The 72,089-nt window shown below is 42.2% G+C and overlaps 1 protein-coding gene across 1 annotated transcript; it reads right to left on the bottom strand.

Moving 5' to 3' along the window:
- Positions 1-23,030: 23,030 nt before the first annotated feature.
- Positions 23,031-42,489, bottom strand: GDF6 (growth differentiation factor 6). Its single transcript, XM_019718400.3, has 2 exons — positions 42,066-42,489; positions 23,031-27,447 (listed from the first exon to the last, which is right to left on the bottom strand). Exons 1-2 carry the CDS (start codon positions 42,487-42,489, stop codon positions 26,486-26,488), a joined length of 1,386 nt encoding a protein of 461 aa, XP_019573959.2. The 3' UTR covers positions 23,031-26,485.
- Between the last annotated feature and the right edge of the window lie 29,600 nt (positions 42,490-72,089).

Below are 72,089 nucleotides of genomic sequence, written 5' to 3'. Positions count from 1 at the left end.
AGGGGGTGAGATATGAAACAGCTATTTAGGGAAAAGGACACAAAAAGTTACATATGCTGTGGAAAAAAATGTAATTGAGATGTTATTGAAAATATTCACAATGTCAATTTTTAAAAAAAATTTTTTGAAGATAAATTAGGCCAAGGTAAACTATGCAGTGCATTAAGAATGCCACTGACAGTGTGGAGGTTCCTCAAAAAATTATGAATAGAATTACCATATGACCCAGCAATCCCAATCCTGGGTATCTACCAAAAAAATCTGAAAACATTTATACATAAAGACATGTGTGCTCCAACGTTCATTGCAGCTTTGTTTACGGTGGCCAAGACATGGAAACAACCAAAATGTCCTTCAATAGATGAATGGATAAAGAAGTTGTGGTATATATACACCATGGAATACTATTCGGCGGTAAGAAAAGATGATATAGGAACATTTGTGACAACATGGATGGATCTTGAGAGTATAATGCTAAGTGAAATAAGTCAGACAGAAAAAGCAGACAGCCATATGATTTCACTGACATGTGGTATATAAACCAAAAACAACAAAAGAACAAGACAAACAAATGAGAAACAAAAACTCATAGACACAGACAATAGTTTAGTGGTTACTAGAGGGTAAGGGGGGTGGGGGGTGGTAGATGAGGGTAAGGGAGATCAAATATATGGTGATGGAAGGAGAACTGACTCTGGGTGGTGAACACACAATGGGATTTATAGATGATGTAATGCAGAATTGTACACCTGAAATCTATGTAATTTTACTAACAATTGTCACCCCAATAAGTAAATTTTAAAAATTTAAAAAAAGAATGCCATTGAAATGATAATGCAGGAAAAAGTTTATAAGCATCACTAGATTATATACTGCACTGACTGTCTCAAAATACATAATTCGCATCTCTTAAGGCTTCACATTGCAGATAACATGGGTTGCAAAAAACTGTTTATTCTACCTGGTGGACTTAGAGAATTTCTACAACACACGTGTCCAAAATACCTCCACGTATTCTGATAGGACCGCTATTTAAGAGTTTGAAAAAATGAGAAGTTTTCAATAGGCTTGAGCAGACAATGTCTCTGAAGAAGCAGATTTGAAAGTTAAATTTATAACTGTACAAGTGCTGCTTGCTTATGAACTGCTCAATCCCATGAAGTCACCAGGATCCACAGGTAATTTTTCTTTCCTTTGGCTTTGCTTATTGTATTGTCAGTTTTATAGCATTTATAGTGTACTGTCTAATTACATGCTGGTCTAGATGAACTTCAAAGAAAAAAGTTTTCTGCTTTACTGAAGGTTTGGTCCCTACCGCCATTAAAATTAGGTGTTCTGTTTCTGACTTCTGAATAGGCAAATTCCTAAGAGGAGTACTTACTGTTAGTTTGTCATTGACTACCAGTAGCTATGTGACAAATCCATCACTTCTCTCTTCTGGGACTCAATTTTTCCTTATTTCAAACTGCAAACTCCCATGCTCCATTTTGGAGATTCTCTGTGGGCTCCAAACAGTGACGTCTTCTCAGTCTCCTGCTCTGGTCTCTCCTTTCTGTTGGACATATATTAACATTAGTTCATCCTGGGTGTATTTTAGGGCCTTCTCCCTTCTCTATCTACACTCACTCTAAAGATGACTTCCTCGAAGTGACAACAGACACCACAGAAATACAAAAAATTTTAAGAAATTACTAGGAGCAACTATATACCAACAAATTAGACAATCTGGAAGAAATGGACAATTTTCTAGAAGCATACAACCTTCCAAGGCTAACTCAAGAAGAAACAGAAAACCTGAATAGACTGATTACCACCAGGGATATTGAGTCAGTAATCAACAAGCTCCCAACAAACAAAAGCCCTGAACCAGATGACTATACAGGTGAATTTTACAAAACATTCAAAAAAGAATTATCACCTATTCTCCTCAAGCTATTCCCAAAAATCCAGAAGGAGGGAAGGCTCCCAAACACTTTTTATGAGGCCACTATCACCCTGATCCCAAAATCAGACCGACACTACAAAAAAAGAAAACTACAGGGCAATATCGCTAATGAACATAGACGCAAAAATCCTGAACAAAATATTAGCGAACAGAATTCAGCAATGTATTAAAAAGATCATACACCATGATCAAGTAGGATTCATTCCTGGTATGCAAGGGTGGGTCAACATCCGCAAATCAATTAATGTGATACACCACATTAACAAAATGAAAAATAAAAATCACATGATCATATCAATACACGCAGAAAAAACATTTGATAAAATCTAGCAGCCATTTATGATAAAAAACTCTTAAGAAAGTGGGAATAGAGGGATCATATCTCAACATAATAAAGGCCATATAAAATAAACCCACAACTAACATCATACTCAATGGGGAAAAGCTAAAACCATTCCCCTTAAGATTGGGAACAAGGCAAGGTTGCCCACTTTCTCCACTTCTATTCAACATAGTGCCGGAAGTTCTAGCCACAGCGATCAGACAAGAAAAAGAAATAAAACGCATCCAAATCGGTAAGGAGGAAGTAAAATTGTCATTATATGCAGATGACATGATACTATATATAGAGAACCCTAAAGACTCCACCAAAAAACTATTAGAACTGATAAATGAATTTAGTAAAGTAGCAGGATACAAAATTAATATTCAGAAATCAGTTGCATTTGTATATACCAATAATAAAATATCAGAAGGAGAAATTAAGAAAACAACCCCATTTACAATTGCTTCAAAGACTATAAAATACCTAGGAATAAATTTAACCAAAGAAGTAAAAGATCTGTACTCAGAAAATTACAAGACACTGAAGAGAGAAATTAAAGAAGATACAAATAGATGGAAACACATACCATGCCCATGGATAGAAAGAATCAATATAGTTAAAATGTCCATACTGCCTAAGGCAATATACAGATTCAACGCAATTCCTATCAAACTACCAAGGACATTTTTCACGGAAATAGAGCATATAATCCTAAAATTTATATGGAACCATAAAAGACCCTGGATAGCCTCAGCAATCTTGAGAAATAAGAACAAAGTGGGAGGTATAACGATACCTGACATCAAATTATACTACAAGCCTACAGTAATCAAAACAGCATGGTATTGGCATAAAAACAGACACATAGATCAATGGAACAAAATAGAGAGCCCAGAAATAAATCCATGCCTATATGGCCATTTAATCTACGACAATGAAAGCAAGAATTTACAGTGGGGTAAAGAAAGTCTATTCAATAAGTGGTGCTGGGAAACCTGGACAGACACATGCAAAAAAATGAAGCTGAACCACCTCCTTACACCATATACAAGAATAAATTCAAAATGGATTTAAGACATAAATGTAAGATCTGAAACCATAAAATTCCTAGAAGAAAATATAGGAAGAAATTTTACAGACATTACCCATAGTAAGATTTTTACTGATATATCCCCTCGGGCAAGGGAAGTAAGAGATAAAATAAACATGTGGGATTACATCAAACTAAAAATTTTTTCACAGCAAAGGAAACCATCAATAAAACAAAAAGGGATCCTACTGAATGGGAGAAGATATTTGCCAATGATATATCCGATAAGGGGTTAGTATCCCAAATTTATTAAAAAAACTCACTCAACTCAACTCCAAAAAAACAAACAACCCAATTAAAAAATGGGCAGAGGACATGAAGAGACATTTTTCTAAAAAGAACATACAGATGGCAAACAGACATATGAAAAAATGTTCAACCTCACTAATCATTAGAGAAATGCAAATAAAAACCACAATGAGATACCACCTCACCCCAGTCAAGATGGCTATCATCAATAAATCAACAAAAAACTAGAGCTGGCGAGGATGTGGAGAAAAGGGAACCCTTGTGCACTGTTGGTGGGATTGCAGATTGGTGCAGCCACTATGGAAAACAGTATAGAGGTATCTCAAAAATTTGGAAAATGGGCCAGCCCGGTGGCTCAGGTGGTTGGAGCTCCATGCTCCTAACACTGAAGGCTGCAGTTCGATTCCCACATGGGCCAGTGGGCTCTCAACCACAAGGTTGCTGGTTCGATTCCTCAACTCCTGCAAGGGATGGTGGGCTGCACCCCCTGCAACTAACAACAGCAACTGGACCTGGAGCTGAACTGCGCCCTCCACAACTAAGATTTAAAGGACAACAACTTGACTTGGAAAAAGTCCTGGAAGTATACCCTGTTCCCAAATAAAATCCTGTTCCCCTTCCCCAATAAAACCTTTAAAAAAAATGGAAATGGATCTAACTTATGACCCAGCAATTCCACTCCTAGGTATCTATCTGGAGAAATCCCAAACAATAGTTCAAAAAAATGTATGCACCCCTATGTTTCTAACAGCACTGTACACAATAGCCAGGACTTGGAAACAACCAAAATGTGGATCGGTAGATGACTGGATTAAGAAACTGTGGTACATTTATATAATGGAGTATTACACAGCCAAAAAGAAGCATGAAATTTTACCATTTGCAACAATATGGATGGACCTAGAGAACATTATGTTAAGTGAAATAAGTCAGACAGAGAAAGACAAATACCATATGATCTCACTTATATGTGGAATCTAAAGAAAAGAATAAATGAATGAACTAGTTAGAAACATAGAGGAAAAACTGAGCGTTGCTAGAGGCAGGGGGTGAGGATAAGGGGGAAGGTGAGGGGATTAGAAAGCACAATCGGTAACCACAAGATGGCCACGGGGTTACGAAACTTAATTTGGGGAATGTAATCAATAATGTTGTGAAGATTTTGTAGGGTATCTGATGGACACTTGTCTCATTAGGGAGACCACCTCAGGGATGATGTAGATGCCTGATCACTGCACTGTACACCTGAAGCTGAAGCTGAAGAATAATGAATATCAACTACAATTATATATATATATATATATATGTATGTATATAGTTACATGAAGCAGAGTACAGCATTAGGAATAGAGACAGTGGAAATGTAATGGCTCTGTGCGATGTCAGAGGGATAGTGGATGGGGGAGGGGGGTTGTCACTGTGTGAGGGATATAAATGATAAATGTCTATTACATTGTTTTGTGCACCTGAAATTAATTTTAAAATGTTAAAAAATAAAATAAAAATAAATAAAATAAAATAAAGATGACCTCCTCCAGGCCCATGGCTTTCAATCTACACTATTTATATATTGATGACTCCTCAATTGATTTCTCCAACTAGGACCTCCCCCTTAACTCCAGACCCCTATATCCACTGATGTTCTTTGAATATGTGATCATCATCTCTGACTTAACGTATCTAAATCAAACATCTGCTCTTATCCCCCAATCCTGCTCTACCTGCCCCTCTCTCCATTTCAATTAACAGTAACTCCATTCTTCCAGTTGCTGAGGACAGAAGACTTAGGGTCACCCTTGATTCGTTTTTTCTTTCACACACCATTTCCAATCCATTAGGAAATTCAATTGACTTTCAAATTTTATCTAGAATCTAGCCACTTCTCAACACTTCCACTGTTCCCACCTGGGTCCAAGCCATAGTACTTCTTTGATTCCCGTCAATGCAGTCACCTCCAAGCGTTCTCCTGACTTCCTTTCGTGCTCCCTACAGTCCTTTCTCAGCACAGCAGGTGCAGTGATCCCATCAACACAGCCAGCTCCTTGCACTTGTCTATTAAGAGTCCTACCGTGGCCTCACCCTCACTCAGGGTAAAAGCCATATCCTTACAATGGTTTCCAAGGCCCAGCACAATCGGCTACTTCTCTTCCACTTGCTCGCTTGGCTCAATCCTCCCTGGGCTCCTGTCCCTCACACATGCCAAGCCACCTAAGGCCATTGCTCTAGCTATACCCTTTGCCTAAAATGTTCTTCCCCCGTAGCCATATGGCTCTCTCCCTCACCATTTACAAGTCTTCACTCAAATGTCACTCTCTCAGTGAGGCTTACCCCAAAGACCTCTTTTTCCACGTTGCAACACAAAATCCATCCTGCACACCCACTACCTGTCACATTGCTTTATTTTGTCTCTACAACATTATCACTTTCTAACAAAACTGCTATCATTACTTATTTTTTTATTTTTAATTGTAATAAAATAAACTTACATAGTTTACCATCTTAACCATTTTTAAATGTACAGTTCAGTAGTGTTAGGTACCTTCACATTACTGTGCAGTCAATCTCCAGAATTCTTTTCATCTTGTAAATCCTCAAACTCAATACCCATTAAACAACAATTCTCCATTCCCTCCTCCCCTCAGCCCTTGGACACAACAATTTTATTTTCTGTTTCTATAAATTTGACTACCCTAGGTATCTCATATAGGTGGAATCATACAATATTTGTCTTTCTGTGACTGCCTAATGTCCTCAAACTTCCTCCATGTTGTAGCATATGTGAGAATTCTCATTCTTTTTAAGGCTGACTAATATTTAATTGTATGTATAAACCATATTTTGTTTATCCATTAGTCCGTTGGTGGACACTTGGGTTGTTCTCACCTTTTGGCTATTGTGAATAATACTACCATGGGCATGAGTGTATAACTATTTCTTTCAGCTCTGCTTTCAATTCTTTGGGGTATATGATATAATCAGAAGTGAAATTATTGAATCACATGGTAATTCTATTTTTAATCTTTTGAAAATCTGCCATACTATTTTCCATAGCGGCTATGCCATTTTACATTTCCACTAACAGTGTACAATGTTCTAATTTCTCAGCAACACATTATTTTCTGTGTGTGTTTTTTTCAAGTAGCCATCTTAATGGGTGTGAGATGGAATATCATTCTGGTTCTGATTTGCATTTCCCTAACAATTAGTGATGTTGAGCAACTTTTCATGTTTGCTGGCCATTTGTATATCTTCTTTGGAGAAATGTCTATTCAAGTCCTTTGCACATTTTTAATCTGGTTATTTGTTTTGTTGTTGTTATAGTTGAGTTATTACCCCTTTATCAGATATGTGATTTGTAAAAATTTTCTCTCATTCCAGAGGTTGCCTTTTTCATTCTATTGATTGTGTCCTTGATGCATAAAAGTCCTTTACTTATTATGCTCACTGTTTTACTGTCTGTCTCCCTCTCTAGTTCCATGAAGGCAAGACCATGTCTATTTTATCCATGGCTGTACCCTCAGTATTCAGAACAGTACTTGGCACTTAGTGGGATCTCAACAAATATTTGTCAAATAAATGAGTGAGTGAATGGTCAGGTCAGAGATGTGGACCCAGCTTTTTGCAATTCCTAAGACTCACATGCATTGCAAAAGTGGTTGAAATCCAAAGCATAAGTAACAGTTACTTAAAAAATAATAATGCTCTAAAACAATAACTTACAAATAAATTTCCTGAATTAAGGGCTTTTTAAAAATCTTCTCTGTATGCAGCTTGTTTCCCAGGCTACCTGGAGAGCCTTCTTTGGAATACATTAAAGTGACAATTCCAGATATGTATGAACACAGACTGCTCTCCCTGCTCCATTTCCTTCACCAGGGATTATTGGTTCTCCTCTCTTCACCCCACCCCTACTGCTTGGCCTCTCTCCCAGTCCTCTTCCCTTTCTGGGCTAGTCCTTATGGCCCTTTCTCATACTGCAGGGCCCAGGCTGTGCCCCCATATCTGCTTTATGTCGAGGGTCCCAGCCTGCTCTGTCAGGGATTACTTTGCCTCCGTTGTTCCGCTAAGGACCACACACTAGGGCAGGGCTCAGGTACCCTTCACTCTAAGAAGGCCTGTGGGAATCTGGAAGAAAGGAATGAAAAGGGACAATGATTGAACAGTACTTGGTGGGGGTAGGGGGTTGTTAAATGTCAAATCCAATTAATGATAATGGTGATTTAGAATCTGCTTTTGGTTTCCGTTGTCAGACTTTGCCAAGTTTCCAACATGGAATTTCAAAGGGTTCCGGGTCTTGGCTGATGTTGCAAACCAACTTTCCACTGCATGGGGCATCAAGGGAGCAGGGTGTGTGTGGTTTAAAAGGAGTGGCATGTCCTGTCATTAACATGGGTCCTGTCTGGTCAGGTGCGCCTCCTGATTCATGTTCACCAGTACCCACCCACCCCAGTGCAGCCATTTAGAGACAAGACACTTGATTATTTTCACTACAAAGACATGTTGTTGGGTGGCCTGTTTGCCTTTACTCCCTCTTCTAGGTTTCTATGTTTATCCAAGGGGAAAAAAAACAGTAACTACACTTCCCAACTGAGAACAATGGGCTTTAGCAAGCTTTGTTGTGGAGGAGGATTACAACAAGTGGTTAATTGTAAATTCATTCCTTTAAGTTGTTGAGGTTCAGGTCCAGACCCATCTTTCTAGTTTTGGAACATTCAGCAAGCCACTTAATCTCCCCACAATTCATTCTCCTCATCTGAAAAAAAAAAAAAAAAAAAAAAGATGATTATAACCTCCCTTGTTATCCATTATGAGAAATAAATGAGATATTGCGTGTAAAACGCTCTGACACATGGCAAGTGCCAGACAAATGTTAGCTATTATTATCATTGCACAACTAGTGGAGGGTCAAGGGTCTCCTTCTTTAGATCAGGGCTTCTCAACCTCAGGACTCTTGACATTTTCACCGTGATCATTCTTGGTTGTGGGAGGCTGTCTGTGTATTGAAGGATGTTTAGCTGCATCCCTGATGTCTACCTACTAGACACCAGTGACAATCTTCCCTCCTCCCAGCCTCTGCACCTCAGTTATGACAAGCAAAAATGCCTTCAGACATTACTAAATGTCCCTGAAAAGCGGTGGGGGAGGGAAGGCAAACTTCCCCTTCGTTGAGAACTCTGCTTTAGAATAAGGAGCAAAAATTATATAAAGATGCTTATCAGTGGCTATGCGTTACTGGATGAAAAGCATTCTCCTTAAACTGGGAATTTCAATACTCCCGGAGGGGCTTTGAAGAGCTATAAGATCACAGAAAATGATCCCGACACTCTTCATTTCCTTGCAGTACGAGTTAGCCACTTTTAGCCCCCCGCCCCCCCCCCGCCCCCATCCTGCCTTCCTCCCTGCCCTCCAAAGGTTAAATTAGGGAGCTAAGTACTGGCTCAGTCAACTCAGTACTACCAGTTGCCTAGGCTGGTAGGTGAGGCAAAACCTGGCATCAGTAAGTGAGATAAGAAATAGGGACTGGGCAGACTACCTGTTTGTGGAAGTTAGTATTGAACTGGCTGGGGAAATGGAGACATAAAGACCAAGATGAGGTTGCTCAGTGTCTTAGCCAGTTCAAGCTGCTACAACATATACTGGGTGGCTTAGGCAATGAATATTTATTTCTAACAGCCCTGGAGGCTAAGAAGTCCAAGGTCAAAGTGCCAGTCAATTCAGTTCCTGGAGACAGCCCACTTCCTGGATTGCAGATAGATGCCTTCTTGCTGTGTCCTCATATGAGGGGGGGTGGGTGAAGAAAGGAAGCAAGCTCTCTCATGTGTCTTCTTATAAGGGCACTAATCACATCATGAGGACTCCACCTTCATGACCTAATTACCTTCCAAAGGCCGCATCTCCAAATACCATCACATTGGGGATTGGGGTTCAACATATGGATTTAGGGTGGACACAAATATGCAGTGCACAACATTTGGGTCACTGTCTATCAGAGTGATCGTGTTGAAGTTTCGGGAGCAAATTAGAGCACTCCATCATTAATAGTCGCCACCAACCAATGAACAAAGAAGATGGTATTTGGCCATGGTATCTAAGGCTTTGGGTAAAGGCAACATGCTAAAGGTTTTCATGAGGTGATCAGGGTCCTGGTCACAGATCTTGCTAATGAGAAGAGTGCCCGTATTAGACCCTATGTCTCCCACCCAGCCAGTGAGTCACTAGGAAACCCTGAAACCTCTAACAGCTATACATTCTTACTGTGATGGATTCTTAATTATTATCAAGATAACTTTAGATACCTTATTATGATGGAGTCTTTCATCGTTGTTTCCTCCTTCCTGGAGTAGGCCCTTGCCTACTCCAAACTGACCAAAGATAATGTTGTCTGAACTGAAGATTTGTCCAAAAGGACTTGAACAAACATATTTCATAGTCTTTGGTTTACAATCACCTTAGATGACATGAGGAACAAGTCAACTACCTGTAGCTTCATTATAACATCTGGAGATATAGTCTGGCTACAGATCACTTCTCCATTGTAGGTGCTCACAGGCTCGATGCAGTGCTTTTCACTGAGCACTAACCAGAGCTAGGCACTCATGTGATTGCCACAGTGGACAGCTTGGATAGGCAAAGTTTCCCTCAGGGGTAGAATTTATTTTTATTTTTTACTCACCTCAAAGTATATGGAGAACAAGAGAATTATACAATTATTTTCTGCTTATCACACACTTTAAGAATGGTACATGGCCCGGAAAGCTGCAGCCACTATGTCTGAGTTCAGAGATTCTAAGACTTCCGCAGCTCTGGGTCTTAATTTATTTTTCTGATTATTTCTTCCTGTTTTAGGTTAGAAGCATCTAAAGGGCAAAGAGAGTAACTTCTCCATTCTATTAACTGGTACTGTACATAGAAGAGTGTTCAAGACTGGTTCAATGGTTCAATAATCATTGACTAAAAGAAAAAAAAACTGTTTGCAGACTGTCAACTTAACACATATGAGTATCTCTCACACTCTTCATTTCTCAAACGTGACACATGGGTGGATTTGGCTTAAAAGAAGATGAAATATTAGTGGTGTTAGGATAGCAATTTTTCAGGGCTCCATTATTTTGTGTTGCTCACTTTTCTTATTTTCAGAACTGAAGAAGCACCAGCTACACATACATCAAGATAAGAACTGTGCTTCCATTAATGAAAGGGGAGGGTTCACTGGGAATCAAGGAGTTTTTTACATTGCAAATGGTGAAAGGGAATTTGTTTCAGAATCTTATCTGGCTTTTGATCATCTGGACAGGCTTACAGAGGAGAAAAGTTGGTGTTTATTTTACAGACAAAAGTTGCTTTTCATTGCATCAAATATGTGTTGCAGCTGCTTAGACACACTTCTTTGAGAGGAAAATAGGGTGAGTCTGTCCAAGCTAGGTATACAAGACAGTCAGTACACTGATTTTAACAAAAGAACTGTACTTAATGCAACCAGTTTGTAAAAGTCACAAGGACTTTCAAAATCCACATTGGACTGCCTGAATGAACAGCACCCTACAATAACCAGAGGTTAACACAGTTCATAAACAAGTGTCTGTTCACATTAAGAGAAATAGAACAGGAAAACAGAGAGAACCACATTCATCTGGTTCCTCTTTCCAACGTGGGATCAAGACTCCAAGAGAGAGCAAAGCTTACCTAGACCACCAATGCCCAAACTAGCAATTGTTTCAGGCATGTTAACTGCACGACTTTATTAACTCATTCTGGCCATGTAGATACCTCTCTGTGGCTCCCTCTGAGCTAAAACTCATGGACTTATCCCCAGTCTGCAGACCAGTCAGCACTATAATGATATCAGATTGCTGCTCTGTTTCAATGAAGTACTTCTAGGGAGAAAACCATTAATTTTCCACCTTCTGATTCTTAATACAGTGTTTTGCAGATGTTAATAAATTTTACTGAGCAAATGAAAGGAACAATGAATGAATGAACGAATGAATGGGCTTCTTTCAGTATTCCAGAGTGTGATTATCGTCACGACAAATTTTTCTCCTTGTGTACACCAGAGAGAGAAAAAAAGTGAATCCCCAGGACACCTTTAATTCATAGGCTGATGTCCATCAGTGAAATATACTCCACCTCAAAGGTGGCCTTTAGATGTTAGATGTCTGGCTAGCCCTTGTTGGGTCATCCATGCCTTTTAATCCCTATCAACCTTATTTTTATAACCTCCAACAATCTCTGCTTCTGCCTCTCTTCCATTCCTACACTCAACTATCTCCCGTCTTCAGTCACCTTCTTGTGTTTCCATAACATCCCCCCTATATCCTTTTATCAAATGGTAAGTAAGAAAACCCAATCTAGATGGCTTAAATGCAAGAGAGTTGGCATATTGCTCATATAACTGAAAATCCCATGGCTAGGGCTAGCTTCATGCACATGGCTCAGAAGCTATCATGAAGACCCAGTTTCTCTCTCCATCTATTAGTTGTCCACTGTTTTGTCTATATTTTCTAATAGGTGCTCCTCTCAAGGTGTCTGTAGCAACTCCAGTCTTACATTCTTCCAGGTTCAAGTCCAGCATAAAAGGAAGGGTCATCTCCCTCAATAGTTCAATAATCAATCCCCAAATTGAGCCTCTTTAGCTCTGATGAGCTATGTGCATACACATGTACCAATCACTATGCCCAGGGGGTGAAATACACTGTTAGGGTTGAATCAAGTGTCACATTCCAGTGCTGAGGCTCAGTGCAATCAACTAAATGCTAAGAACTTGAGCTAAATGTTGACTAAGGATGGTTTTCTCACAACATACTCAGAGCATTCTCACCTCAGAATGTGGGTGTGAATGTCAGGTGGCAAAAACAAAAAATACCCACTAGCATTCTAAACTTGCTTTATGCTTTTCTTATCATTTCTTGTGTCCTCAGCATCCACATGATTCCACACATACCCTCTCTTTTTTTTCCCTTCTCCCCTGGTATCTCTGTTGATACCTCAGTCCCTAAATGAAAGATACATTAGTTCCATTTTTGTCTCTAGTGCTCTCTGCCTCTTCAGCAATGTCTCTTTTTCTGCCATCCCCCACAATTTTCACCTGGATTTTAATTCACCACCACCATCTTCAAGAATTGGCGTACCTGCTGGTAGTAAACCTAGTACCAGAATTATAACATCTGCTAGAACTGTTTGCTTTCTCTGGTGAACACAGAATCTCCCTCATTTTTCATCAGCTTTTTCCTTCTGTTTCTATAACCCCACCAAAACCAAATATACCCAGGCTTCCCCATCCATCTTAGGAAACAAGACAAAACCACTTTCATTTAGCCTTGGCAGCATGCCCGCCCCCACCCTTCTCCTTCCTGTTCTCTGTCCCCTCCCCCCATCACACTATCACCCCATCTCAACCCCTCCAGGCTTAAGCCTGTCTCTGTTTTCTTTCATCAAACTCATTTCTTACATCCCTGAAGTTCTGTTTCTGGGGCTGTCTCCTTTCACCACCCTCCCAAAGATTTCCTCACAGTCAAAATATTTGTCCTCTTTCTCCCTCGCCTTCCATATCCAAATTGCCCTCAAGACCTTTCAAATAGACCCGCAAATGTTCCTTAGCTCCTTCCCCTCTGCTCTGTTCCTTCTGCCATATCAGGACTTCTCTCACAGCTCACCTAGCTACCCTATTCTAGTCTCTCTGTCCTTCGATCTGTCCTTCTATCCATTGCTCACAGTCGATTTGCTAAACACTTCCATTCTGTGACAATATTAGTTCCATGGTGAGCCATGGAATGAAAGTATTATGCCCAAGCTTAGAATTCAAGCCGCTGGTCATGTGCCTTCATCTGCTGTCATAATCCTCAAGCAACTCTGAACTCCAGTTGCATCTCCCTGCATGTGCTCACACTGATCCCTCCACCTGGAATAATGCTCTCCTCCTCCCTTCCACCACTTCTGCGGCTGAAAAACTCCTATTCTTCATTCCAGACCCCCATCAACCATCTCCAACTCTTTAACACTCCAACAGCTTTAGACACCTCTCCCCATCTTAAAGTAGGATTAAGTCTTTCCTATGTTCCTCTAACAGTTATCACTCTGATTTATAACTGTTTATTTGTGAGTGTCTTAAAGTACCAGACCATGAACTTATGAGAGTTACCTCCATGCATCACTTGTGTCTGTGTCACTATGCCTCAAACAGTGCCTATTCCACACTGGAAAGCAGTGGTTACACACCACCACTGCATTCCCGAAGCTTCCTCCGCTCTACATTTCTTCCATTTCCCCGATGGTTACTGCCTATGTATTTTCTCTTCAGTCCCCTTTATCTGACCCACTGGGAAGAAGAATCCACAGAGCCCTCCACACGTCTTCGTGGACATCATGGCCCCCGAAAACCAAATCTGCTTCCAACTGCTCACTCTCAGGCTTTTTGATCTCACCCCTTTTTTACATCAGGTTCTGCTGCCTCCACCTGAGGACAATTTCATTCATCTAACAAGCAAGTGTTATTTTTCAACATTTTTATTTAATAAATAGCTGTTGTCTCTAGAGATCTTGCTGTCGCACGGAGCAACGCATCATTCACTTATAGTCTCACTCATGTCCCCTTGTGACAAGAGATCACCAGTTACATCATTTTTCACTGTTCCAGTCATCTGGCTTTTCTTGTTTGTTTTACAGCAATCTCTCCAAAATCTATCCCTCCCCCTCCATATGTAAAATAAGGCTAGGGGGACTATGTCATTTACCAACCAAACTGGAATGCTTAAAAAGTGAACAAGGTAACAGGTATAAACTGAGACCTTCCCAGTTCAATTAATACATCTGGCCTCCCTAACTATGGCCTTATTACTTGAGTTTTCCCCCACCACTATCCACCACTTTAAATGCTTCTGCCATAATCTGAGGGTGCCACCATCATCTCCTTACTCTTCATTCCAGCATCATTACTTTTCAGTGATTCCCCACTGCTTTTAACATCAAATTCATATCAGTCTTCCTCCTGCACTTTGCCACAAGTCTGCCTGATCTAAAGTCTTTGTTCAATCTGCTGTCAAGCAGACGCTGGAGATTTTTTGTTGTATTGTTTTTCTCTGTCTCTTTTGTTTTTCTCTATCTCTTGTTTTTCTCTGTCTCTTCTTCCATCTAGTCCTCACCTGTAGGATCACTTCCCCTTCAGAGTTCCAATTTACTTTTCTCCTCCTAATTAAAACACAACTCGAAGTTCACCTTCACCAGGAATCCTGCCATGATTATGAAGAATAGGGGAGGAAAGATTCCTATCCAAAGCCAAACATTAACTTCCCCATTTGTTTGCATTCTGCATTATTTACAAGAAAGATATGCAAAGAAAATAAAGTGGGGTTGGAAATTATAGTGTGTATCTTCATCACCTCTTTCATATTTTAACCTATAAGTGCCATGCAGATAGGATTCATGCCTTCTGCCTGATATATATGTATCTTGAAAGTAACAATATCAAAGATGTTGAAGGCTTTCCCAAGTAATTAATGCACATTTGGGGGCAGCTTCTGCATGTTTCAAAGTGAATTTATCCAAAATGGTACCTAGGGGCTCAGAGCCACCAGAAAATATTGGTAATTTTCTGTTCTCAGTGGTATTTTTCAATTTAACAAATGTTTTTAGTCTTAAAAGTCTGAGCGTTTTTGGAGTTAGGTGCCCATTCTACCACGTGCCTGTACGCGGCTCACCTTCCCACTTCCCACGGAGGCTGCTCCCTCTTCTGGTCAACGCTGAGGGAAAGTGCAGAGGAAGGACCATCTCTCCCCTTTGAGTGCGCTGAGGTGGAGTGTGAGAAAGATGGTTCATCTGACTTTGCAAGACAAACACCAAGATGTGAGATAGGCTCGACTCAATTATTACATTTAGTTTAATCAGCTTTGTGAGGCTTTCTCGCTACGCTCTTCAGAGTCAGAAAGTGCCCACCTTCACTCCCAGCAACTGCAGAGGGTGAGAACAATCACTTCCTTTCTCATGAAAGCCTGCAGCCCTGCCAGCGTACTGTGTCGCTGGAGTTCTGGGCCCACCCCGCTCCTGTCAGCTCAACACCAGGGAGCCCTGCCAAGATGAAAAGGAAGGAGACGGCAGTTGGGGTCATTAGAAAGAGTTGCCAAAAAGTGCTTAGAAAATGAAAATGAACAATTAATTTCGGCTGTCAAAACAGATACTAGAGGAGCCCAGTTAGGTTTCAAGCATTTTTTTCTCTACCAGCAAATCCAAAACTTTGTCGGTGATAAGAGATGGAGCAGATTCCCAGGAGGTTTGTGAGACAATATTACATAGTGGTTAAGACCGCCGCGGGCTTGGGGATCAAATTGCCTGGTGTGGATCTCAGCTTTGCCTTTTTTCTGGCTATTATCCATAGGCATTTCATTTAACCTCTCTGAGCCTCTGTTTTCTGATCTGTATATTGGGGGGTTTCTTATCTGTAAATTTCTTGTCTGTAAATGGGGGGGATAGGTAAGTAGTCAATAAATGGTTGCTGTTTATTATTATTATTGATGGTAGTGGTATTATCATGCAAGACCTGCTTTTGGAGGACAATAGGTTTAATTTGTTTGTTCTCTCTCCCTGAATGATTAGTGCTTTGCCCCAATTTCAGAAAATTTTCTGAAGATCAGTTCTTTTGGGGAACCCTCCTTGGTAAGCAGCAATTTATTGACCCAGTAAAAATGTTCCGTGAGAATGTAAAACCTCAAAGAAAAGAGAAATCTTTTATGTTGTTGTTCTCCCCCGGTGAGGCTGTAGTGAGAATGACACATACATAACCAAAATGGAATTTGGAAAGCAAAAGGCAGAGTATTTTGAAAAATTAAAAGTTTCTTATAAATCTTTACGAAAATGCATCTGTGTCAACACAATAAAAATAATAACCCAGCCTACTGGTTTTCATCTTCTAGGCCTGGTTAAGCACTAACTCATTAACCCTTCCACTGCTGTTCAGTGGATAGGAAAAGTAACTGCTACTGCTCTTCAGGGCACGTAGGTAAACACTCTACCCTCATCTCCCATGACATAAGCTTTCTCCCCTCACAGCGTCACAATTTTCCAGATAACTCAAGAAAGCATGTTATACAGTAACACTTAATAATAAATTATCTTCATAATTAAGAAAAGTAGGCTTTTTTTTTTTTTTTTTTTTTTTTTTTTTTTGGTTTGTCCCTTTAAAAACCTCACCCTACATTCCTGGCTCCTCTTCCCTTCTCTATTCACAATGACATGTCCCATAATACTAGGGAGAATTTATGCCAGCACTGTTCTTTGAAACGGTTCAGGCTGGTAATCTATACTCGTGTCCATCATTTTGTAGACTGCTAGTATCTTTCCAATATCCATTTCCTCCATTATTCTATGGTTATAGAACATCAGTTTTATTTCCAGTAATAACATGTACAGTTTCCATCCTCTGTTGTATCCCGGTGAAGCCCCATGACTAAGTTCTAGCCAATGAGACGTAAGTGACACTTCAGAAAAGCTCCTTAAAGGTGGCTAACCCTGCTGGGATTGGACTGTACCCTTTTTCCCTTTCCCTTTTTCTCTTTCTTGCTTACTAGAACATGGATGTGATGACCAGAGCTCCAGCAGCTATCTTGGACTATGTAGCAAACTTGAGGATAGACCATATTTAAATGATGAAAAAATTCCTTTATGACATATAAATCACCAAATCAACCCTGCATTAGGCTGTTCAATCTCTGGGTACCAGCTCTGCATTTGCTATGACATTATAATTATTTGGAGTAACCTGGTCTTTTCATCTATCTCATTGAAGATCTTTGGTTTGGAAGCTAAGGAGCTTTCTGTTCTTAACTATTGTTAGCCTGACTAGTTCTTACCTCTAGCCATTGACCACTGATCAAGAGCCCAGTTCAGCACTGCATTTTAATCAGAGTAAGTATGGCTTAGCACCTTCAACTCATTTGAGTTTTCACTTATCTTCCATCACTGGTAAATGACAGTAAAAGCTATATTTTCATGGCACATACCATGAGATTGCCTAAAATAAACTAATTTATAGCAGTGCTGTCTAGCATTTGGGGGTCAGTGTACACACTGAAAATAATACTGGTTATGGAACACACTGGGATAAACAGAAGAGTTTATCTAGTCTTGGATAGAAGTAGTCTGCTGTAGGCATTGGTTGCCCCAGGCCCAATATCTCAACACACCTGTAACCCTTTCAGTGCCCATTAGTTGCAGAGCTCAGAGTTATAAGATTATATATAGCACAAGAAACATATAAAGATATGTAGTATATCTGTGTACATATAATAATATGATTATTTATACATCTGTAGGTATCTATGTCTAGATACTCATACAGCCTAGCAAGAACACCTACAGTAGGAAAGTTAAAGTTGTTATAGGATCTTCCACTTTATGCCCTTTCGCTTATTAGCTCCTTCCCACAGAAGGAGGAATTCCTAATCTGATTAATCAAAGTCAATCATTTTCTTACTAGTCAACATTTCCCTTTATATGAACTTGCTCTCTTCTTTCAGTTTAACCTTCTTTATTCCTATAATTAAGTAGCTAAGTCATATTGATATTCTCTATGGATCCAGACAGTTTCAAGTCTGAAGGAAGAGAGCAAAGACCTTTGTCTTCCAAGCCTCCTCTTGGTTCTCCAGTCAGGCTTTTACTAGAGAGCCTGCACTTCTCTACCATCACTTTCGAGACACTGGTTTCCTTTAAAGCTAATAGTACTCTGTGTGAGGAGCTCTCTGGCTTGGAAACACCCAAGGATAAAGAGATAGAAGTGATAGGATTGGATCTATGCCTTGATACCACAGTATTAGAGGCTACTTGTTGCCTAACAGAAGAATGGTCACATGCTATGTGGAGTAAGACTACATTTCCTAGTTTCCCTTGAAGCCAGGTGTGAATATGTACTGGCCAATAAAAGATGAAGATAAATGTTGCTTGGAACTTCTGGAAAGGCTGCTTGAAGGAAGCTGATCCAGTTGAGAAGAGCACTTTTTTGCTCTTCAGTTTTCTTCTTTCTTTTGGCTTCTATCTGGGAAGTAATGGCTGGAATCCAGCTGCCAACTTGGACCATGTGGTAATCTTGAATGCGCTAGAATGGTGGAGCAGAAAGAGAGAGGAATGTCAGGCTCTGAAGACATTGTGAAACCATCATTAAGCCTTGGACTTCCTATTATTGACCGTAGCTCATGTGTGATTGACCCTCTTTAGAATAGAGAGAATTGATAGGCAGTCAAGGGCTTAATGGAATTTAAAAGATTTTTTTAATGTGAAAATTAAACTTTTCTTTATCTTTGTTATGTGAGAAATCAACTTTTCTTATTTAAGCTACGCCTCATCTGAGGGCTTCTGTTAAATAAAACTGAATAAAGTTCTAAGTGATACAATTATCTATTATTATCAAAACATTATCTCTAATTTCTAATGATTAAATGACCGACATTATAACCAGCATTACCACCATCATTGTCTATAACCTTATATAACTAGCAGAGAGTCAAATCTTACCACCAACTACAAAGTTTACCAACATCCCAGCAAGAGTGAGCAAAGAGCCTGTCCTAATGACCTCTCCTTCACACTCAACTTCCTGGGCAGATACAAATTTGTGGCTACATCCCTGCTAGAAAACAAGGGTGGACCTACATGGACCCAGAAAACATGATCATAGGATGACCACCCATAGCCTGGGTCACTGAGAGACACTAATATAAAGGAGCTAGATCCGCATGTACCTGCACCCCACCACTAGGCAAGTGGCCCAAAATCAAATTCTAAGATACAGTAGCTGTTCAGATCATGCCTTAAAGGGGTCTTCTTTAACCACTCTGGCCCACTATTTAATCCAGGCACTCTCACTGCCAACTAAGCAACAACTACCAGTGTGCTGGCTAAGAAGTAATTTTCCAATTAATACAAATAAACTTAAGAAAATAGAAAATGGTTTTTAAATGAAACTGTTGTCTGCTTATTTGGGAAAAACATTTGTTCACTGCAGTGGCAGAGATTCTTGCTCACTGGCACCTCTTTCTGAACAAATTTCAGTAGTCAGGTTTTAGTAAAAGTTGAAATCTGGAATGAACACATACAGTTTTGTTTAATCCTAAACCAAACATTCTTATAAGATAAATGTGGCCCATTTACTCCTGCCAGCAATTTTAAAGTGAGCAACATTAAAAGTTCTTTCTAATGTGAATAAAGCATGAACTGAGCCCTCTAACTAAGGACACTGAATAATTATAAATCTACCCTGATTTGAATGCTACTGGTATCCAGTAAATATTAACTACTAATAAGGACAAAAATAGTAATATAACTCAGAACCTAATTATCTCCATGGTTTGCTCAATTTATCAGAGATTATAAGTATAAAACTAGAGATAAAGGAAGTTTCAAAGTTAAACTGAACCTCTGAGACTTTTAAGTCTATCTCAACACAGACAGATATATATTAGCCTATACAAATGAGTATATTAGCTTCAAAGGAAAGGAGTGAAGACATTTGGTAGCTGCCTTTTTCCAACAAATTGGAACCCATCATTTCCCTAGAACTTACAAAAGATAACATAGGGATCACATCAAGAATGTTTTGAAAAAAGAAAAAGTTTTAGGGGACAATTGGCTTGTGTAAGTCACTTGGTTTTCCCAAGTAAATCAATCAGGTCTTCTGGGTAGAGACACAAGATTGTCTCTGTTTCAAAGACGGTCAATCACATATGAAGCTGTGGCCAGCCAAATCTCTGCATCACGGATATATCCCATTCAGTCATTGTCCTAGGTCAAGAGTAAGTAATCCTTTTAACTTCTCTTAAAATTCCCTGTATACATACTGTTGTTTTCGTAACTGTTTTGAGGAGAAAAAGTATATTAACTAATTTCACATTCTTGCTATTGAATAATTATCATGATTAAGAGTTTCCAACAGAGGTAAAAGAATAATCACTTGGAATTACAAATTTTCAAAAAAAAATTTGCATCAAGGGGTTCTAATTTCCACTCCTGTGATTATTCTCAGTTACCTGGTGAATTCTGCCTCTAGTCACAGATGGCACTAATATAGAACACGTATTTATTAAATTCTCTCTTTTTAAATCAAACACATTTTATTCCAAATAAGTTTGAACTACTTGGAAGGGTTAGCGTTACACCCTTCGTAATGTTGAACATCGGAATGGTACAGAACTGCAAATGTTGCCCTTTTCCCCTAGGGTTGTCCCTCAACCCTAATCCTATTCTTCCTGCATCCTCAATTGTTATGGAGGATGGAGATTAAGCTTTCAGAGAATTCCTGAGTTGGAAAGGAAAAGAATAAATCATGAAAAGCAGAACTTAGCCTGTCTTTAGAGGTCTGCAGTTTGGGAAGTTCAACTCAATTTGGGAACTTCCTTTATCTCTACTTCTATTTGTAAAGTTTCCCAGAGCCTCAAACAGTGCCTGCTAGACTGTGGGAATTTAGTAAATAACTGCCAAATGACTGAGCAGATGAGAATGCACTAGCTTCTCTCCAGCAAGTGATTGAACCTCACTAAGCCTCAGTTTTCTCATCTGTAAAGCAGAGTAATAATAGAGTTTTTGTAATGATTACTTAATAAGGTAGTAGTAATAACAGTAGTAGTAACATTCCTGTGAACTCCTAAAGCATTATTATTCTGCATAATTCTTCCACAACCTCTGTCAGCTTTATCACTGAACTGTGGTAATAAGAATCCTGTGTTTTTTTCCCTATATTCTTTTTGTCTGAAGGAGACTCTTATAGATATTTCAATGGAAGCTGCATATACCTTGTTCCGTGTCTACTTCTGTGGTCACAATACTAAAGTTGTGTTAATGCTTTAGGAGTTCACAGGAATGCTACTGGTAGTAATTTTAAAGCCAATGGTGAAAACAAAGAAATATCTTAAGATTGTTAAATAAATATGAAATTCAATTAATCAGTAAAAAAGTTTAGCTACAGTCTTAATGGGGAGAGTAGAATTCAATTTACTCAAATCAGAAGGAAAAAATTAATGGCCTATCTTGAACCCAGGAAAGATCAACTCATAGAAGATGCAGATTTGGGTTTCCTGTTGTTACAGTGACTTAAGGGTAGTTGGAATGTTGGTCAATGTCCTAGAGAGAGTCCGTTTCCTTTCTGGTAGATCTGCAGCCACAGTCTGATGAAATGTTCTCCCTATCTTGCTGGCGACACTATAATTTTTCAGTAGTGAATTAGTGTTTGTAACCCAAAGAAATCGTGGAATAGAGTACAAAGATTAAGTAAATCAAAGCTAAATGATTAATATTTTTATATTAAGTTCAAAAATATTTTTTATGTCATTGAGATAATCTGTATATTTTTGGTACTTAAATGTTTGCAACTTTTAAGAAAACATAGTTTATTAAGGTATCTAACAGATTAGACTTCTGACATCAATTTAAATGGGTAACTGAGAAATTAATTTTACATTCCTGATGTGAAGTCAAAAAAGTATAAACAGTACTGGAATGCTTAATGGAACTTAAGCATCATCATATTTAGAAGTTTAATTTATTAGCTCTATTTACAGTGGTTTAAGTATTTGGGAAGGTTTTTCCTGCTAGAGAAATTTGAAAGGCTTTAAAAAGAAAATTGAGTATGTTAAATTGATAAAAGCAATGTACAATATTTAAAGAAAGTTTATTAACTAGGTTTGTAACCACAAGTGATTGATTAAAGGAGCTTGGTCTATTCAACTTGAGGTGAAGAGACATAAATCAAAGGCTCCCTTGAAAGTGCTTGTTAAAATTACTAGGTTAGTAAGTACAATAATATTTGTAAATTTACTTATTCAACATATTTATTGTCTGCTATGTGTTGGGCACTATTCCGAATGCTAGGAATATAGCAGTGAACAAAACAAAGGCAAAAAAAAATATTTTTATGGGGCCTACATCATTAAACTTAAGAGCTTTCGGGGGGAAAAAACTAAGTTATTAAATCTTTTGCTTTAATACACTAGGTATTACTGTTAAAACAAGTTAGCTAGTCTTTTCATTGCACAAAATGTCCCCTATTCGATGCCAAAAAATTCACATTGATGAGTGTCTTCACTCATCCTTGTATCATCAGTACCTAGCTCACCTACAACTCTCAAAATTGTGTAGGGTTTGATTGTTGAACCTTCTCCTATATTGTCTGATATTTTTCACTTCATTCACAAGAAATCTGAGTGAACCAAGATTTTTCTTCTTAAGATGCAAATGTCTCCAATGTAGCGGAGCTAGGAGATGTTTACATCTTCATGTAATTCAGTCAAATTGTGTTTCTCCTAACATCTGAGTTATGGAATAAACTTTCTGATGGAGGGAAGCGAGGAAAATAACTTTGGAGATGGAAATATTTGTGCAGAAAAGGGAAATCTCTAGACTGGGAACATATTAAGATGCAGGGCTGGGAGTCCTCAGGGCAGTTAGGGGAATTGTGCTTTTCCAGTGATTATGTTCCCAAAATCCAAAAATCAAAATGGCTTTGTGAAAAAGTTCCGTTTGGATAAATAAAGCTTTTGCAAAAAGCTTTAACCTAGAAACTCAAATGAACATTGTTTCCATACGAACATGTTTCTCAGTTCTAAATAGCCCACTTACAACTAGTCTATTGAAACGTGACCTATTTGTAAATTGACCATTACTTTGATAACCGAAACCCAAAAACCACACCAACGCAGTTTCAGAAAACTGTAGAGAAGCTAGAGAAGCCCATCAATGACTGACCTAAACTATGAGTTTCTCAAGGCAAGCCCGAAGCTAAGAACTCACTGAGTTTTGCAATCCTTATCCATTTTCAGTGTCCCAGCAGTCACAATTCACATATTTCAAAACTGCAGGCAATGCTGTTGGCCCCTGTGGCAGCTCCTCCTCCTCTAGCTGGCTGCCCCCAATCGTTGTTGCTAATTGAGAATTTCCCACACTGACATTTAGTAACCAAATTAGAGAGCAGGTAGATGATCTGGGGACAGAATTGTATAGTGGTTAACTCCTTGAGCTCTGGGGTGTGAAAGAACTGGGTTTAAATCTTAACTACTACTCCCTGGCTGGATGACCACGGGCTGGTTACTTAAACTCTGCACCTGTTTCTTCATCTGTAAAATGGGAACTATAATAATACCTACCTCATGGAGTTTCTAAGGGACCTAAATGAGATAATGTATGTACAACATCATTACTGACAGATAGTGAGTGCTCAGAATTACACTTGCATGTGGGTTCCCTGATTTACAGCAAGTGAACAAACAGAAAAACATTTCATATCTTCTGCATTTTTTTTTACCTCATTCACAAGAAATGAGCTAGGTACTGATGATACAAAATCTTCTGCATTTCATATCTTCTGTACATATATGGCCATAAATGTACATAGTAATTACCAACATTTGGGTTGGCTTTGGTTTGGTAATTTATAGCTTTCTTTTTTCAACATTAAAGAAACCAAGAAATAACCCAATTCCTATTTGGGCTCTGAGATGCTGAAATAAGGTACAAGCCTAGAAACACTGTTCTAATAGCTGATAGGGATTTGGTTTTAATGTGGAGAATGAAAATTTCATGAAAAGAGAGTTATGGAAGAGCTGTGAAGGAAATGGACAATGCTCTAACTTAGGGCTTTTAAAATAATCAGTGTCTTTTCAGACATTCAGGGCCCACAGTGGAACTGACAATAATTCCTTGAGAGAATAATTTTTCTAAATAGATCCATATAAACCAGGCTGAGTTATTAAGGGGGAAAATGAGTTTAATAATACAGTATTAGGTTGAGTATCATCCAGAAAAAGTATACTGTAAAAAATGTTTCCAATATTAATTGATCTCTGGTAACTTAAGTGTTGTAAATACTTGTATTATAGTGAGGTAGACAGTTTTAAAAAAAAAAAAAAAAAAAAGAACTCTCCATTAGACAGACTTAAAATTTTGTAATAATATTAAAGAAAATGATAACATTAAGAAAGAATGAAATATCTGATTGATGCTTAACTTTGTACAACTCGAATATAGCTTTAAAATATTAGAAATTATAACATTTGAGTGCATAGACATTTTGTACATTAAGATGAATTTCATGCTGTCCATTTCCTCCTTGCACTTTCAGTCACCTTAAATAAACAAATATATACAGCCTTAACAGAACAACAGTGCATCCAAAGCAAATGTGCATTTTAAATTATTTCTCCTGGCCAAGTCTTTTTTTTTCTTTTTCTTTTTCCTTTTTTCTTTTTCCTTTTTTCTCTTTTTTTTTTAACTTAGCATTTTATATTAGTATTTATTATCATTCTCACCCTTTCTTTGACATATTGTAGTTCTCAAACAAGCAACAGGTTCAGGTCAAGAGAGAGCAAAACCACTTAGGAAAAAAATAAAAACTTCTTTTTAATGGTTGGCAGAAATTCCCTTGTTTAAACCATTTCATGGTCAAAGATGAGAAGGACTCTTCAAAGGACCTACTTATGGGCAATGTTTAAAATAATACTGGTGCAGGCTGGGGGAAAGTTCATGTTTTTGACAGTCCCCGAGTGGGCATTTCAACTGTGCTCTGCTCTCCTGCTTCCTTCTGGAAGATGAATTCCACCCCTGCCTCCTTCCTCACTGCCTGGTCCCCATCTCCCACCCCAAGCTCAATGTAACACTTTGCTCTTTTCACAGTTTCTCATTACTAAGTTTTAAAAACATTGCCTAACTGGTAATTACAATCTGAAACAATTCTTTTGGGGGAGCCCTGGGCTATTGCTGACTGGTAATCTTTCAGGAATGTCAAAGAGAGGGGAGGGAACAGAGATTTTAAAGAAACTTCAGAGACAGGGACTTGGGTTCCCTTTCATCCTTCTCTTCCCTGCTCCTGGCCTGTCCCTTCTCCCCATCCTCCTGTGGGGCCCACTACCTCTCCTCCTGACTTCTACTTCTGGGTTATTTTTTCCCTCTGTATCTCTTACCTTAGCTATATAGTTCCCACCTCTACCCATTTTTTGTTTAACTGGGAAATTGCCTTCTGCTTAAAAGGGGAATACCTGAATTTTGGTAAATTCTGTTCAAAGAAATCAATTAGAAACTAACATCAAGAAGGGCTTTTCCTGGGCTACCTCCAGCCAAGGCTAATGCACCTCAGTGTCAAGCATCAGAGGCAGGCCTTGTGGTTTCTCATTATCCTTCAGGGGGTTCCATTTGGACTCATTCTTGTCATTCCATCCATACCAGCTCCCCTTTCCCCCACCAGAAAAAGCAACTGTGAAGGCAGTGATCTGAGCCCCCTAGAGTGAGATGCAGGTTGCCAGTTCCCTATACTGGGAGAGGCCGGGGCAGAACCACGTATACAAGCAAGTGAAAAAGGCCTGTTTGGACCCACCTCTCTCAACTTTCTTTGAAACGCAGGGCCCTTCTTGGCTTTCCTATTCCTGGTGACTTTCTGCTTGGGAGGTCATAAGGCATGGGCTGACATGACCAGAAATGCCCACCTTCTTTACACAGGTAGAAAACAATCAAACCAAGATGTGGTCAAAGGTGTTTCTTCCTCCCACACTATTTCCCTTCTCAAACTATCATTTTTTCAATCCATGGAGCAGGTATGTGTCTCCCCTCCCCCCACCTCCTATCAAAACCTGTGGGACACACAAAGAATTCCAAAACCACAACAATAATGATAAAAACTAAAGAAATCCTCCTTGGCTTGTTTTTCCAGGGTGGACAGTCAAGGTGTGAAAATCCGTATCTCCCTCTGGTCTTGCAGGTGGAAGGCTCTGGGAAGGCTGAGTTCCTTTCCCTCCCACCGGAGTGCATGTCCAGGCTGTCCCCCCACCCTCTGCCTCCAAGGCCAGCTCCTCCTCCTCCGCCTCTGCAGTCAGGCCTCCCCTGTGGTCACGAGCCAAGGCGGTGGGGAAGGCGCCTGCTACCTGCAGCCGCATGACTCCACCACCATGTCCTCATACTGCTTGTAGACCACGTTATTGCCGGCATCAATGTACAGGATGCTGATGGGAGTCAATTTGGTGGGCACACAGCAGCTGGGCGGGGTGGAGCCAGGGTCCATGGAGTTCATCAGAGTCTGGATGATGGCGTGGTTGGTGGGCTCCAGGTGCGAGCGCAGCGGGAAGTCGCACACGCCTTCGCAGTGGTAGGCCTCGTACTCCAGGGGTGCGATAATCCAATCGTCCCATCCCAGCTCCTTGAAGTTCACGTGCAGGGCCTTCTTGCTGCAGCGCAGCCTCGACTTCTTGCCGTGCCGTTTGCCGTGGCGGCTGGCAAAGGCCGTGCGCCGCCGCCGGCGGCCAGGTGAGGGCAGCCAAAGCCCGGCGTCTGGGGCTCCCGACGGCAGCAGCCACGACCCCTCCGCGCCCGCGCCGGAGTCAGCAGCCTCGGAGGAACCCAGCTGTTCGCGCATCTCAGAGAACAGGTTCTTGCGCTGGGATCTGGTGAACACCACGAGCAGGGCACGTTCCTGGGGGGGCCGCACCCTCCGGCCGAAGCCCAGACTCCGCAGGTCCGGGGGCAGCGGCTGCTCGGGCCCCGACGCGCGCTCCTGGGCCTCCACCGTGTCGGGCTCGCCCCATGCGGCCCGCAGCTCCAAGCACAGCTGTTTCCAGGGCTGGTGGCGCAGGCCTTGCCACACGTCGAACACTTCCCAGCCGGTCCGGGGCGCCCCCTGCGGGTCCAGGGTCCGCGCGTCCAGCAGCAGGGGAGACAGGCAAGGGAAGAGCTGCACGTGGAGTGGCCCGGTGGGCGGCCCCCAGGGCGATGCGGGCGCCTGGCGAAAGAGCCGGAGCTCCGCGCCCACCAGCTCTTCTTTGTCTGAGAGCGTGGACACATCAAACAAATACTTCTGTCTCCGGAGAGCAGTGTGCGAGAGATCGTCTGCGAGATAAAAAATAATTACAGTCAGTTTCACTTAAGAGGGAGATCAGCCCGGTGCTCTGCAGCTGCCCCCGGGAGGGAAAGGGCGGGGAGCGGGGCAGGCGGGCCGGGAGTCCAGCTGGGCCAGCCCGGGGCCTGACCACCCCGGCTCCCCGCCCCGCTCGTGCACCGTGAAGGGAGGTGCACCAGGGCAGGCCCCCAACTCCTCGTCAGCCCGGGACTCCCAGGGCGGAAGTTGGTGGCTGCTGGAGAGGCGGCCTCGGAGTTTTTCCCCAGGAGCCTGCAAGTAACCACTAATGTGCCCTTTGTGGTTGCGAGCCTGGGCCGCACTTCCCCCAGACCTCCTCGGTTGGCTCGTTCTCATCATTCACATCTCGGTTTAAATGTCACCTCCTCCAAGAGGCCATCCTCAACCACCCTGATCTAAAGTAGCTTTCCTCGGTCACTATCACAGGACCCTGGTTTATTATCTTCCTGGCACTTAGTAATATCTACAATTATCTCGTTATTATTATTATTTGTCTCTTTAGTGGTCTGTTTTTCCTAGCAACTCCTTGCCCGCCTCCACGAGCCTATAGGGACTAGGATCATGTCAAGTCCATCTTGGTCATCGCAGCGCTCAGAACCACACCTGACCTAGAAAACACGCTAGTCAATAAGTGAGAAACTGATAGAATAGCCATTCTCAATCTTGCTGCCCGTTATAATCATGAAGAGAACTTAAAAATTATCAGTTGCTCCAAGTTGCTTCAGCCAATTGAATAAATGTCTGCACACAGGACCTGGGTATTTGGATTTTGCTGGGGTTTTTGTTAGCTTTCTTTTAAGATCCAAGATTATGTAAAGCTGCAGTCCTAGCTTCTACCTACTGGTCTAGGAGAAAGCACTTCTGCTGAAGCATTTGGGCCAACACAAAGCAGACAGAATAGAGTTGTGTGATTTCTTTCTTTCTCTTTTGAATTCACCATTTCACAACAAACAAAAGAGAAATGAGGTTTTCAAAAGTCTGAAGGGGGGGGCAAATGAAGAAACAGAGACCAGACATCTATCCATTAAGAAGATCCTGCAGTCAATAAGAAATAGACTCTTCTGGAAGGAGAAAACCTTAGACACACACACACACACACACACACACACACACACACACACACACACTGACATTCTCCCCTCCTCCACCCACACTACCTGAAATCTTCTGGCTTTGCAACTAGTCCTGAAGATAAATTTTTTGGTTACAGGTTAGAAATAGAAATTTGGGGCATGGGGGAGGGGGGATGGAGAGTAACAGGCTTTTTAAAATCAAAGGTGAATTCTTTGGGATGAAGACAAAACGACTTTTTTTTTTGACATATTTGTGCATGAAGCCAACCCCACTTCAATGTGCAAGGCAGAAAGCTAACCAGATTTTTCTGCCTTCTCATAAAATATTTACAACCCAGCAAATACAAAAATCCCCAAAGCCCCCAGCTTTCCCCAGAAGCTAGTAAACTTTGGGTGGATTTCAATAGTAAAAGTGTCACTGGGTCCTGGATCTGACCCTCACTCCCTGTCCAGATGTAGCCCAGGGCATTGGATGTAGCCACACCCAGTCCCCACTCTGGGCTGCCCGCAGGGCCGGCTGCCTCACTCTAACACACAAGTCCTGACCTGAGAGGGAGCTGTGGGAAGGTTTAGAGAGGTGAAAAGGGAAAAGCTGCTGGAGGCAGTTGATTTATGGAAGCCAAGACCTTCAAACTGACCAGGGTCACATTAAAATCAGTGGAAATTCAACACACTTTCTTCTCCTCCTTTAAAGAAACCTGTGCCACCACCCAGATCCCTGGGCCTACACTGCACTTTCCTGCATCTCATATTTCTCCCCAAACCAAGGATGTGATGAGAGGGACAAACCTAAGGCACTCAGTGCACCAGCTAAATGTTGTGAGAGCTGACGTATTTTTCATCCTTACTTTATCCACAAGCACAGAACAGTTCTGGAAACAAAAGTTAGGTCCTATTGTTCTCTTTTTATAAATGGGAAAATCAAAGCTTAGAGAAATTAAGTTAATTACCAAAGTCTGATAGCTAGTAAATGGTAAGGTTGAAATCCAAACCTAGGTCTATTTAACTCCAGAGTGGAAACATTTAGTCCCTAAGCCCCATTTCCTCCCTGATTATAGTCCAGGTACTGAATCTAAATGCAACCATTAGTGACCAGTGATATAAGGGATGCGTGATACAGTCCAAACTGTATTTGCAGGGCTTGATAGGAATAAAACCTGGGCTCCCTTAGGGAAATTATTTCCATCTCTGCTTACATAATTCTTGAGATAGCTGGCACCGGCTGGAGAACATTAGGCAGTTGTAAAGGATAATGATTTATTGATTTCTCTTTCATGCAATATGGAGAGATCAACCTGCTTATGTTGCATTCTTTTTTTATTTTTTAAGTATGGGCTAATCAATGGCTGGTCTGCATAGCTAAGTCACATTTCGCTGGTCCTCAGGAGTGGTCAAAACAGAGGAAAGTGTCCGTAGAGAGAGGGCTCTACTGAGTCTGTAGACTTGGGCACGCTTACCCTTTCCAGGGATCAGGACCAAGTATAAATGGGAGCTTCCACCTGTATCCTGCTGCTTCTCTTCCCATACAAAGCCCAATCCATGGTTTGATGGGCCTCACCTGCATGTATGTGGACACCCTGACTGACCCACAGGTCCAAGCTCCCAGGCTACAGGTGCATGGATCAATGCTGTGATACACTCTTAGGAGGACAGACCCCATGGAGAGGCTGTCCAGGCCCTGGAGGTGGTCTCAGAACTATTTGGGCAAGAACTCTGTAGCACAATAGAGTAGTAGTTTCAAACAACTAAACCTGCAGGGGTCTTTCCATCTGCATCCTTAGCATCACACTGAAACTTGTTCAAAATGTAAACTCTCTCAGGCCCCAGATGTTTGTGATAGGGCCCGGAATTTGCATTTCTAGTAAATTCCCAGGTGATACTGATTCTGCTGGTTGGGGATCCCACTTAAGAATAACTAATCTAGGTGAGTATGTCCTTTTGCTCTTCAGATTACCCACCATTTGGGGAGGGCACCATTGGAGATGGACAAAACAGAGCATTTCAAAGCACAGGGCCCAGGGCAGGGTCGGAGGTGGTCTCACAGAATCAAGTCACCTTCTTGCCCCAGCCCCTTGCTGCCCCACCCTCAGCTAACGTCATTTTTTTTTCTTTTTTCTTTTTTTACTTTCTCAGCCATGTGTTCTCTCACTGGGTCTCCAGAAGCTCTAAACCCTAAACAGAGGGTCCAAGAAGGTGGCTGCTCTGTGCACCTCCCCTGCAGACCACATTCCCCACCTGTCTGGACCTGCTCTGGAGCCAGGAATCAAGAAATAGCCCAGAGGAGGCATCTGACCTGGGGAGTGCACACACCACCATCCACTGTGACCCTACAAACACTTTGCCTGGTGACCACAAGGCCTGGCCCTGCTGCTGTGGCCACCTGTGGGTAGGAAGCTGGCCCTTCAACTCCTTTCCACAAGCCTCCTCTTCCATTGTTTTGTATAAATGAGGGCTGATGTCATCAAACAACCCTCTCTCCTGTGCTCTTGATTAGAAAATATTGCACTTTTCATTTCAAAATCTACTTGTGACACTTTCTTGCATCCTGGAAGCAAATTCTATGCTTTGGGCCTTTAAATGAAATTGATCAGTAATGTATTGTGGAAGTTTTTGTTTCTGTTTTGCTTTTAATTTACACCAATCGAGTTTGTTGCAGCTTGGCTCACACCCCAGTTAACTCAGTGTTTTTTGAGTATTAGACATGTAGACCTTTCAAGTTACAATCGCTGGATTTGTGCTTATCAACTTTTCCCTGGTGGGTGGTAGAGGAAGGAGGGGGAGAAGGAGAAAACCACAGGCATATTTGAAGAATTTTTTTTTTTTTATATAAATAGGTCAGCCTTTTTTGAGTTAAGAGCAAGTTGGTAAAAGGCTGAGGGCACTTTAAACATTCCCATCTGGTGTGAGATTGATAAAAAATAAAATAAACTAAAATGGAAAGCAAATAAGTAAATGAGGAAAAAAACTAATCACTTGCAAGGTAGGGACTATCACGCCCATTTTAAATGGGAAACTAGCTGAGAAAGGTAAAGGCATCTGTGCAGGGTCTCAGTACCTGGCTGGAGGAAACAAGAAGCAAACGCCAGATCGGAAAATAAAGGATGCCCACGGAACCAAAGACGGGACCCCAGGGAACCTGAGTCCCAGGACAGCGGCCTAAGGGAGGCACGCGCAGCGGCGGAAACCGCGCCTCGCACGCGGATCCGGACTCCTTGTGCTGCCGGAGGCTCCGACAGACCACTCTGCAGAGGGTTTCTGAAAATCTGCCACTTCGTTTGGTCTGGGGCAGGAGGAGCCCGCACTACATTTTTTCCCAAGACATCTCTGAGATAGGCTCTCAGCTTGAGGTTCCTCTTGAGAGTCCTAGTTGGATTTTCTGTTACTCGCCGGCCCCGAAAGTATGCCCGCGGCTCCAGCTTTTCCGACGCCCTGGGCCCACAGACTCTGCTTCCCGCCGCTCTTCCGCTGGAGTCGCCCTAGCAGTTACCACGGACCGCTACTGTTCAGGTGTCTGGTCAGCCCCCGCCCACCTCCAGCGGTCCCACCACGCGTCCCGCCTCACGTCCTCCAAAGGCACAGACACTGCGGCTCAGAAAGCCCAGATGACGGGGCTTTCCCCACCCCGAAGCGCCTAGATGGAGATGGGGGGACGGGGTAATCATCTTCATAAAGGAAACTCCACAAGTCTTTACAGCTAAGTCTTTCCCCCACCTCTCATTTTTGAGCCAACAGCAGCAATGAAGCTTATGGGGTACCGCCTTTGTGCCCGGCACGTGCTCAGGGCTTTGATGACCTGTGTCACTGAATCGTCACCTCTTGTGTCTGAGGTCTGTCTTACTGATATACTCATTTATAGATGAGGAAACCGGGGTTCCAGGAGGTGTCTTAACTTGCCCACTCTTTCAGCAGGTAAGGGACAATCTTAGTTCTTAGTCTTAGTTCTTAGTTCTTAGTTCTTAGCCTTAGTCTGAAGGTCTTAGTTCCAACCCCCTCCACCCCCACCCCCCCACCCCCCAGCTTCAGTCCTTCTGCCACTGCCGCTCTACCAGAGCTCTGATAGGGCCTTGGAGCAAAGAGGGTGGGAGGAAAAGGAACACACATTTATTATCAATATAATCAACACAAGGTGGGCTGGATTCCCCCAGGATAGTTTTTTTTGTTTTTGTTTTTGTTTTTTTTTAAGCAGGGAATTCGTGACTGGGTTTGGAGTCACTTCTTCCCTAGGTCCCTCAGCTTCAGCATTGCCATGAAGTGTCACAGTCCACAGGTGTACTAGGTAAGTAATAATGAGCCACCAGCCCTTCCACAAGCTTCCTTTTACATTAAGCCCTGTATAAATGAGGTCTCTGGGTAATTTGTGCTCCAACCACTACCCTTTCCTGGGACACAGTGATCTTCTGGACATCCCTCTGTACTCTTGTCTTGAGTCCACCTCTGTTGAGACCTGAACCTTAAAAAACTGCTGCGCTTGCTAAGCTCCTCACAGAGGCTCTGATTCAGGAGGCAGTCCACACAAGTCAGCTTCTTCAGGGTGCTGTTGCTTGACCACCCAGCAAACTAATCATAATAGCAAACACTGGTGTAGCACTTACCATGTGCTGGGCAAGATATAAATTCTTACAATAATTCATTTAAGCCTCAGAACCACCCATAGTAAAAAAAAATATCACCACTATGCCCATGTTATGGGTCAGAGAACTAAAGCAGAGCTTAAAGTAACTTGCCCAAAATAGTAAGAAGTCTGACTCCAGTATCTGTGCCATGAACCTGGACATCCCAGTTCTTGATCTCTGTGCCTGGCAGAATTCCTGAGAAGTCTCCAGCTCTTTCCTGCTGCCCATGCCTAGATGGAGGGATCAATCCAGGTCTCCAAGAGGCACTCACTTTCTAATCAGCAGAACTGAAGGGATGCTAACGATTGGACTTTTGAAAGAGAACTTACAAGGAAACTTAATTTTCTCATCTACAAAATGAGGATAATAACATCAGCTTACAGTCACTAAGGGAAGGGTGGCAAACGAGATAAGGAGTAGGAAAGACCTCTGACAATGTGTGCAAATGTTAGTTTCTACTGACAATATGGAATGAGCACAGGTATCTAGAGTCTAGGACATATAGATTTGAACCCTGACATGTAACTTGCTGGCTGGATAACCTTGGGTGGACAAATAATCTCTCCCAGTCTCATATGCATCATCTGTAAAATGGAAGAACCACCCCTACTCCACAGAGTCATTGGAAAGGTCAGAATCAAGGCACTCAGTGCATTGCATGACACACACACACACAATGAATGCAGCAAGGATTACTACAGCTACCTGCATCCAGGTAAGGGAAGATGCACCTGGTCTCCTCTTGGCCTTCTCTGAGGAGGTACAGTTCAGTTCTCTCCATAGGATTCCCAGAAATGAGTGGAGGAAAGGTGCTGGGCAGAAGGGATAAAAAGAGAAGCAGATGTCTGAGTTCCGCTCATCTAAGTTCCAGTAAAGAGACCCATAGGAGCTGGGCCTCACTCCCATCACCTTGATCCTTCTCTGTCCCTAATGCCATATCCACCACTGCAGTCCCTCCCAAAATGTCAGGGGAACAGTCAACTTCCAGCCTACATCCTGTCAAAGAGAGGGCCCTTCTTGCAGGTTCCTTCCTCCGTGGAATCAGGGCCAGTGCTAGCCCATATGCTAGCCCACGTGGCTCCCTGGCTGGGTGGTAGCAGCCCTGAGAAGCCTGGCGGTTAGTCTCCTTGTCCCTCCCACCCCCACGCCCTGTTTTGGTGCACTTTTGTGAGGCACGATCTGTCCACCAAACCAGTTTAGAGTGGTGGTGGGTGCGATGTTCCCTATCGTCTTCACTTTGCCAAGTTCCAGGCACGTGTTGAAGGGGAAGGGGGTGGTTATAGCAATGAATGACCTTTTGGGCAGCGTGGCCCCGCCAGCAGCGAAGTTGTCGTCTGCCACGGTGTGAGATTCCTGGACACACATTCATCAGCCCAGCTCTTCTCTGGGTCTTTCCGCTTCTCTCAAGTTTCCTACGATAGCTTGCCCTGCATTTCTCAACTTCGTCCTTTGAAAGACCAGAGGGACCCAAGACAAATCCTCCACAGAGGCTTTTCCACCCTGGCTCCAGGCCTCGCGGACCCGCTCCCTCCTCCCTGCGACGAGCCTGCGCCTTGTAAACCCACACGATTAAGCGGATCGATCCAGTGGCCTGCCTGTATCCTGCAGAGAAATCCAGCTTTCGCGCAGCAAGCTCTAGCTCAGCGTGAGGCAAAGAAGTGGGGTTGGGAAAGGATCGGGGAGGAAAGGGGAACCCCATCTTCCAGTAGACAGAAAATGCAACTCCGTGCGCCCTCGGGGCCTCAGCCTCCCATGCAGTATCGCCAGTATCTGGTGGAAGACGCGGGCCAGGCTTTTCTCCTGAGTACTGGGCAATGGGCACTCCCAGCTGGAGTCCGAAGGCGCTTCAAGGAGACTGCCTTTGTCTCCCTATAACGAAACGGAATCGTTTATAAAGTAGTTTTCATGAACTTGGTGCAAACCCTCGTGGCCACGTTTTGGTGAAAGGGGCCCAAGAGCAGGAGATGTGAAGCCAACGGAGATCAAGGACACTTCACGAGCCGTCTCTTTTTACAGTGGTCTCACTCTGGGCTCCCACCATAGCAGCTCAAGTCTTAATTTGACATGACTTTAGATGAATACCAAGTTCGGTACAGTCCCCACACTCCAGACCCACTCTCCCCACATTTCTGCTGCGCGAAAGCAGCCTGCGCCCCTAGTTCCTCTGTCCCGGTGTCCCCTCCAAGTCGCTGCACTTCCCCTGGGGCCGCACGTGCTGGGCCCGGACGGGGTTGATCGTTTGGGGCCCCCCTACCAGCACCGCCGACGAGTAGGTCCTCCCGGGAGCCATAGGCCGGGGTGGGGGTGGGAGCAGAGGGGGGAAAAAACCCCACAGACTTGAAACCGCTGTCTGGGCAGGAACATGATCCGGCGTTTTGACTTGCGAGCTTTAAGGTCAAAAGTAGAAGAAAAGGTTCCCACCTTATGTGGTTTCCCCCTTGGACCAGTTCTGTGGCTGCAGGTTGGTGAAAAGGTTCAAACTAGCATGTTGTTGTGGGCAGGAAGGATACTGGACGCTCAGCGCGCAGGGGTCCTGCTCAGGAGAAACCTCAGTGATGTGTTCTTTAAAGTGCTAGGCCCGGCGCAGCTTCTGAAGAAGGGATTGCCCAACTCCATTCCACTTGGGCTGACTCCCGAAGTCACGCCATAGGAAAATGAGATTCGTTGTGACAGCTATGGGCCAGGGTCGAGCATCGTTCAATATCATCCCCACGGGGCGTGGGAGGGGCAGTGGACTGGGAAGTGGGGTGGGAGCTGGACCAACTTGCCTAGTAGCCAGATTTACAATGCAGGCGCGCCGATTTTCTTCGGTGTCATTTAGGGAGGAGGCGGGGCGTGTAAACCACCTCGGGACCCCAAAGACAACACTCCGCGCTGACCCTGCTCGCGCTTTCTGCTTGGCTCCGGAAGCTAAACCCCGCCAGCCTGAGCCAGAGGCCCGCCCCACTTTTCTCCTGCACGCCCACTAACGGGTCCCTAAACCGTGCCCCGCCCCCAGGCGCCCGGGCCACTCGCCAAGCCGCGAGCTCAGCTGGGGGAACGGTGGCCAGTGCCGCGCAGCCAACCTGCTCCAAACGCCTGCAGCCCCTCTAAGCGCACTCAACCCTCGATCCTCAGCAGCGCTAATGGACTGTCCTGGAAGGAAGGGAGCAACAACCCTGAAAACCATTAAGCCGACGAAGACCTATTTAATTCCTGTAAACAAGAGATACCATTTAACCGGCATTGAACTTAAAAATAAACAGCCAAGGCTTTATAAAGAGGGGAGAAAGGCAGTAGATGCCAAGAAACGAAATGGCGCGGTAGATCCACTTTCCTGCATTCTACACCTCGCGGCCTCGGCCCAGATCTCCTCCTCGGGTCCAGAGAGCATCGTTTGAGCAGGGTTATTCTATACACCAGGGGTTATGAAGCTAATGCCCTTCACTAACCTCCCCAGGATTCTTGTTTATTTGTTCGAGTTCGTTTGATGCACGCATCAGCCTTGGCGGGAAACAAAAATTCTCGTTTTGCTCTATGTTCACCATACCATCTTTCTCCCATCTCTCGGTCGGTTTCCCTTGTTCTCTCCCCACGCCGCCCCAGGAAGTCGTCACCAATTTCAAGGAGGTGTGCAGCCGCCAGAACCCCGAGCTGGGGAAAAACGGGGTGCGCTAGGGCCTCCATCAATGCAACACCCCACGTTCCCAGGAGGTCCTAACGACACGCATCATCCTCTCTGGTCCGAAGGTGGAGCGTTCATGTCTTGATTCAGTTTGCTGGGGAAAGTATTCACAAGGCCTGTCGTGGGCTATAGCTTAGGTAATTTTTTCTTTTTATGTGCAGAAATGACATAGGATGTTTGAACACATTTTTCGATCCCCACCCCCACTGGCAACTCAACTGCGCAAACTCCCAGAGCCAGAGGACCGCCGCCGCGGGGAGGAACGCTCGGTGTCCTTCTCAGATTAGCCTTCCCTGCCCAGGAAGCTCGCTCAGAATTCTGGCACTACTTGCACTCTTGCTTCGGAAGACACTAGTTGTTATTAGTTTCTTGCTAAGGCGGCCCTTGAGGCCCTAGGGATGGGGGGGTGACAATAACTGATATTTAGCAAGCCAATGGCTAAGGGGTTGGTTTGTGGCCTTAGTGTTTTAATCATTCCAACCAGAAGAGCAGAACAAACTTGTAGTTTAAGGCTTGCTTCCCTAACCCCCGGGCTTTTACCAGGACCTTTCATTTTACCTGGCTGGTGGAGGGTCCTGAACCTTCAGGGTGACACGAACCCCGCGCCTGCGCGCGCGCACGCACACACACACACACACACACACACACACACACACACACTTGAATGCTCAGCAATCCTTTTCCAAGGCTGTTCCCTCTTTCCGGGGAAATAAAGCCTAGATTAGAACCTTCTGCTGGCTTCCTCACTTGGCCGTCTGGTCTGCATTAGTGTTTTTATAAGGGACTCAAACAAATCGAATACAAGGTCACCAAATAATTAACAGTTGTGAATTCCCTCCGTCCCCATTAAAATACTTCCCTGCTTATATTTCATTTTCCGTTTGCCAACGACAACAGGGTCCAGGCAAAAGCACTGCTGGGTTGATTACACCACTCTGCGGCCCAGGTCCACCCAGAAACTCGCTGTTTTGCATAAACATGCTGTACCAGGCGAACTTCAATCGCGAGACAACTTTGCGACTCTTAGAATGCGCTCCTTGCAGCCCGGCTACCCCTCGATTGTCCTTCTCTGCCCCTGATAATCACCATCCAGAAGGTAAATCAAGAAGCCAACAAGCAATCAACCGCAAACTCTCCCGAGATTCATTTCTAGAGTGTCAATTTCCTCAAGGATGTTCAGATCTCGTTTTGGTTTTTATCTGTTCCCTGCTGCCTCCTTTCTGAGAGTGCTATTGTGACAACAACAACCACAAAATATTTTTAGAGAGTATTCTTATTTCGAATCATCTGAAAATTTAACTCACAGCAATATTCTTAGACTCATTTTGGTTTCCTTGTCCTTGGGAGGCTTTTTGTCCACCTTGTTGGAATTTTGTGACACTTCTCACTACATAAACTGAAAGTCTGAGTTTTGTTTTGCCCTCCCCCTCTATTTCTCAGCCATGTTGAATTCATAGACGTTCTAATTGTCCGCCTTTTCCAGGCCCCAGGGTACTGAGTCCAGTCTTTTAATGGGTTATATCTTGTGCTGACTATTATTTCCCTATATCCAACCTGGTCCATTCTGGTCCTATAACTGTACCAACACACACATGCACACACTTTCTCATCTTTATGGCTCCAAAATCATTTTAAAGCACAATTTGGAGGCATTTTAAAAGATCAGAGATAACATAATTTGTGCCTTTACAGAAAGTATAAAGAAGAAACAAGGCACTGCACAGAGTCAGACCCTTAAATCCAAAGTTCCACTCCAACCACTAACTGGGTCTTAAGAGATTACAGAGGAACCTTAGACAGGGTAGGAAATCTCCATTGTTTCACTTCTGCTTCTTGCCACTTTCCTTTAGAAACTGCCTCCCCCCTTATCCTATTCATATAGTGCCATAGGCAATAGAACCAGAGGTGAGCTTCACCTCTCCCTAGCTGGTAACCTTGAGCAACTTGCTTAACCTCTCAGTCTTCCTTAATTTACCTGTAAAACAGTGATTTTAGGACTTTCCTGGAAGTTGTTAGAATTAAGTGAAATAACTCATGTAACAGATTTTAGCACAGTACTTGGTACACAGTAAATGCTCAGTGTATCTTGTTTATTATTATTACCCCTAGGTGTTTGGAATTTGGAGAGCAAATCAAAAGGAGGAACATAGTTTTTAAAAATCTGCTGTAAGGTCTCCTCATGGTGGTGGTGGTGGTGATGGGGAGGATTGGAGGGGGAAGGTATGACAGAAAGTGCTGTTTTAAAGCGCTCTTCTTTCACTTTGGACAGTTTATCCCTGCTCTCCCACTCTTAATCACACACACTTCACGTGTAACTTTCAGGGTTTGGGTTTCCCAGGTGAGGAAAGTTTTTACAAATACTGTACATGAATAAGTAGTTCATGCCTCTTCAGGATTCCAGACATTTTCTTTGCTCTTCCCCCGGAGGGACCCGGGCTCCCCGAAGCTGACCAAGCCTGCCATGTTCCATGACGATTTAAACATCACCGAGGCAAGGCGCCAAGTTAGCGCGGCTGGCCCAGCTCTCGGCTGGTGGTTGCTCTTTCCTCCTTGCCCCGCCATCCACGGGTTGGGGGAGGGGATGCTGAGGGGTTTGGCGCGGTTGAGAGTCCCCACGTGAGAGGGGCGGAAGTCCTCCTCAGGAGCCGGGGATGCGCGTCCGGCGGGTCATTTCCATCACGGGAGACTAGACACCGTTTGATGTGTTATGACATGAACCCTCAATTAGATCGCTGAGTTGAAACACTCCAATCAGGGGTCCGATGCTAAGCAAGCCCCGGAAGGTCCAGCCCGAGGTCACCGCTGGTGACACATCAAATCAAAATCAGTGAGAGGGAAAGTGAGGTTTTCCCTTTATCATGCTGGGGCTGTAGCCTGCACGGTCCCCCCTCCTCTGCGCCCCCCCTCCAGCCCGCGGCTCCGCACTCCTTCGCCCCAGCGCGGCCTGCGACGAGCCGCACAGACTTCCCAGTCAACTAACTGCCTTTCTTCGCGTTTTCTGGGAAACTGAAGGCGTGGAGGACACCGCGCCTTTGAAGCGAGGGTCCAGGTGGTCACGTCTTCTTCGGCTGGGGACCGCGCGCAGCTCCAGCTCTCTACGGCACTCCGGAGTTGAAGCCGGACGTCTGGATCTCGGTCCCGCTAGCCTGGAGACCTTGGCTCGGAAACAGAGCCCACCCCACCCCCAACCTGGGCGCACAGCCAGGCCCTTCCCTACCTCCGGCGCCCAGGGGCGCTCAGCGCGGTGCCTGGGGAGAAGCTGCAGTGCAAGATAGGTTGGAGCCAGCCGGTGTCAGCCCCAGACCTGAAGCCCCCCAAAGCTTCCCCACACTTGCCTGAACGCCTCAGGCTTCGGCAGAAACCTCCGAACCGCCTGCAGGGTCCCTTGGTCCTGTGCCAAACACACAGGGCGCAGCGAACGAGCTAGGGGTGCCTGCTTGGAGTAGGGGCAGAGATTCTTGAAACTTCCCTTCGGGGAAAAGAAAATGCTTGCCCAACCGCCCGCCAACCTGGGCCTCCCGGATTTCTTCCCTTGGGGAAAGGCCTCTTGAGCAATCTAAACTGAGCTTTCGTAGTCTCTCCTTCGACTAGGGTGGTGGAAAAAAGAAGATAGTAAACAGATTAGGATGGAGAGAGACAGCGGCAGAGCTGGGGGTGGAAAGGGGAAGTTGGCGAGCTGAGCTGGCAGCACCGATATCTGGGACTCAGTTCTAGCGCTATGAAGAAGCCACGTGTATTTATTTGCAAAGGTGACTTTAGTAGTCCTAAAATCACCATAAAATACCCGGCGTTAATTTGCGGCCTGGACCTTTCAGCAGCTCATGAACCTCGCTGACCTCCGGCTGTAGCCGAGAACCTGGCCAGGGCAAGACCCTTGCCCGCAAGGAAGGCGACTGCAAGTGAGGAGGCTGGGGGTTGGAGCCCGGGAAGTCCCGAGCCGTCAGCCTTCTCTGAGAAGCTTCGAGGACGTGCGGGTACCCAAGGCAAACCCGGAGGAGTAGCCCTCTCAGCCCGAACCCCGGCGCTTGTAGGTTCCTGGACGACCCCACTTTCACTGACCGTAGTGGGAGGTGGCGAACGGTTCAATGCGCGGAGCTAAATCTGGGCAGGATGGAGGAGCAGATAACTGCCTAAATCTCTTTTATCTGCTCCTTCTTTTATTCTCGTCCTTCTTTTCCTTTTTCTCCCTCCCTTCCTGTCTCCTTCCACGTTGTTGTCTCTCCTCTGCAGGAGCTGAGTTCCAGCGCCTGTGGATGCCTCCCCAATTTCTGGGACCAGAGGGAGCGCGAGGTTCTCTCGAAGGCACTCGCCATGCTGCTGACCAACACCCGCAGCAAGGAGCCTGCGCAGGAGTTCCTCAGATACCCGCTCCAGCAGAGGAGACTAGTGACCCGGGCCCTGGTAGGCGCGCAGAGAGAAGAGCATTGGCTAGCTGAGAAAGGTGGGTGAACACACCCATGCACCCATGTGGATTAAGTACTGTAACAACAAATCCCCAAACTTAGCTGCCCTGCCCCTGCCTCCGGCCCGCACTGCCAGTTGCTTCCTCTGCTTTTGCAGAAACCACTTGGTTGTGGCCTCTAAGCTACCAAGGGCGTGCTTCAGAAGGAAAACAGCCCGAGGTCCCGGGCTCCCGCCCGACTGACGATACCCACACTTAGCACAGGGACAAGCCGAGAAGCCTTGCAGTTGCGGAGCCAGGGCACTGCCACTCGCCGCTAGCGGACTCGTTTCTGCCGGCTTTTCCAGAGCCGACCGGAACTCCAACGCTCACTTATGCTGCAGGGCCCGCCCGGCCCCCACCGCAGCTCAGGGCTTTGACCGCGCACCCCATACAACCCGGGAACCCATGGCACGGATTCCGTTAGTCTCCGCAGCGACCCCTCTACAGCCCAGGTCATTTGCCTGCCACCTCCCGTCCTTCACGCTTCCTCCACCAGCCGCCAGAGGAGCGGCCACCACGCTGCTTTCGGCAAAGGATCAGAGAAAGAAGGAAGGGAGGGAGAGAGAAAGGAAAGAAGACGAAGAAAGAAGCAAGGGAGGATTGCAAACTGTAATTAAATCTGCAGCCGCATCCAGAAACTTACTCGGGCTTGAGGAAAAAAGCAATTTAAGAAAAGAAAAGGGGAGGTGTCCAGAGCGGGAAGGGAATTCACAAATGCAGCCTCCTGCCAGAGCCGGAGCAGCGCCCAGGCTGCCGAGCTCCAGGGGGAAAGGAGTCGGGCGTCTTTGCCACTTACCTAGTCCCCTGTCTACAAAGCTAGTGATCGTATTAGCCGACTTGGAAGACTGGAAGAAGCTGGCATTGATGCCCAGCTTCTCGGCGATTGAGTAAGTCTTGTAGATTGACAGCATGTACTCGTGGGGCACCACGCGCGGGCCCCTGCCTGGAAGCTCCTGCGCCTGGGGCTGCCGTGGTGGCTGCCGCCGGGGCTCATCCTGCGGCTGCGGCTGTGGCTCCTCGCGCACCAGGGGAGCCGTGGCCGAAGCACTCTCTGGCGGCGCTCGCGGCATCTTCCCTTCCTTGCGGCTTCGCATTCCCTTGACTGAGCCCAGCTCCGCGGAGGACGAGGAGGATGAGATGGAAGCCTGCTGGAAACCCGGCAAATCCCACAGGAAACTGACGAGGAAGACGGCCGAGAGCAGGACCCTGGGAGTATCCATGGCGAGCGACAGGCAGCGTCTCTCGGAGAGGCGGCAGCGCCGGGCGCGAGGGGCACAGAGCGGCTGGACAGCGGCGGGGGCCCGGCTCCTCCCGCCGACTCCGAGTGCGAGGAGCGGGGTCCCAGCCACACAAACCTCGGCCCTGCCACGCCCCCTCCCGCCCCTAGCCGGGAGGGGAGGGGAGGAAAACGGAGGGTGGGAGGAGAGGCCCGGTGGTGCGGGCAGGAGGTGTGGGGGAGAGGGGCCGCGGTGTGCTGGTGTGGCAGTGAGAAGCAGCGCCCCCGTGGGACGCGCGCGGGGTTGCCGAGCGGTGCGCTCATCGCGGGTTGGGTGCTCTGAGCTGGGGAAGGCGGGAGCGGCCGCCCCGCGGCGAGCAAGCCAGGGGTATCCTCAGAGCCAGGGTCTCCCTAGCCCTGTCCGAAGGTCCGTCCCTCCGCAGCGCAGTACAGGGTCTGGGTCCTCGCCAGCCGCCTCCACTTTGCCCGAGAAGGGAAGAGGAGGTGGCGTCCCCAGAGACAGCTAGGAGCAGGCACCCCTGCAGCCGACTGCGTGCTAACTCCCGGTCGTGGTACCTTCCTTCCTTGGCCCCAACTTCCAGGCAGGCGGTTCGCTCCCTTCAGGGCCCAGCCCTGGGTCAGAGAAGCCTTGACGCGCGCCAGGCGCAGGGCCCACCCCTGCACAGTCCCATTCTCTCGTTGGGATACGGCTCTCCACAAAGACAGGGCATCTGTTCCCGACCCTCGAGGTCAGGCAAAGGCCACGAGTTTTTAGAGTCTGGATGCTAAAAGCTGCCGCACTCTCCTCCAGGCCCCAGCCTTCTCGAAGTCCCCAACCTCTTCAGACTGGATTTATTCGCTTCTTTTCTCCTTCGTCTGTTCCCAGGTCCTCTTCTCTCTGGAGGCCTGACCCACGCCTCCAGTGCATCCCCATTTTTCCTCTCTTTTTTGCCTCCCGCCTTCAATACTTCCTCCTTCCCCAAGTGCCTTCTGCATTCCAACCCCCGTTTCCCCAGCCAGCTTCCCTTCTCACTCTGCCCTCCCTTCGCTCTCTGCCTTCCCACCCTCTCCCGCCCTGGCCTCCACCTCCCCGTCCGCGGTCCCTCCCTTTGCAGCTCTTCCCCAATCTGTTTCTCTTCAGCCCAGCCTCGCCCCATCACGAGTTTCCTTTATCTATCCCCAGATTCTCCAGGCCTGTCTTCCCGCCCACTGCCCCGCTTTTTCCCTAGCCTGGGCGCTGCAAGTCCAGGCGAAGGTGCCCTACAACACTAAAGACATGGAGTTTCCCTGTGCATTTACTGGGTGCTCAGCCCCGAGCCATAAAATGCTCTCCTTTAATAGTCCCCAAAACTCTGTGAGGTTGAGGTTGGCCTTACTATTTTCCCTTTCACAGATTAAAAATGAGACTGAGAGGGGATAAATGACTTTTCCAAGGACACTTAACCAAGAGGAAATGCAGTCAGGGACAGAACCCAGGGCTCAGACCCCACACCCCAGTGTTCTTTCCATTTCAGTACAGAAAAATCATTCACTGGCCCAATATCTCTACTTCATTCTTGCTTTTTTTCTTTTTGTTTATGGTTTTATTTGATTTCACATAATTTCCTCTCCATGCTGCTGACGTGTGTGTGAGTTCCCAACCTCTTTACCCCCTCCTCCTCCCTTTCTTCCCCTTTCACCCTTTTGCTTTTCATTCTTTTTCTTGTCCCTGCAGAGACCATTCACCCAACTGCTGGGGGAGAGAGTTTTATTTCCCTGCTCCCTTCGCTCCTTAACTTCCTTCAAGTCTGGGCTGTGCCCTCCACCCTAGACACTGGTCTCAACCAGGTAATGGCAAAAAAGAGAACTTGTGTATTGGGCAGGGTTGTAAGCCCTATATGTATATTATTTCACTTAATCCTCAAAATGATTTTATGAGATAAGTCCATATTGTCCCTATTTTACAGATAGAGAAACTGAGGCCCAAGGTCACACTACTGCAGAGTCTGGGTCTTTAACCACTGGGCTATGGAGCTGCTGCTCTCCTCTTGATCTCCTTCACGGATTCCCCTTCTGGTCTGGTCCTAGTTTTGGTTTCATGATTGTCTAGTTCTGAGACTTTAGACTCTAAGGTGCTTTACCATAATCCTTTTGTTCCTTCCTCTCTCTGTGCTTTAAAGTAGTTTATTATTTACTAAATTGACAGCATAAAAGGAAACGAAACTGAATGGAAACAATTTCTTCTCAGGTTTTTGCTACTACAACAAATCAAAATATTTTTGCTTTTATGGGTTCCCTTCCATTCCTTCTTTATTTTTTTTGTGCCACATCATTTTCATATTATTGTAACCCAAGGATAGATGCTATGTTGTATCCTTCCTTTGTTACTTAACATAATGCCCAAAAACGTGTCTGCTGGTCTTTCTTTTCATTTTCTTGGTTTGGTTTTGTACTACTGCCAAGATCATTTCCTTCAACATCTCTCCCCTGTGTCCTTCTGCCCCTCTCTGCAGGTCTTCACCACCCCTCTATGGCCTGCACATGCCACCTCTGAAAAACCACAGACTCAAAACACCTCACTTGTCACTTGCAGGAGCAGCACTTCCCCTCTGTCTAACTGTCACCTAGGCATGCACATGTCTTGTCTGGCTTGCTCTGCGCCTCGCTCTGCCCATCTGCCTGAGAGTCATCCGAAGAGGCCTTCTCCTTATGGTCTCTCTCCACCCCTTCCCTGAGGGCAATGAACAATTGTGGTTTTTGCTATCAGTATTTTAATTTCTATCAGCATGGAGTCTGGTTAATTATGATTCATGGTTTCAGACCCTCCATCCTGTGACTGCAGCCCTGTGTGTTCTCTCTTCATCTTGCCCACAGCAACTATTATCTGCTACAAGTTATCAGTAAACAGGAAACAAAGTGATGAGCCTATTTGCTCCAGCTTAGGATCTCTCAGCACACTAGATGGAGTCATGTATAAGAGTAAATGGCACTGGGACAGTGACCACAAAGGATGTGGTCTGTCTTCCTGGCTTCAGGATTCCCCTGGAGCAAATATTATCCTGCTTCGTTGCTACTAGTCACTGGTCTATGAAAGGAGTGTGCTGGCTGCCTTTGCCAGAAAGGGTTCCATTTCACAGGTGAGCAAACAGAGGGACAGATAAACTCAGAGGAGGGTCCCTAGGTCACAAGCTGTCAGAAACCTAGCCAGGACTAGGAGGCAAGTCTTTCGACTCTTAATCCAACCCTCCCAGTATATTAAAAAAAACACTTTCATTTTTCAAATATAGTGACAATGATCCACAGTAATGTATAAAGAAAGCCTTTTCTCCTCCTCTCTTTCAAATATAAATCCACCCCAAAGTTAACAAGGCTACACCAAGGCCTTTGCTGTGTGTGTGTGTGTGTGTGTGTGTGTGTGTGTGTGTGTGTGTGTGTTATAAAAATAAAGATACAAAGAGCACACTACAAGTCAAAATATGCTTTTAGATCTCACATTTTGAGAATTTAAAATAATGTTATAGAATTAAGCTTTCAGTCCAGTCCTAGATTCTCTCATAATTTCTCCAGCAATGTAATCTATGAAGAACATAAAAATAGGTGAAAGGTTCTTGAGCTGAAGTGAGAAAGTCTGATGTAGGCACCTTTAACAGGTTAACCAGGGCATTCTTTTCGGGGTTAGATTTTCTTCCCCCCAAATAGAAGGAAATACAGACAATTGTGCAGTATGGTATGTCCTGCCCCCCTGTGGACGCCTATGGAATTACCCACGGAAAATCAAAAACATGTACGTGGGAATGTTTACCGGAACTTGCAAGATGAGGAAGAGATAGTGACATCTATTAACATGATTTTAAGAAATTAGAGAGTCATATGTAAGGTGTGTGTAGCATTTGGCAACAAAGCATCTATAAATGAAAGATCTGCGTGCAGAGATACAGGACCAAAAGCAAATAGAATTTCGCTGTTACTATCCGAAATCTGTGCTGCTATCTTTAAATTATTATTTAATATTAATCCAAGGAAAGAAGATTCTCTAAAACAAATAAAGGAGTTTATCTTTTTTATTAGGTCATTTTTCACTGAAGTATCACTTGAAAGGCAACTTGTATAAAAGTGACTACGGACATTTGACTTTTTGTACTGGCTCTACCCATAGGTGAAATGGGTAGAGCGGAAAAGATTCTTTAAAGGCTCTGGAAATATATCCTAGGAAGACATTACAGTTTGAGGTACTGTCTTCATAAGATCCCAGTTAAAATACAAATGTTGTTGAGAATTTTCATATTTTACTGTCACTATTATACTATTCTGAATAAATTGATAAACTGATAACCTGATGTCACCCATGTTGTCCAACATACATGAGACTCCGGACTGGTAGATTTTGATTAAAAGAAGGATGATGACCAGGACCAGGGCAGTGGGATTAAAATTCTGTTCCTTCAAGCTCCTAGAGCTTCCGGCAAGTGTAATGGGGACACTTACCAGGAAGGGCTCACGTTGCCGACACTTGCTCCAACCTGAACAGGTCTGCTCTTTAGTTTTTTTTACATTTCCATAAAGTTTCATCTGCAGAAAAGTCCCCTCAACAAAGAAAAAAAAATAATAAAGCCATTGTCCTAGAGTCCTGAGCAATATTCCTCAAAGGGGGTCAAGGGTGAAAAACTTAGGATGTCCTGAGGATCAGGGTAAAGGTGAGGACTCTGCAAAGGTGGAAGAAGAGTTTTTGTTTGTTTGTTTGTTTGTTTTTTTTAAGCCTCTTAGGGAAGGGTACACGTGATAAAACTCCTTCACAACTTAGACGGGAAAAATACCAGCCCAGTAATTCCTCCTGCTTTCCCCGATTTATATGAGACTAATCTTTTCATTTCCTTTGTTTGTTTGGGCATTCCCATTCTTTCACAGAATGATTTACAGACAAGTTAGGTGAAATGGAATGAAGAGCTGTGCTCAATGATACAATAGTCATAACCTCTCTGAGCCTCAGCTTCCCCACTCTATCAGCTCTACTAGGTCTGACTCAGAGATTCAGTCAGTCCCATGCCTGTCACCTGTATGAGAGTATTAAGATGTGCAGAGAATTCGACACAGTTCTGTATATTGAAAGAGCATGTAGACCCTCTGTGTGTATCCAATCAATCCATTCACTGCTCTCCTTTGGTTGCATGCAGGGCATGTATATGTCCAACATGTCGTAGTTTGCCACCACCACCAGTGGTTCTCAAATGGTGTCCCCCAGATCAGCAGCATCAATACAACCTGGAAACTTGTTAGGAATGCAAATTCTTTGGTCCTACCCCAGATCTACTGAATCAGAAATTCTGGAGCTGGGGCCCACTGATCTACACTTTAACAAGCTGAGGTTTGCAAACCATTGGTGTACACCATGAAATAGGGGCAAGCTACCGGCCAAGAACTTTAAGAAATGCTTTGATTTTTAAGAGAAAGCTGTAAAGGAAATGCATAGTATGCAACTTTATTCTTAAATTAATGATTCTCATTCCTAATAAGCAAATAATTTTCATCCCCCATGCAAACCAGGTGTATTTAATTGCTTACAGTCATACCAGCCAAATGTGGCTAATCTGGCCAGATCTCTGAAAATAAGTGGGGTTGGGCCTGTTTAGAACCTGAAAGGGAGACAGAAACTGCATCAGAATGAAGCTGACTGTAGATATCTTCTTATAAACTATGGATGTTAAATGAAAGAGGAAGGCATTGGAGCTGATGGCTCGGATCCCAGTTCTGTCACTTCCTAGCTATACACACTCAGAATCTTCTAACTTTAATTTTGTCACCTTAGATGGAAGTGAAAATACATCCCTCGAGGTTTTTTTATGCAGATTATACACAACAGCATATGTAAATTCTTATTACAGATATTAGTAAGCACGATGATCATTAATTACTCAACCATCGGGATTTTTAAAAATATCAGATAATTCTCTGTTAATTTTAGTAGTTCTCAGTCTTTATACCTTTGTTCTGGAATTACATTTTAAAAGTTCAATTTAACTAGCTTTCATATCCTCTTAAGAATGTCTTTTTCTTAGTAACTTCTCTAAAAATGCTAAATTTGTTTGTTGTAGTGAGCTTTCACCGTATTTCACTGTGAATTTGTGGCAATACTGTTCTTCTGTAATGATTCGACATGTTTTATGCTTGTCCAAACATTCTAGATTAAAAACACATTGCAGTTTGCTAATAGGTATTGGGATACTTAAATTGAGCAAAATGCCTTCTCAAATGAGCATGTAAGATGCTTACGAGAGTAAAGATGATTAAATTCTAGGAATAATTTGATCCTTGCCAAATCTTGCATAGAAAATTACAGTTATATAGGAAATTGTCTTTCCTATTTGGGATCAGAATTGGTTTTAAAAATTACTACCAACTGTAAACATTAAAGTAGGAGCAATAAAGATGTGAAATTTCACACAGGGGATCTACAATATTTGGGTAATTATAAGCATATGGTTACTTTACATGAACTCTCTTTAAAAAGTGTATTTACTAGGGCTCTGGGAAAACAGAGGTTCTCAAATTCAAGGTTTATTTAGATGCACTGAGAATGTCACCTTTACTATCAATTTATCCTAATCATTTTTGCTTTAGAACTCTAGATAGTATTAGCTAAATGATTGCAGTATCTGTTGTTTATTGCTCTCTATTTGTCAGTATTCCAGGTTTTACTTGTAAGAGAGATTGCAAAGAACAATTAACTACTTCATTAAAAGTGGTGAATGCTTTCTGAATAATTTCAGAAATTTCATATATTTTATGTTAATATTTAGGACATGAGACTACACTAACTAGTTTCATTATATTCTAGTCAAATAAGAATGATTGATATAACCATTTAATTTCATGTACTTTTTAAAATCAATACTTCATGTATTTGTTTCTAGGAATCACTAAAAATAAAGACAAATCTGTTGCCTATTCATTTAGAATTAATTAAATAAACACTTTAAATCAGAGAAATGGTTGAAATTTCATTTTGAAATTAATAAATATGGGATTTAACAATTTGAAAAGTCAGTGTAAACCTTTTATTTTTCCTCAAAAAGCCTTCTGTCCATGACTTTGCTTCTCAAATGCTAAGATTATGAAATGCCACAGTTAAAAGCTATAATGAATTGGTCTTTAAAAAAAGTACAGAGACAGAAAGTAGACTAGTGGTTGCCAGAGGTTGGAGGGAGTAGGGAATAGGAAGTTAGTCTTTAGTGGATACAAAGTTTCAATTTGGGAAGATGAAAAAGTTGTAGAGATGGGTGGTGGCGAAGGTATACAACAATAGGAATGTACTTAGTGCCACTGAATTGTACACTTAAAAAATGTCAAAAATTGTCAATTTTATGTTGTGTATATTTTACACAATAAAAACTACAAAGATCAATAAAGCAATTCAAGGCATACCCATTTGTAAAATAATATGCTTAAAGACAGAACTTTCTAGACAGCTTTGTTGAAAATTTTGGCTTCTTAATCCTTTTTTGCACAGACTGTTGATAAGCGTAACTGAGGGTGAATTTATACCTATCTACACAAATGTCGAATGAAAAATTCATATTAAGCCCTTTGGGATTAAAACCCAACTCTTCTTCACCTCTTCGACCATATCATGTGAACTGTCTTAAATTCCTTTTCTTTTTTTTTTCCCTTTAGATAAGATCATTTTAGTTTGCCTTCAGTTATTCCCACTTTCTTGACTCCTGAGGCTTGTTGATCACAGCCTCTATCACTTTCTCTCTATGAGTCATCTCTGCCTGTTTGGCCTAAATTAGGTTCTGTTAGGTTTTTAGCTCTCATTGTCCTCATTCTTGGTCCGTTATCCTCTCTCTTTTCATTCCCACCTCCTCCTCTTTCTCCTGATCTTTTCTTTTTCTCTTCTTTATTCCATCACCCTTTCTATTCCTCTCTTTTATCTAGGTAGCTTTTGGGACTGAAGCATATTTAAAACTTTCCTTTCAAATTGATAGTAATTGAAGCACCAAATGAATTGAATCATATATTTTTCACTTAAAAAAAAAAGACAAGGGGCAGCCGGTTAGCTCAGTTGGTTAGAGCATGATGCTTGTAACACCAGGTTGCCGGTTCGATCCCCACATGGGCCAGTGTGGGCTGCACCCTCCATAACTAGATTGAAACAACTACTTGACTTGGAGCTGATGGGTCCTGGAAAATCACACTTAAAATAAAAAAAGTTTAAAAAAAAGACAAAAAGAAAAATCCTACTACTTGAAACTAATCTATTTTGCCTTTTATTTAAATGTGTCCCTTAATACTATTTCAATCAAATCAGTAATCATAACACTCCCTACAAACAAAAGTCCTGGACCAGATGTCTTCACAGGTGAATTTTACCAAACATTCAAAGAAGATTTAACACCTTCACTTCTCAAGCTAGTCCAAGAATTTCAAGAGGATGAAAGGCTCTCAATTTCATTTCTGAGGCCACTATTCCCCTGATTTCAAGCCAGACAAAAACATAACAGAAAAAGAAAATTATAGGCCAATATCCATGATGAACATATGAGGTGTGATAAAAAAATACAGTGAATGTTTAAATAAAAAAAAATTTATTATACTAAAAGACACATTGCCATTAATCCTCCTCAAAATATTCCTCCTCGCTTTGAACAAACTTATCCTATCATTCTTGCCACTTTCTGAAGCAGTTCTGGAAGTCCGCTTTCATGTCATTAGTTGCACTGTTGTGGCTGCCTTGATGTCCTGAATCCATTCAAAACATTTTCCTTTTATGGTTATTTTGACTTTGGGGAAGAGCCAGAAGTATCATGGTGCCAGATCTCATGAACAAGGTGGATGAGACATGCCATAATGCTTTTATTTGACAGAAATTGCTGTATGCCAGAAACGATGTTTGACACGGAATGTTGGCATGATGGAGGATGAAGTAAAGACTCTCACAAAAGAGGACTTCCAGAGCTGCTTTGGAAAGTGGCAAGAACAATGGGATAAGTATGTTTGAAGCAATGGAGAGTCTTTTGAGGGGGATTAATGGCAATGTGTCTTTTATCGTAATACATTTTTAAAAAATTAAACAGTCACTGTACCTTTTGATCACACCTTGTAGATGCAAAAATCCTCAACAAATATTAGCAAACTGAATTCAGCAATACATAAAAAGATCATACACCATGAATAAGTGGGATTTATTCCTGGGATACAAGGTTGGTTCAACATCTGTAAATCAATTAATGTATATACCACATAAACAAAATGAAGGATAAAAATAATATGATCACATCAACAGATACAGAAAAAGTATTTGACAAAATCCAACATCCATTTGGGATAAAAACTCTCAACGAAGTGTGAATAGAGGGAATATCTTCAACATAATAAAGGTCAAATATGACAAAACCACAGCTAATATTATACTCAACAGGGAAAGCTAAAAGCATTTTCCTTAAGATTAGGATCAAGATAAGGATGTCCACTTTCACCACTTCTATTAAACATAGTATTGGAAGTCCTAGCCACAGCAATCATACAAGAAAAAGAAATAAAAGGCATCCAAGTTGGAAAGGAAAAAGTAAAACTGTCATTATTTTACAAATGACATGATACAATACATACAGAACCTGAAAGATTCCACCATAAAACTATTAGAAGTGTTAAACAAATTTAGTAAAGTAGAAGGATACAAAATTAATATTCAGAAATCAGTTGCGATTCTATACACCAACAACAAATTATCAGAAAGAGAAATTGAGGAAAAAAATCCCAGTTATAATTATATCAAAAAGAATAAAATATGTAGGAATACATTTAACCAAGGAGATAATAGATTTGTGCACTGAAAACTATAAGACATTAATGAAAAAAGTTGAAGACACAAATAAATGGAAAAATAGTCCCTGTTATGAATTGGAAGACTTAATGTCATTAAAATGTCCATACTACCCAAAGCAATCTACAGATTGATTGAATACCATCCTTATCAAAACACCCCTGACATTTTTTCACAGAAATAGAAAAAATAATGTTAAAGTTTATATGGGACCATAAAAGACCCTGAATTGCCACAGTAATCTTGAGAAAGAAGAACAAAGTTGGAGGTATCACAGTACCTGATATCAAACTAAACTACAAGGCCATAGTAATCAAAACAGCAAGATCCTGGCATAAAAACAGACATATACATCAATGGAACAGAATAAAGAGCCCAGAAGTAAATCAATGCCTATATTGTCAGTTAGTCTATGGCATGGCAGGCAAGAATGGGGTAAAAATAGTCTATTCAATAAGTGGTGTTTGGAAAACTGGACAGATACATGAAAAAATGAAACTAGACCACATTTTTTGGCACCATATACAAAAATAAACTCAAAATGGATTAAAAACTTAAATGTAAGACCTGAAACCATAAAACTTCTAGAAGAAATCATAGGCATTAAACTCCGACATTGCTCTTATTTTTTCTGATTTATCTCCTTGATCAATGTAAACAAAAGAAAAAATAAAATAAGTGGGACTACATCAAACTAAAAAGGTTTTATACAGCAAAGGAAACTGTCAACAATATGGAGAGACAAACTATTGAATGTGAGAAGATATTTGCCAATGATACATCTGATAAGGGGTTAATATCCAAAATATATAAAGAACTCATGCAACTTAAAACTAAAAAAACTAACAATCTAATTAAAAAATAGGCAGAGGACCTGAATGGACAGTTCTCCACAGAGAATATACAGATGGTCAATAGACATAGGAAAAGATGTTTAACGTCACTAATCAACAGAGAAATGCAAATTAAAACCACAATAAGATATCACTTTCTATCCATCAGAATGTCTATCATCAATAAATCAACAAACAACAAGTGTGGGCAAGGAGAAAGAAAAGGGAAACCTCGTGCACTGTTGGTGGGATTGCACTATGGAAAACAGTTTGGGAGGTCCTCAAAAAGTTAAAAATAGAACTGCTTTATGACTCTGCAGTCCCACTCTGGGTATTTGTCCGAAAAAATCTAAAACACTAATTTGAAAAGATATACAAAGTTCTGACAATTAAGTTCACGAACTTGTTGCAACAATGTTGCCAAACTTTTTTGATATCAAAGGGATTATTCATTATGAATTTGTACCAACTGGACAGTTAATGAAGTTTACTATTTGGAAGTGCTGAAAAGGCTGCGTGAAAAAGTTAGATAGACGACTTGAACTTTTCACCAGCAATTCATGGCTCTTGCATCATGACAATGCACCAGCTCACACGGCACTGACTGTGAGGGAGTTTTTAGCCAGTGAACAAATAACTGTATTGGAACACCCTCCCTACTCACCTGATCTGGCCCCCAGTGACTTCTTTCTTTACCCAAAGATAAAGGAAATATTGAAAGGAACACATTTTGATGACATTCAGGACATAAAGGGTGATACAATGCCAGCTCTGATGGTCATTCCAGAAAAAGAGTTCCAAAATTGCTTTGAAGGGTGGACTAGGCACTGGCATCAGTGCATAGCTTCCCAAGGTAGTACTTCAAAGGTGACCATAGTGATATTCAGCAATGAGGTGTGTAGCACTTTTTCTGGATGAGTTTGTGAACTTAATTGCCAGACCTTTTGTATGCACCCCTATATTCAATACAGTATTATTTACAATAGCCAAGATATGGATGCAACCTAAGTGTCCATCAATGGATGATTAGATACAAAAGATGTGGTATATACATATAATAGAATATTACTAGGCCATGAAACAGAATGAAATCTTACTATTTGTTATAACATGGATGGAACTAAAAGGTATTAAGCTAAGTAAAATAAGTCAGACAGAGAATGACAAATACCCTATGATTTCACTTCTATGATGAATCTAAAGAACAAAATAAATGAACAAACAAAACAGAAATAGACTCCAAGATGCAGGGGAATAAGCTGATGGTTGCCAGATGGTAGAGGGTTTGGGAGTGAAGTGAAAAGGTTAAGGGCTTAAGAATTACAAATTGGTAGTTACAAAATAGTCATGGGGATGTAAAGTAAACATAGGGAAATGTAGTCAATAATATGTTAATAACTATGTATAGTGCCAGGAGGGTACTAGACTTATTGGGGGATCACTTTTTAAATTATATAAATGTCCAACCACTATGTTGTACACCTGAAATTAATGTAAAATAATATTGAATGTAAACTGTAATTGAAATTTTTTGAAAGGAGGGAAATAAGGTGAAGGGGAATAAGAGGTTCAAATTTCCACGTATAAAACACATAAGTCATGGGGATGCAATGTACAGCATAGAAAATATAGTTAAGAATATTGCGATAGTGGTATGGTGGTATGATATCAGATGGTTGTTGGACTTACTGAGGTGATCACTTCTTTAGTTATATAATGTTAAATAACTATGATGTATACCTGAAACTAATATAATATTGTATGCTAGCTATATTTTAATAAAAATCTTTTGAAAATAACAAACTGAAAAGAACCATATTGACAATTTTAATATTGTGACCCAGTGCCAAATGTTCTAGATTATACTGTGTTACAAATCATTGGTTGTGACATGTTAGTGGGTTATCACATCAGCCTAATGAGTAATGACCAGCAGTTTTTTAATTGAAAGAATGGAGTGGAACAAAATGCAACAGAATAGAATGAAACAGAACAGAACAGAACAGGAAATATCAGAATGCCTTGTGCATAGTACAAACATTCTCTTGGAAAAATTTTGTTTGAGGTGTGTGCGTGTGTGTGTGTGTGTGTGTGTGTGTGTGTGTGTGTGTGTTATAGGTTGCCTGTGTAAAATTCTAAGGGATGTGGTTAACGTTATTATTTTTTTAAACACTTCTTTAGAAAGATTTTTTATTTTTATTTTTTTAGCGCAGCATATAGCTAGAAAATAGGAAATCAGTGAGGAACAATCACCTCCTATTTTTTTGGAATAAATGGCTCCATCAGCAAAGGTCTGTTTTATTTATTCTTTTGCTTGGGTACTTCAAGAATGTCAGTACTTCCAGGCAAAAAAAACAGTAAAAAAGAGTGATAAGGGAACAGTGTGGCTGTGGGTGGGCGCTGCTCATTTCTGCTGTTCTCCAAAAATCCATCCTGTGGGCCAGCCTGGCCCACAGCTCTGTAGCCTCCAAATTTCCATGAGGACAGGTTGCATTGGCCTCCTAATTGACGACTGAAAAAAATATTAACAACATCAGCTCAAATTAAAGAAAGATTAAAAGTTTGTCTCCCAGGGCAGAGCTCACCCATGGAAGCCTATTCAATGAGCAGATGTTTCCTTAAAAGTTGTCTACAAAGTGTGCAAATGGATGAAATGTTCACAGTATCCCCTACTACTCCAACAGCAGGTTTACCTTTAACAAATTACCCTCAGTATTCTATAATTACCACAGTCCTGTGGTTATCTTTCTTACATGGTTGGAGATTAAAGAAAACCAGTAACTGAGGCCAATTAATTCAAGCTGCCATTCTCCCCCGTAAAGAACTGAAAGATCTTCACAGCAACTAGTAAATGTGACTATTTCAATTTGAGACTCTCTTATGTAAAACTCAAACATATAGGCAGGAAACTGAACTTGGTTATTCCTTGCCCTCTCCCTCACTCCCATCAAATCATTGTTTTTGAAATGTATTAATTTAGAAAAACTCAATCCATGCCATTTATCCTCAGGGCACACCAACATGCTTTAGAACCAGGTAGTTGAACATCTATAAGGGAATTAATGAAACAGGCTATGCGAAAACCCTACCAGAGTGCCTGAGAGACAGTGTGACTCAAGGGCCAACCATCTGGGTGTTGGTAAACCTCAAGGCCTTGTTAACAATTAACTTTAAAATGTCTGGAACCTGCATCCCACGTAAGGTGGGAAAACCAGTACCCTTCCTGTTCCCAATATTTCTGGGGATTCTTGAAGGAGTGTATTTCTCTTCTTCCTCCTTACTCTGTTTATGCTGAATTCTCATCTTCTTCTGTCCTATGACTGTGTCTTATTGCCATCTTGCCTTAAATATAGTTTTCATTTGTTTGACCTCTGGTTCCCCACAGCACACAAGGATGCCACATTTGGCAGGATAGTGACGAAGATGTAGAGAAAGTAGACTGTCACACTCCCCAGAAGATGACTTAAAAGGCAATTTTAGATGCCTTTGTTCTTAAACAGTCCTCATTTAGGACCACCTCTGAGACCTAGCTAGCCAATTCTACTCCCCATCCCTCTGCCTTCTGCCATGTTTCCTCATCTACCCCCACCCCCTTCCCCATAAATTGTCCTGGGAATCTCAAAAATCCCATTTCTTTATTATATAAATCAAATCACCTCGTGTTTATTCCCTTACTAGTGCTCAAAAGACATAAAACTCATTATAATGCCTTGCAGAAAGAAAGAAAAAAAGAAAGAAAGAAGGAAGGAAGGAAGGAAGGAAGGAAGGAAGGAAGGAAGGAAGGAAGGAAGGAAGGAAGGAAGGAAGGAAAAGAAAAAGAAAACAGACTCAAGCATAATGGCCAACCTTCATTCATTACATGTAGAAGCCTGCAAACGTGTTGAAACTTATGGCCTATTTTTCCTTTCAATCATGCTAAATTTTGGGATAAGGTATCCTTACCCTGATCTGAGAAAAATAGTCGGTAACCACGAGATGGTCATGGGGGTTTGAAAATTAATTTGGGGAACGTACAGAGGGATAGTGGATGGGGGAGGGGGGTTCACACAGTGTGAGGGATATAAATGATAAACGTCTAAGTTTTGCTTTGTCTTGTGCACCTGAAACTAATAAAAAAAACACACACGTTGTACACCTCAAAAAAAAAAAAAAAAAAAAGAAATATGTTCCCCAATATTTAAAAGCAGAAGCAATACAGATTTTGTAAAAATGTCTTTCTCATTATTATGGATATTTAATAAACTTCATGACTCAGAAACTGACTTTTAAAATGTGACATTTAGTGGTGGCCAGATAGTTCAGTTGGTTAGAGCGCGAGCTCTCAACAACAAGGTTGCTGGTTCAATTCCCACATGGGATGGTGGGCTGCACCCCCTGCAACTAAAGATTGAAAACGGCGACTGGACTTGGAGCTGAGCTGCACCCAATGACTTGGGGCTGATGGGCCCTGGAGAAACACACTATTACCCAATAAAAATAAAATGAAATAAAATGTGACATTTAGAGTTTGTACAAACCGACCATTTTGAAGGAATTTTCTGAGCAAGGACATATGTGCTCAGACTTCCAGGACTCTTCAATGTAGCATTTTGTTGCTATTGTTCTTAATACATGCTAGCCAGCCCGGCCACACCTCCAGCATGAAGTTCAATATAAATCAAATGGGTAACTTCACCTCGGATAAAGGGAACCCCCCAAACTAACAGCTTTGGTTGAGCCTGTAAGCCTTCAGCTCAGTTAGTTGGGTGTACATTTCAACATCTGGTTGGCTTGATTCCTTCAAGGGAAAAAGTGAGAACTGGACAGGACGATATGCCCTAGTACACATACATACATAACCTAAGCAGAATGCCCACATAGAATGCTCAGTTTTTCTGCATTTGTTTTTGAATTGTCCTGACTAGATATTTTAGAGTAAGGATTCAAAGACTTGGTTCAGAGTTTATTCTCTGTTTAATTACATGTGGTCCATAAGAAGAGGACCCAACAGGTAATAGTTTTGCTTTGTTTTGTTTTGTTTTTTTCACAGTAGTTGTGATAGTATAACATGGCATCAAAAATCCCTAGAGGCAATACGTTAGATTCCATATTGAAAATCTTATTCTTGAAAAAGAATTGTTTTAAAAGTTCATGTTTCAAATCTTAGGTGGACTACGTATCTCCTTTTTAATGTTTTCATAATTCTATTGGTTTCAGTACCTCTGATATGAACTTGTTCATCAGACTGATGTCCAAATAAGGTCTCATCTCTTTTTATTATTCAAGTAATCATTTGATGCTAACAGAGCACCCATTTTCTCTTGTTCTGTACTCTTGCCTCCTTGCCACCTCCAGATGAAAAGTTCAAGAGCATCAACAAGTTATTGAGCCCAAAGGCTTTCCCTCTCCCCACTGTATTTTACTCTCAACCAAGGATGCTCCACATTTGGGTTCTTTGGTTGAAGCTTTTGTATTTGTGCTCAGGCATTGTTCCGAACGCTGCCCTTTCTAACAGGACATCAGGGTCAAGAGTGACTCCCTGACTCAAATATACACTGGACACCTACCTTTCCTTTATGTGAGTTCAAGGGTCTTTGGGGTCCTTTCTGTCATGGACTTTAGTTGAGACCATCTCAGTCTATCAGAAATGTTCTGATCAGAAAAGAATAGCTGTGAGTTGATTTAATCTCCTCCTAGGAAATGCCATGTGTATGTTTCTCATCCTTCTCCCAAACTGCAAGATCTACATATTAAGGAGTATTGGGAAGAGTATCTTTGCTTTGCCACAAAAATTCCTATTATAGCTTACCCCTCTGCCCAAGGTTAGTGAGTGCCTACTCACAATTATGTATCTGAGAAGGACTATCCAAATGACTTTTTCCTGCAAAAGAAGAGGTGCTCCTCAGCAACAGCCCTCAAGAAGTAATAGGCAAGTTCTCTTGCTGAACAAGACAGGGTCATAATAAAGTTAAATTCCCTCTTAGCATATGGTTTAAAAATACATGTATTTATAAATGGATTTCCCCCATTAAGGTCTTTATTTTTGTTCTTCCTGTAGGACCAACTAAGGCCCACATTAGAGCTTTGGGAGAGAAATTCTTAATAAAGTAAATTTGGGTTCAAATACAAATGTCGGCATGTGTGAGATATAATGTAGGTTTGGCACTTAGTAAAACTTTGTAAATTTTGGAAATTTCTGCCCCAATCTATTTCTTTTGTAACAGAGCTCTGTTTTTCATTGTCCCAGTGCCCTTTACCCTGTCTTCTGGACAGGACCTTCAGTCTTTGGAGGAATCTGTGTTTCCCCACTCCACTTCCGTCTCAATCCAGGTAGGGAGGGGCCCACGTTCAGGTTGGGCCAGTCATAGTACTCCAACTGCCCCCAGCCTCTGTGATTGGTCTAGTATTGGTGAAAGACAGGTGCTCTGTCAATCAGAATGCTTCACCAAGATTTTTCTAAATGGAATTGGGGAAGATGACCTTTTTTTGCTCTACTGACAAAGTTGAAATGATGTCAGCAAGGAACTGCCAACATCCTTGGTTCTAGCCACTCAGAGAAAACAGGCAGTCCGTAGACAAGAATAAAGACCATATCCAAAAGAGGCTACATTGAGAGGAGAAAGAGAGTCTTGATGAGATGGAGTCTCTAGTTCCTTTCATCTACCATGTATCCCTGCCCTGTTTGGCCTAAGCTAGTTTTAGTTGTGTTTCTGTCACTAGCAACCAAGAGTCTTGGACTAATACAGAAGTTGCTTCTAGTCACCAAGGTCCCCAGATTTAATCCCAAATCTAGCATGGTTAAGAACTCTTTTGATTCTGTAAACCATATCAAGTGTCATTCCAATAAACTCTAATTTCAGTTTAAGTTTCTTCAATCTGGATTTCTGAAATTTGCATTGGACTTTTCTGAATTCATTTCCTCTTTCTTCAATTTCTCCACGGATCAGTGGCCTTTAGGAAGAACAAAATATTTCCACTCCTTCTCTGGAGACATGTGACATATTTGGTTCCATGAATATGATCAAGGAAAGAAAAGAAACACCTCTTTTTCAGGTCAAAATGAAAGAAGGGAATATCGGCTTCATGGGGCAGGAAAAATCCCCCAGAAGTTTCTCCTCAGTGTGGGACTTATATTATAAGGGAGCCTTGTCTGGTTAATTTTGAGAGCTTATAGAGCCCTAGTTGCTCCTGACTAATCCAACCTTATAACAAATCCCTTTATACTCACTTACTCTTGGAGTGTGCTCCCTGCCTCACAGTGCCTGTACGTGGATGCCATGTAGTAAATATGTATGGAATAAACGAGTGTATAATTAGGTATAGCATTATTGAAAGAGAGAGACACCGTTAACCCTTCATACTGAGTTGTTCTCTTATGTCCCATTCCAGTCCTGTTTACATTCCAGTCCTTATCCTCTATATAGCAATTCCCTTTCACATGTATTTATTATATCTCCCACAAGACAATCCCAGGGCAAAGGGCCACACCTAGTTCATTTCTTTATGGGGCACCTATGGGACACAGTGGCAAATACCCAGTGTTTAATAAGTAATTAATTAGATGGTAAGTGAGTGAACAGAGTTTGAATTATGGATTTTTAAAAAAATGTGTTTTTATTATTTTCAGAACCATAATTGCTACCAGTGTTTCCAAGGTTATGCCCTGCTGAGACCAGCTTTTGTGGCCTTATGAGACTCATAAGTTCAATCCAGTTACACACAACAAAAAAGCTTTGGACTAAAAGCTTTGATAACTGCCCCCGACCCCCAGATCTATCCAATTTTCATTGCTTAAACGAATGCTTTATCCATAAGCCTCTTCTGGATCAGGCCAGATAATTTTTTTTTAAAAAAGACAAATTCCCAATGTAAGGACACTGGTGGCTGTTATTGGTCCGTATAGTGGGTGACTTGTAAAGGGAAGCTGTGGGAACAATACTGGATGGGTGGGGAGCGGGGGTGCTGACTGGATCTGTGACTCTACAGAGCGAGGAAGAGAATCTGCCACTTGGTTTTGAGATGAGTGAAGTGGCAGAGCCCAGAAAAGCTTCTCACTGAAATTTTTAAAAAGACTTCCTCATCCTCCATAGGAGATTCTGTGCTTCTCGTACCCAGAATCACTATTATTTGCCCCTATGCCTAGAATTATCAGTTCCTTGGAAACCATTTAAACCAGACTTATTCATACTTATTCATTTTGAGATTGATCAGAAAGAAATCAAGGAATTTGCGCTATTTTACTGTCGGTGACCTTAATTCACAGCGAAGAGCCATCTACTGGCTCTAAAATGAATCTAAAACATTGGGTTTTATTTCAGTGTCACACTTGTCCGTTTCTTGGTTTGATCAGGGCAGCGCAGGCGTCCAGAAACCATCCTAATGGCGCCCTCTGGTGTTCAGATGGCAACACGAGCCTTTTTAATCCTGGACGTTCAGGGCAGGGCATATTATTTAATGCCGCCAGGAAAGCAGCAGTCTCGGATTCACCTTGATTATCCTGTTTTTGTCTGGGTTGGGTAGGGTCCAAAACTGCTGCCCTGGGAACTTGGCCTGATAGCTCAGCATCATACTGGGGATTTGCTGTCAGTGAGGAGTTTGGTAAAACCAGCCTCCTTTTATTTTAAGAAATATAGAACGTCACTCTCCTCCACCAGTCCTGGAGAACAATGCCCCAGTATCCCATACTCACCGTGTCCTTCATATCCCAACTGAAACGAGGCTGAAGGGAATTTGTGTATTGTGTGCTACTCTATCGGGTGTAAGATTTTTTAATATGCGAACACTAGGTCAGGGGTGGGGAGAGGCTGGGGAGAGAACGCACAATGGGGGTACACCACTGTGTTCTGGCCTCCATGATCTGGATGGTGGAGAATCCACTGCACAGTCTGATTTCTTCCTACCCGGAAGTGATTCTACCCATCAAAAAGTATCTAAAATACTTCTGCATTTACCGCAGTACGGCCCAGGAACAACAAATGCAGCACATGAGCTTGGAGTGGGTGTTACCTGAGGAATTGCTCACCTCAGAGTGGGCCCAGGCATCTGGACAACGGGCATTTCCATGGTGACCATAGGGAGTGGCATTTCCATGGCGACTATCAGTGAATGAATACTGCCTCTTCCAATTTTTCTGAAAATTGTGACTCCAGGGCTCTGGTGGTCCAAGGAATGAGGAAAAGAGCCACAATATGGAACTTATATTGAACTTCTCACCAATGTTGGAGAATGGAGCCCAGAGCAGGTTTTCATTTAGAAAAGTAAGGAAATGAAAGGTTTCTTTTACCTTGTAGCATGGAGCAATTCACATCTGTTATATGTATTTATCGATTCCTACTTCATTCCAAAGGCTTTGAGGTATATAAGAAAATAATGCCTCAAATAAAAATAAATCCTAATGAACAGTTACTTGGAGGTGAGAGGCTGTCTAATATCTTTTCCCATGTTTAAGGAATTCCCTACCATTTGAGACTGGGTGGGAGGCAGGGCCATCTCTCATACAGATACTTAGAAGGTGAGATATTCACTTTGCACTGTTGTTGTCCAAGTGGACGCTCCCACTCAGGACTCTGCATCTGCAGTGACAAAGGCATGTGTTAAGGAGCCGGGGCAGCTGTGTCCTCTCCAGGTTGTCCCTGTGATATGATTAGGCTGTGATTTTGTCTGTCCAGCTGCCATTGGTACCTGCCCTTTCTTAAGCCAATTATTTTTATCTTCCCAAAGTTTAATCATAGTGAAGATGAAAATAGAGGATGAAGTAAAGACTAAGGAAAAAGAAAAATGAAAATATGCAGGCCATTAAAACTTATATAGCTGTTATATATGAGTTAAATATCTAGTCCCAAGCTTCCTAGTAGCTGAAGTGAAAAGGGAAACATGGCCTGTTACCCAGCACTTGTAAACGAGAATACATACTAGCTTACGAAGGAAGTGAACGTTTTTCTAAGAGTTGAACTTTGAAAGGAATTTCTCACACGGGTTTCTCACAGTGGTTCCTGGGACTGAAATGCACCATGTCCCTAATATTATTCTAACAGATTCTTATGGTGGTTTTTCATCGCATCCTTCAGTGAAAGCCCAGGTCAGAACACAAAATATAACTCAGCTTTAGCTACTCTTTGAAAGGGGCAAGTTTATAGTTTTTCTGATAGTGTAACATCTGAAATATTTAGAAAAATGAAGGACTAACATGATTCTATAGGTATTTTTCACCAATGTTGTGTTTTTATGAGTTGAATAGGACATAGTTTGAGGTTACTGTTTATGATAAAAGCCTAGATAACTCTAAATTGTTAGAAATAAAACAAGAGAATGGTAAAACTGACCATTTCTTCCCTGGGGAAATAATAATAATAATAGTAACAACTTTTAGGCGCTGAACATATAGGTGCTCTATTTTATTTTATTTTATTTTATTTTATTTTATTTTATTTTATTTTATTTTATTTTATTTTATTTTAAGCTCGCAGTGGCCCATATGGGAATCAAACCGGCAACCTTGGTGTTATTAGCACCACGCTCTAACCAACTGAGCTAACCGGCCGCCCCACATAGGTGCTTTTAATACATTATTCATTCATCAAAGTTCCAAGCATGGTGTATAGGACATTGAATTTGTACTTCTGGAACTTACACACTAGTCAGGGGAAACAGACAATAACCAAGTAAACAAACAAATAAAAATCATGTCAAATAGTGATGTGTTACGTAAATAATAAAATGAAGTAGTGTGACAAAAGTTTCAGGGTTTGGTCAATTTTTATGGGGTGGTCAGAAAAGACCTCTTTGAAGAGAAGATATTTGCTCTGAGACCTGAATGATGAAAAGAAACCAATCACACAAATCTGGTGGGAGAGCCCTCTGGGCAGAGGAAACAGCATGTGCAAAGGCCCCAAAATGGGAAGAAGCGTTGCATATCTAAGAAACAGAAAGCTGTCACATGCATCCTTATAAACACTCATGACATGTTGTCGCTGTTGTTGTTCTCATTTTACAGATGAGGAAAAGCTAGAGAAGTTAACTAGCCCAGATTCTGTAGCTCAAGAGACAGAGCTGGGATCCCAGTCAGACTTCCCTGATTTTCCCTAAGGAAACCAGCCCTCTTGTGGCTGCCATGCTGTTCTGCGTGGAACAGCCCTCTTTCAAGGGCACAAAGCCTTTGAATGGCAGGGATATCTGTATTCTCCCAGCTTTCCATTTGCTGGTTTCTTCTCTGCTCTTTTGCATAATTTTCACCTCCTCTTTCCTCTTGAGCCCTATGTCTGACTCTTCTCTCTCCAAATTCAGGGGCAGCTCCAGGAAACTGAGAAGTAATTCTCCATTTCTCTTGTAAAGCAATTGAGATTAATTGGATGAAAGGTGTGGTGGCAATGTGTGAGACGGCGATGGAAATCTGACCTGTCAAAAGTGTTGCGGTGACATCACTTTTAGAAAAAGAATCTTTAGGGCGAGAGGAGGTCATTTAGTCCATCATTCAGCCTCAGAGCAGAAGTGGACTTAAACAGCTTCAGGCAGATAAAGCCTGGTCCTATGGCAAGGAGTGGGTCTAAATATCGCTTCAGAGATGGAAATTGATGGTTGTATAGGTGAGAATCTGTAACAGTAAAAAATGATTAACCAAAAAGACAACCAAAATAAACTTCCAATAGAAAAGCAAAAAGGCAAGGCCCATGTTCAAGTAGATTCACTGAAACATGGAGAATATGCTCCCCATCCACATCTTTACTTTGCTCCGTTGGTTTTCCGCTGGGTTCTGTGGTGTCTCTTAGATTAATTTAATTGAGGGTTTATTATATGCCAGACATTACCCCAAATACTTCAATGTTCACAAAAAATTTTGAAGTAGGTACAATTATTAGCATTTTACATATCATTTTAATTAACAAATTCCTTCTTTAGCACTTATTGTGTGCCAGGTACCATTCCAGTGCTTTCTACATATTAACTCATTTAATCCTTAGAGCCATCTTATGTGGTAGCTCTTATTGTTGACTCCATTTTATGAATGTGAAAACTGAGGCCAGAGGAAGTTGAGGTGAAGTAACTTGCCTTGGTCACAGAGCTACTAATTAAGAGAAAGATTCAAATTCAGCATACGTCTAGAGCCTTCACCCTTAGTCTACTTACAGCTATTATGGGAAGTTTTCCATCCAAGACACTGTGTGGGGGCAGTCGGGTAGGAGGGCTGAAGCAAGAGGAGTCCTTTCAGATGATTCTTTCTGCCACTCCTGTGACCTGCAGCAACCTGCTTCAAACTCAGGCACAGGCAGAAGAAGGTGGGCAACTTACCCCAACTCTCTGCAACACCTCCCAAGGCTGAAAAGCAACAGTTCTTACACAAGGTTCTCCCAGACAAGGGAGAGTTCCCAGCCCTGCCTTGGTCTCTCTGAACCACTCACATTCATTTTGTACCTTGCAGATTAAAATGGGCTTTTTTCATACTCATTATTTCATTTGATCTTCCCACATCCCTGTTACAAGTCTCCCTCCCTCAGCCCAACATCTACAAAGATGCCAGAGACTTCTTTCTCCTATAAGCCTCCAAGCATTTTGCCCACTGTGAATGGCTTCCCCAATATTCTGGAGAGAGACCACCTACCTCAGACAAGCAGCAGCACCTGTCAAGGGCTGGCTCCCACTGGCTTCTGTGGGCTCGTCCCCTGGCCTCCGCCCACACATCACTGGTCCTCGATTCCTGTCATAGTTTTTAGTCCCCAAGCACATCATTCTCTGATCATATTTCTGTCTTTCCTCAAGTTATGCCTAGAATGCTCTGCCCCAATCTCTGTTTTCTTCCTGGATATTCCCTCTCTATTGTTTATTCAATAATAAGAGATCAAGGCTGGCATTTCCTGCATACCAAGCACCATTCTGACCATTTCACGTGTGTTATCTTACTTCTCACTTATAGGATATATACTATTCTGATCCCCATTTTTCAGATAATCTTCCCAATGTTACAAGTTAGTAAGTGACAGAGCCTGGATTCAAGCTGGTTCTAACACTCTACAGTCATAGCTTGTAACCTCCATGCTGCCCTGTCCCCAGTGCCAGTCATTAGACAGCTGTGCTCTACCACAAAGTTCACCTCTGTGACAACGTCCCTAATACCCCTGCAGAGTTAATACACTTATCCCACTCCTCTTCTAAGCACCATTTTTACGTACATTTAGAAAAGCATCGTGGTTGGGCATTTGTCTCCCTCAATAAACGTTGTTCTCCTTGTATCCCCAAGCTTCGCTTGTGCCATGCTGTGAACCTAGTGGGTGTTCAATAAATGCTGGCCAAACTGATTTTTCAGATGAAGACACAAGGTCAAGTAGATAGTCCGGACGACACACTGTTAAGTGCCCGAGTGTGAGCGCAGGCCCAGGTCTCTGATCCCATAGCGTATGTCCTCTCCTCCATACCTCACTGCCTCCCGACCCATACCTCTGTGTAGATCTGCATATGGGAGAAACAGAACTAGATTTGCACAGTTCTTGTCTCAGAGGCATAGGGAGTGGTCATGATAATTTTTAATTCTCAAAAATCTTCTTTTCTTACAAAAATATATTTAATCATCTGTCACTGGTCTCGTGACAGATAACTGCCATTCAATTTGAAAATTCCTTTCCTTATAATATCCTTTCCTATAAAAACACAAATACCCTAAAGGGAAGAGTAATATACTACACTTTTCTAAATTAGTCATACTGTGGCATGCATTAGTTTATACATCCTTCTAAATAGGAAACTTCACTGACTTCTGGTATTTAACAGACTGGAAGAGGGAGCAAAGGGTACAGAGTGGAGATGGCAGTCCCATGTCATGGGCCCTGATCAGGGCAAGTGCAAGAGTGGCTCATCAGAGGGAGGTACACCTGGAAGCAAGAGAGGTGTGTTTGGCTTGAGAAGTAGTAACTAAAACCAAGGCTGGACAGGACCCTAGAAGGGCCAAGTATCAATGGACAAGGCCCCAAAGGAGATTGGTGGGTTGATAAAATCACCAGCTTCAGCTAGCTGAAGTATCCAGGGCCTCAAAAGACAAACAATTTACAATAGATACACAGAAAATATAATTGTCCCCTTCACTCTGGTCCTTGCTTCCCTTACAAATAAATGACCAATTTGTACCAGAATTGTTCTAAGACCCTTCTGTTTTTCTAACTCCTCTAATACTCACCCTTGTTTCCCTGGTATTGCAATACCATTTTTGGACTTTACACCTTGGTTCCTGCTCCAGAACCCTGGTTCTTGGTTTTGCTATCCCAGCTTCGACTCCCCGCTCCTCAAAGACATGATTCTGAGCCTCATTTCTCCAGCTTGACATATCACAATTTTGAGACATCAGCTCAAGTTTGTGAGATCTGCTCAAGCCTGGCTGGCCCTACTCCCTCTGCTCACCCCTGGGTAGAAGGAGGATCATATACTGATGAATAATGGCCATAAATTCTCAAGTGTACTTGACTAACCCTCTTAAACCAAAGACCATTAGCTAGATGTGCAATATGGTGCCACCTCCTAGCTCAGAACCTAAAGGTTCTCTCAAGATCATAGTCCTCTTCTTATACAATATTCAGCTGTTGTGTATTGAATATGGTTGAATATAGGAGAATCTGAAATTGATCATAGTGATCCCATTTACATATACACATGTATGTGCACATGCACACACATACACATTTTGGGATTCCCATAGCTATCTCCAGGATAGCATGCTTTTTAACATGTGCAGGGCCATTTAGTTTCTGCTTCTTAGTTAACCCTTCACAGCTGGGTGCAGGGAGAGGTACCCATAGAGAATACTGGTATGTTGGCTCCCAAGTGGGGAGGTAGCCAGCTGCTTGATTCCTCTCTAAATGCCCAGCAAGGTGCACCGAGCTCCCATCCTCTCAGTCTTCTGCAGCAGGTAATTTTGGAGCCAGGGAATAAAACTTCTCTGTGGGGTTCCTTGATGGGGGATAATTGAGCTTGATCTTAGCTTGACCACTGCCATAGAAGATTTGCAAGCCACAAGAGATGCCTCTTAACCAGTGGTTCTCAACACTGGATGTACATTATTAGAATTACCAGAGGGATATATTTTAAAATCCCATCACCCAGGCTGTACTCTAAACCATTTAAATCAGAATCTTTGAGATAAAATCCAGCCATTAGTAGTTTTGAAATTACCCAGTTGATTCTATTATGTAACCAAAGATAAGAACCGGTGCTGTAAAGAAAGCTGTAGTTCAAATAATCACCATCATTACTATCATCATCATCATCAACAACAACAATATCATCTCCACCCTTATTTATTTAACTTCTTGCCCTATCTTCTCCCAAAGCTACATATTTTGACATAGAAAAATCACTTGGCTGGGAATGAGGCAACTAGGGATATTTTAGATTCCATCAGTAACTGGCTGTGTGATTTTAACTAATACTACAAGTACTAATGTTACAGTGATGAAGATGATGATGGTGACAGCTTACATTTATTGCATCCTTACTGTGTGCCAGAAATTGTACCAAGAACTTTACATACTTTATTTTACTTAATCCTCACAACCACTCAGTAAAGTAAGCATTAATTTACAGAAGAAGAAACTGAGGTTCCGATAGGTAAAGTCAATTGTCCAAGATCATAGAATACGCAACAGAACCAAGATTTCAACTCCAGCTATCAGAACTAGCAGCCCATCTTCTTAACCACTCTTTAATACCACCTTTCTCACTATTGTTGACTATAGTCTCTTTGCTGTACTTTATAGCTTCATCACTGTTTTGTAACTGTCCATTTGTACTTCTTAATCCTGTCACCTTTTTCACCCTGCCCCCTCAATCCCCCACCTGACAACCATCACTTTTTTTTCTGTATCTGTAAGTTTGTTTCTGTTTTGTTTGTTCATTTATTTTTTTATAATCCACATATAAGTGAAATTATATGGCATTTGCCTTTCTCTTGATGACTTATTTCACTTAGCATAATAGGTCCATATATGTTGTTGCAAATAATAATATGGTGTCAGGGAGGTACTAGTCTAATGGTAGAGGGGGATCACTTAGTAAGTTATATAAATGTTTAACCACCACGCTATACACCTGAAACTAATATAACATTGAATGTCAACTGTAACTGGAAAAATAAAAAAATGTTTTTAAAGCAAAAGTCTTATTTTTTCTTTTGGATAGTTGATACAATCATATGGCTGATAAATAAAAACAGTAGAAAAAGGTAAAAAAAAAAAAATACCACTTCCCTCAATAACTTGCCCTGATTACCCAACTGGTAAAGTAGAGAATACAAGTTTCTCTTTTACATCTGTCCAACTTTAAATCTCACCCTTTAACTAGTATGCTGTACTTTCTATGTCGTCCATACAAAAGTTAAGTCGTGTTAGTATCTCTTCTCCTGATCTACTCCCTTTCTTAAAAGAAATCTGGATGACAAGGAAAAAATACTTATGACTAGTGGGATTTAAACAATCTAATCCAGTGAAAGGGGTCACTGCATTGAACTACAATTCAAACAACAAACAACTGAGTTCCTCATTTAAATGTTCAGGGGTTTCCATTTATAAGAAGAAAAACAGAATTCATAGGTAAGATTTAAGACCAGAAACTGCAGGTTTGAAGGCTGGTAAATTTTTCTCGCACTGTATTCCATATGGCAATAGCAAATGGAGTCTGTGACTTCTTTCATTTCTGTAGAGACCATAAAAAAGTATACATGTGCAAAAATCAATATGTGTTTTCTTTTCTGCCATTTCACATGATAGACAAACACAACCCCATACCACAACAGAAATTACATTGTGCTTTAGATTGCCCCAGAAATATGTATATAGCAATGTTTAAAGTCATAGGCAGTTTAATTTCAAAGGGTTCTGGTGTCCTGGGCCAGAATCCCATGAGAGTGCATATTCAGATGGTTCCTGGTGAGCTTTGAGGACATCTAAGGCAATGTCTGAAATTGATTAGAGCAATATATTCCAAGAGAAATGTTTTGCATGACTTTCCTGGAGGAGACTGTCATCACACTCAGATGAGACCTGCAAGTACACAGTAACTCACACCTGACAACAGGACCTGGTAGGCAGGAATGGAAGAGAGGCCTACGATCATCCCAGTGGTATGTGATAAAGTGATGGGTGTCTCTCTCTTTACAACCAGGTGAAGAAAGCATCTTCAAATGCTGTATGTCCAGGAAATTTCATTACCGACTTGTTTTAAACAGGGCAGAGGGAGAGGAGAAGTTGGGAAGGGGTCCCTCTGGAGATTTATCTTCTCAGCATCCTGGACCATATAACGAATTTGTAATGTAAAAAGTGTGAGAGAGGACGAAAGTGAAGGAGGTGTGGAGAGAGAAAAAGAGAGAAATGCAGTCTTTTTTTTTTTTTTTTTAGATGCTTCACTACCACTATCAGATAGAAAGGTTGCCTAAAGTAAGAAAAAAAAATCATTCAAGCTGTGCTCCGTTTAAACCAAGACTCAAACTTGGGTTCCATTATTTATTCATGTATTCATTTATACATTCAATAAATACTGAGTCTTTATTTGACATAATTACACTTGCTGAGTAACTTTTAACATCATTTAAATAAATTGTAAGCAGTATCAAATTACATATGCAAATCAGCAACTTATATAAATATATAATAAAAATGTAATCAAATTTTTAAAAAAATAAGACGGGTTTTTTTTTTCCCATCAAAAGTGAGACAATAGAGAGGTTAATTTCTTAAAACTTATTTTTGGTGAACTTTTAATTTTAACTCAACATGAGAAAATACTGTAACTTGATGCTAGGTATTTATTTGATATTATGGACATTTATTTTCTTTTCAGTACTTGACATAATTAGTGGTGGAATAAGTTTTGTAGAATTTAGCAGCCAACATACTTTTATTAGCTACTTATTAATGAACTATTTTTACTTAATTCTCAAAGACAAAGGCTCTGAGGAGCAAACACAAACAACATTTACAAGACAGTTAATGTTAGCCAAAAGGCACGCACAGTCCACCTCCTGAGATAGGACTCCAAGATCACGCAGTCAACTGAAAGATCTCCAGTCACAGTCATCTAGTCACCATAGTTTTGTAGCACAAATATAATATATATTGTTAGTGTGTTAGTGTAATACCCAAGAAAACCTAATGATAGAAATTAAATAGTAAGGAATAAGATTTTGCCAAATAAGGTTGAGTTTTAGACAGCCACAAACCATTGTACTAAGATATTTTTGGCCACCTAGAACCAATTTTCACCCCCTGAGGTGTGATATTGCCCTGCTAGAATGCATGTCCCAGACCATGAGCTCCTTATCTTTGTATTTCACTCTCAGCGCAGAGAATTGCACAGAGTTGATACTCTTTAAATATTTGATGAGTGAGAGAACGAGAGAGGGAGGTAATGACTCAGTAAATTAGTGAAACAACAAATATTAATCACACAGACCATTGTACACTGGAGTACTCAGCCAAAGAATTATAAAGGAAAAGAGAGGAGAAGGAGAAATCCTTCTTGGCAGGAAAAGGAGGGAAAGGAAGGGCATGTAGTGGATTTCAGATAAACAAGAAGAGAATCCTGGCCTAGGGGTGATAAAGTTCTGTGCTGAAGGAGCAGCATCTCTAGCAAAAGCAAGAGATCTCATAATGAAAGCTCTTTGTTTCATTTCCAGCTCTAATATCAACTGATTTATAATTTATGCAGCCTCTCTTAGTTTTCTAACCTGTAAAATGGAGATGATAATGCCTATTTCATATAGAAATAATCAGAAGTAATAAGATAGATCAAAAAGTTCTGCAAAATAAAAATAATTATAGAAATATAATTATCGAGCCTGAAGTGTAGAGGGATAGGGAGGGGCCAGACAGTGAAAAGACTCAAATGCCATGTAGAGGTATAGTGATGCAGTGGGCAGCACTACTGTTATAGGATATTGGAAAGGAAAGGGAGATTAGTGTTTACTGAGTGGCTAATAGGTGCTAAGCATGTATCCGTCATACCTCATTTAAACTCCACAGC

This window comes from Rhinolophus sinicus, chromosome 6, assembly GCF_057876585.1.
Source record: "Rhinolophus sinicus isolate RSI-liver-muscle chromosome 6, RSI-T2T, whole genome shotgun sequence".
Taxonomy (NCBI): Eukaryota; Metazoa; Chordata; class Mammalia; order Chiroptera; family Rhinolophidae; genus Rhinolophus; species Rhinolophus sinicus.
Note: the sequence above shows the minus strand (reverse complement) of the source record. Positions and strands in the feature narration are given on the sequence as shown.

Excerpts from the sequence above, each read along its gene's own strand:
- GDF6 (XM_019718400.3), bottom strand. The coding sequence starts at position 42,489 with ATGGATACTCCCAGGGTCCTGCTCTCGGCCGTCTTCCTCGTCAGTTTC. Across the intron at positions 27,448-42,065 it reads CTTTGTAGACAGGGGACTAG|ACGATCTCTCGCACACTGCT; the intron begins GTAAGTGGCAAA and ends TTTATCTCGCAG.